General features: G+C 38.6%; 1 protein-coding gene across 1 annotated transcript; it reads left to right on the top strand.

Moving 5' to 3' along the window:
* Positions 1 to 15,044: 15,044 nt before the first annotated feature.
* Positions 15,045 to 66,509, top strand: fbxo41 (F-box protein 41). The gene is made up of 12 exons (XM_066719781.1): positions 15,045 to 16,052; positions 38,618 to 38,825; positions 45,119 to 45,198; positions 49,380 to 49,744; positions 51,581 to 51,819; positions 54,621 to 54,736; positions 58,072 to 58,224; positions 58,869 to 58,964; positions 60,316 to 60,434; positions 62,259 to 62,417; positions 62,622 to 62,737; positions 64,767 to 66,509. The coding sequence occupies exons 1-12, from the start codon at positions 15,298 to 15,300 to the stop codon at positions 64,827 to 64,829; spliced, it is 2,469 nt and encodes an 822-aa protein (XP_066575878.1). The 5' UTR covers positions 15,045 to 15,297; the 3' UTR covers positions 64,830 to 66,509.
* Positions 66,510 to 72,089: the final 5,580 nt, after the last annotated feature.

Below are 72,089 nucleotides of genomic sequence, written 5' to 3'. Positions count from 1 at the left end.
GTGTAGGTCTACAATCTTGTCCCTGACATCCTTGGACAGCTCTTTGGTCTTGGCCATGGTGGAGAGTTTGGAATCTGATTGATTGATTGCATCTGTGGACAGGTGTCTTTTATACAGGTAACGAGCTGAGATTAGGAGCACTCCCTTTAAGAGAGTGCTCCTAATCTCAGCTCGTTACCTGTATAAAAGACACCTGGGAGCCAGAAATCTTGCTGATTGATAGGGGATCAAATACTTATTTCACTCATTAACATGCAAATCAATTTATAACTTTTTTGAAATGCGTTTTTCTGGATTTTTTTGTTGTTATTCTGTCTCTCACTGTTAAAATACACCTACCATTAAAATTATAGACTGATCATTTCTTTGTCAGTGGGCAAACGTACAAAATCAGCAGGGGATCAAATACTTTTTTCCCCCACTGTACATTATAGCAACATATAAAGATGCATACAACCATGCTTATTGGAATCATACATGTTATGTTTTAAGAAGCAGCAGAGGCAGATTGGGTCCGCATACCCTTATGTAGGCTATTACATAGTTAAGGATATTTGTTGTGTAATTTTATTATACAAAAAAGAGAAGTCTTCATCATTACAATCTGAACATCCTCTTTGTAAGACGGTATGGCAAATTGCCCCATCATGCCATGATTTGTTCTTGAGGGCTGATGTTGAATCACTCTTTACATCTATTTTTCTCCACTTTCAGCAATTTCAAATGCCTGGGTAGTCATTTCTCATGACTGTGGTTTTTGTTCTATTTGTCAGAAATGTTTCATAATTGCATTTTGATTTGTGTAAGGGATAATGGCTTTATAATTATGCACTGAATCAATGTTAAACTAAAACTTGATCAACTTCATCGTGATTATAAAGGTTACCACATAAACATCTGTGTGAAATGGAACATAATTGCAGTGCACATCAGCCTCATATTGTGACTGACCCAAGCATTATAATAGTAAACAAGAGAATACAGACGTGCTCAAATTTATTGGTACCCTTACAGCTCAATGAAATAATGCTTAATTCCTCCTGATAAGTGATGAAATTAAAAGCTATTGCATCATGTATACTTGCATGCCTTTGGTATGTCATAGAATAAATCAAAGAAGCTGTGAAAAGAGATGAATTATTGCTCATTCTACAAAGATATTCTATAATGGCCTGGACACATTTGTTGGTACCCCTTAGAAAAAATAATAAATAATTGAATGATAATGATATTCCAAACAATTTAGTTTCTTTAATTAGTATCACACATGTCTCCAATCTGTCTCCCTAATCAGTCATTCAGCATATTTAAATGGAGGAACTTAGTCACTGTGCTGTTTGGTATCATTGTGTGCACTACACTGAACAAGGACCAGAGAAAGCAAAGGAGAGAGTTGTCTGAGGAGATCAGAAAGAAAATAATAGACAAGCATGGTAAAGGTAAAGGCTACAAGACCATCTCCAAGCAGCTTGATGTTCCTGTGACAACAGCTCCAAATATTAAGAAGTTCAAGGTCCATGGAACTGTAGCCAACCTCCCTGGGCGGCCACAAGAGGAAAAACGACCCCAGATTGAACAGAAGGATAGTGCGAATAGCAGAAAAGAACCAAGGATAACTGCCAAAGAGATACAAGCTGAACTCCAAGGTGAAGGTACGTCAGTATCTGATCGCACCATCCGTCACTTTTTGAGCGAAAGTGGCCTCCATGGAAGAAGACCAAGGAGGACTCCACTTTTGAAAGAAACACATAAAAAAGCCAGACTGGAATTTGCTAAAATGCATATTGACAAGCCACAATCCTTCTGGGAGAATGTCCTTTGGACAGATTAGTCAAAACTGGAGCTTTTTGGCAAATCACATCAGCTCTATGTTCACAGATGAAAAAATGAAGGTTTCAAAGAAAAGAACACCATACCTACAGTGAAACATGTTTTGGGGCTGCTGTGCTGCGCCTGGCACAGGGTGCCTTGAATCTGTGCAGGGCACAATGAAATCAAGACTATCAAAGGCATTCTCGAGTGAAACATACTGCCCCGTGTCAGAAAGATCTGTCTCAGTCACATGTCTAGGGTCCTCCAACAGGATAATGACCCAAAACACACAGCTAAAAGCACCCAAGAATTGATAAGAACAAAACATTGGACTGTTCTGAAGTGGTTCTGAATCCTTTCGAACATCTATGGAAAGAGCTGAAACTCGCAGTCTGGAGAAGGCACCCATCAAACCTGAGACAGCTGGAGCAGTTTGCTCAGGAAGAGTCATCCAAACTACCTGTTAACCAGTGCAGAAGTCTCATTGAGAGCTACAGAAAACATTTGATTGCAGTGATTGCCTCTAAAGGTTGTGCAACAAAATATTAGATTGAGGGTCCCATCATTTTTGTCCATGCCATTTTCATTTGTTTTATTATTTACAATATTATGTTGAAAAACAAAATCAAATGCAAAGTCTGATTTCTATTAAATATGGAATAAACAATGGTGGACGCCAATTACTTTTGTCAGTTTCAAGTTATTTCAGAGGAAAATTGTGTATTCTTCATTTTTTGTTGAGGGGTAGCAACAAATTTTAGCATGTCTGTATTTTTCAGTGGTTTTTACTATTATATTACAGTATTTCAATAGGTGGTATTCTGTAATATTAACTCTACAGTATTCATTTAGTTTTAAATTGAGTATTAAATAAAAAACATGATATCAATTTACAATATTTACATTATTAATTTTAGAATAATTTCACATTGTTCTCATTATTTCAAGAGTGGAATAAAGTTGTATGTGTTTCTTGTTTTACAAGGTGTAGATCTAACTCCATGCATCTACAATAATGCTACTTTTATAGAAATGTATATAAATAAATGAAGAGAAGACATTTGCTTAAAGGTATATTTTAGCATTTCAAAAATAAAACACTAAACCTTTCCTGAAGGGAACACAAAATGGTTTTTGGACATGGCTACGCAAAGGCTGGCATGTTTTCGTGTTACTATAGCACCAGCTTTTTAGATGCTAAATGGGAGCCATGGTGCTGTGACAGTTTTTTATCTTTAATGTACAGATACTGCACTGTACATAAGTATATTTTGTAGGCTGATCCGAGTGCTGTCCTGAACCATTTCCTGGCAGCAGCCCTGAAACCCTTTTCCTTGGCCTTATTCCATTTCTCTCCCGAATCTGCCATTTTCTTAACATTTCACAAAATTACCATAGCAATGCTATGTTAAACATGACTATGCTGCTTTTGCTGGTTAATGGTGTTTTTTCTCCTTTGATCACTAGTATTTGTAATGAATGTACTTTTTTTTTGTTTTTGTTTTTGGTATACTTCCATCTTTGGGAAAGGAGAAAACTCGTTGTTCGGGGGTGGTGATTCTGGCGTCACCCAACATGCCTTGTATTTAGGAAGTGTGGGCAATGGTCAGAGCTCAGATTGATAAGAAACATGCTGGCAGTCGGACCAAAGCCGCTTGAGGTCTGACCTTGCACTGTAAATGCACTAAACCTGTAACTTCTCATTTAAGAAGTCAAAGCATAAAAGGCACATGATTCTATTAGTATGAACAGAGTCATGAATACAAGTACTCGAATACGGACAAAATAGTTGAATATTAAAATAATTGATTCAATTCCATTAGTTTGATTTAGTTATCCCAGCTCTAGTTAACATTCACAGTAGTTTATTTCATGATTTCCAACCTGTTGGCTTGACAGACTATTTATTGTATGTCATTTACGTGAGCCACTCAATCATAGGAATCTATGAACAAATGAGTCCAGTGATTAAAATGTCCATGGTTGTTGTCTGTGGAGGGAAATAGAATAGGCAAGATGCAGGTCAATGATGTTGGTATAGTTATATTTATACTATATGTGTAAAAGAGTACTAAAATGGCAGAATTGGTCAGTAGAGAACTGTGTGCTGTAAATAATAATGTTTCATAATTTGTTTCATAATCATTCCTTTTGAGCCAGCTAATGATGGGAAACTGAATTGGAAAAAAATAAGGGCATCTTGGACAGTTCAGTGGAAATCAAATCACTGGTCTATGTGTAGAGTAACACTCCAAGGTCTAACTGAAAGCCTAGAGTTGTTGGGTAATGCTCAGGGCAGACAGTATTAAAAATGCTGTGTTCAGTTTTTGTTGCCTTTTTGTAATTTTTCTATGAAGAAACCCAGTGAAGCCAAACAAGACAAGTCTGACGGGGGTGTCATGTCCATACAGGTCAGGTAGACTTAAGCCTGCAGCAAAACGTTAAGGTCATGTTAGTGAGGCCTTGAATATCCAGAACTGAATGGGCAAATAAAGCCCCAAGCCTCTGTCTTTCTCAGCTTGTAGACCAAGAACAGTCAGCATATCTGGAAATAATGGAGATATAGAGTCGAGAAGAAGCTATAGAGAGATGCGTGTTTACAGACAAAAAATCAAAAGTTTGGGGAGGGGGGTGAGTAGGTGTGGGTGTTTTAGCAAAGCCTGTTGTTGATGATTCATTGGGAATGCTCGATAATTGGCCTGGGATCAGTAAGCTTCAGAAAAACTGGAACCTAAGGTGACTGGCTTCTTCTTCTTTATATTCCTCCTTATTATGATTTTACTCAGGGCTACATTTCAACTTGAAAGGGAATTGATGATATATGATGGTAAAGAAGACTGTACTTACGTGCTGTAATTATTCGTGACTGGCATATGGCTGGTACAGTATGTGCTGTGAAATGACCAGGCTGTTGCTGTGTTCATTGTCTGGGTTTTAGGAAGTACTTTAAAGGGGAGAATGGGGTTCGGTCCTAAGATAAAAGGATACATTTTATATAAATATAGTTTTTGTAGCCAGTTCAGCAACATGTGGTAGCCTAACCCTCCCTTCCTTTTAAGAATAGATTCTAGGTAAGGAAGATGCATTTAAAGTCCACATTAGGAAGTGTGACCCCTCTGCCAATCACTACAGCTATCGGTTGATGACAGTTCTCTGTTTGGTAGGAGCTTCATACTTTAGCCCAGTGGTGAGTAACCTAAATTAATCAGTGGGCTGCAAGTCTGGCTGTCACATAACTACCTGGACCGCAAGACCCCTTTTACCACAATAACAAGCCACATATGCTACAGTTTCATTTTCATTTTCATTTTCAATTTCAAAAGAGCAATATAATGCCATAAACACATATCAGCAATGTATTAAGTGATCAAAATAATAAGCAGTAAATAATCTAATTACTTTAATATTAATAATTTTTTTAGGGGGTGGTCATGGGGCACAAATGAATGCACTTTGTGTCGCATGTGGCCAGCGGGCTGCCCTCTATTCCAAAAGCACTCCCTAACTTTTAAACTCCCTACCTTTTGTAATGAAAGCAGCCGCACTTCATTATGCTGTTTTACACTGACAATTTGATGAATATGTGTGGGTTCAGTGTTGTGCGTTTTGTACAGCAAACAAGGATTCCCACATCTGTGTAGTCAGGTTATTTTTCAGCAGTTCTGTGATGAGGAGACAACACATTGATATAGCACATGCAGGTCTCTGGGTTCAATTCCATTTGAGGTTGATTTATGGAGAATGTGAAGAAATAGACCGTTGTTTGACTGAATGATGTTGTTGGTATTATTGTATTGCCATAATTCCATGGGAGTACCATCAAAGACCACCATTATGTAACAAACTATTTCCGAATCATACATTTCACAATGAAGTCTTCTATGGCCAAGGTATTATTGGAGAAGCAAGCGTCTTCCAAGACTTAGTGTCTGATCAGTAATGAAGTAACTAAAGTTTAATTTAAACTAAAGCCATGTCAGATACCATAAATACAGGGATTTGGAGCAGCAAAAATGTTGAACTGCTCTGCTCCAGCTCTGCTCTGACCAGTTGGTGGCTATTCCAGCTCCACTCTGAGCTAACTTAATTAACTAAATTACTGGGTAACACTTAACAATAGGTCTCCCTAGTTACAGTGTATTAACATAGTAGGTACTCATAAGAACAGTGTAATTATGCATTTGTTAACATGTACTTAATGTGTAATTAAGTTGGCCATGCCTCGTTTCAGAACTGGGGGGACGCTGGCAATATTAGGGGGGATTTCCCCTACGCCTATGGAGCTGGACATACAATGTTTGAGGGGACAATTTAAGGTTCTCTCAACATTGGGGGAGACGTGTCCCGTCCCCTCCTAAACTTACGTCTATGATGCCCGGTATAGCTCCAAAGGCATCCTTACCAGACAAATGTGTACTTACATATACCGTTAATCATTTTTACACATTTAAGTACATGTTAACAAATGCATAATTACTCTGTTCTTACTAAGATGTAGTTACTGAGTACCTACTATGTTAATACACTGTAACTAGAGAGACAATTGTTAAGTGTTACCAATAACTGTATATTAATTATTGAAAAAAGGGATGTCACTGATCTGTGAAAAGTAGCCTATATGCAAAAAAGAATGCTGTGCTTTAGGTCTTGTCTTATATATATATATATATATATATCTTATATCTTTTTTTTAAATGCGTATTATAATAATATTTTGTTCCCCTTCAACTAAAATATTGAATTGAAATGCATCTAGTGTTGTCAACACGTTATTTAAGGAGAGGGGGCAGCTAAGGAATATAAACTTTGTTTGATTTTTGACTCACTTTGTGGATTTGAATAATTTAGTTTTTACATTATGTATCATACACCTGCACCTTATTAAACAGCTAGCCTATGTCATGTATCTATGCAAGGTGTGAGTTTTAGTTTTGTTAAGGTTTGAAATTGTAATGATTTTTAAAATGTAATTTAAAAAATAGTTCTTGCTATAATTAAAATGTGCATAGTGAGTTGAGCAAAGCAGGGAATATCTGTACCTGTACAGATGTACTTGTAAGTTGCCTTTGAGATGTCTGCATAAAATACTGGGTGGTGGTCCCTGAGGTGAGTAAAAAAAGTTGTAGCCTATATGTTTCTACCACACCAGTGTTCTGCAGCGTCGACAAGACACTACGCCATTCTTTTTTTCATATCCAAAGTACATTCATGCAGTAGTTTTAATATGGTTTGTGAGTTCGAAAAGATCTTTGTCAGGCATTTTACTTCCAAAATACGGGAGACTGCTCTCTGAGTGTTATATACACTATATAGGATTATATGAATATATTATCAATCCAGTTACATTTCTAAAGCAATGCTCGACCAGTAGGGCTCATGTCACAGAAAGATCATTTACCATGTATGCTGTAATTACGATAAACGCGGGGCGGCGCAACAAGAACGGTATCTATAATGTAATGTATCTAAACCGGTAAACTGGTAAACCGTCCACTTAAATCTGAGCAGCAGAAAATTAAAACTATGAAAATAACAATATATGTGGAATCTGAAAATAAAGATAGATGAGGTGAGGATAATTCGACTTTAGAAACTTTTAGAATTAGAGTTGGAATATGGAGACAGTGTTCTGCAGGACTGAGGTCTGGCTTCTCAGAGCCAAATCAGCTCTATTCATGCAGTACCCAATTTTATTTTCGGTAGAGTATTCAGAGACTAGTGCTAATCCAAGTCTGTGAAAGCAGCCATGAGAGAGAGTTTTGAGCAGTTTGCATTAAGCCTCGGTTATCTTGACAGATGCCCACTTATCGCCTGATCACCGAATTTGCTAGCAGGCTGCGCTCCATCTAAATGAAACTAAACTAAAGCTTGAATTAATTGGGTGGAATATTTGATATGCCTCATTTGCAAAATCTCCTCTCAATTTGTCGTGGTTTAGTTCAGAAATGCCCCAGGAATCAATATCTACAATCAATAATCAATAAGCACACAAAGCTGTTGCCCTGCTAATCTCATCTTAATTGCACATCTATGCCATTGCTTGTGTTTTATGAATCCCCTTCCAAAAATGAAGAACCCTCAGTGCCAGTTTTAAAACAAGTGCAATCCTTTTATAAATCTGGGCCTGCATTTTGGAGCAATGTGTTTGTTCTATTTGGGGCATTTATGAATCTGTCTTGTACCATCTGGAGTCCTCTGATGGAGTGCGCTGGGAGACCAGTAAGTAGAGCATTGCAGTAGTCCAGGGTGGAAGAAAATATCTCATCTATTTTCAAGATCTCTGTATTTTGGTAGTGGAAACGTTCATGTACCAGAGATGTGTCTAACAGTAACTTCTAGAAGGATCTGCAGTTATTGTGAACCAGGGGAAAGAGATGAGGTTCCACAGAGGCTGCCTCCTGTTTGAATAATGAGATTTTATTGATGAATGGAGGTGTTTTGGTTTTCTTTAGACCAGCTTTACCTTCAAACAGCTACTTTCACATTCCTAATTATCCTCTGAGCTGAAAGCCATTATCACTTTATGACAGCATATTTCTATAGCGAACCATTGATTGAACTGAGACTGAAATTTAAGAAAGGGGCTATAATTTCATGTGGCATTAAATTTAACCTCACAAGTAAAACCATTTTGTTACTCTCAAGCTTTTTAGCTATTAGGCTGAAACACAACACCACAATGTAGTCCTGCATTACTGGGTAAGCGCCAGAGGAATTCTTGAGATAACAGCTTTTTGATTGTTTGGGGTGGAGACTGTACTACTCTTTCTTCCCTTTTTGTGGTCAGTGCCACTAGAGATTGAGAGAGACAATTAGAGAAACGATGGGCTAGAACAAATTATTGAGTCTTTTTTGTGGATTGAACAAAAACAGGTTTAGTATACTGTGCAGGCTGTGTATTTCTTTCCTTGGGCATTAAAAACTGAAAGATACCGTATGGTGTCCCCCGTATGAAGTTCCTTCCTGCAAGGTGATCAGCAAAGGCATTATGTTGATTTACATGGAAACAATATTGCTTCCACTGTGAATTAAACAAGCTTAATTTATGCATATTATACAATTAGTTCAAATGTTCAGGGTGTACATGTCCCTATTTTAATTTTATACCTATGTCTACAGTAGCATTGGTCTTCTCAATAGTTGCTCAAAGCAGAACAAAACAGCTTTAAGCATGGAGTGATTGCACAATGTATGTATTTTTTGTTGTGCTAAGGATTGAAACACATGCTGTGATTTTACATAACAGTCCAACAGAGCTGTGTGCTGGTTTAGACTTGTGTGTAGGATGCATATGCAGTGTGGTGAAGCTCAGCAGTGGGCAGGGAGATGTGAAGGGCAGGTCATAGGGAGACCTGGACTGTGGCAACTGCAGGAAATCACAGATGTCGAACAGACTGATAAACTTCCTTGTTTAAAGTAATTACCTTATTGTCACTGCTCGTTTTCAGCTGCCAAATGGTCTCTTTCAGGCTGTTGGTCCTTTTTGATGGCTCACCAGCACTTAATGACCAAGTCCCGAAATGAATGCTGTAAACCACCTACCTTCTTCTTTTCAGTTTCAATTCCATACTCATTTCCCATATCTCTATTAAACGTATTTATTCCTTTGCTTGGGATATCTAGGATAGTAGAAAAGTGGTTCCCAACTGGTTCGCCACAGAGTAATGTATTTCGAGAGTAATGTTTGGAGATGATGCCCCCTAAAGCATAGACAAAGTTCCTCTATCTGATAATAGAATCAAACGGCGTATTGATATAGAAGTGCTTAGAGAGAAATTAGAAAGAAAAGGAAAATCCGCCCTGCAGATTGATAATTCCACAAGTATTAGTGGACACTGGTAAGTCCTAGAAAATGTCAGTTATGTTGCTGGATCTTGCATTAGGGAGAAATGTGTCTGCAAATAATTGCCCAGTCACACAACAGGACAGGAACATTTTCATGTCATAACTGCTTATCTGAAGGAAAACCATCTGACCTGGACCAAGTGCCACTGATAGAGCAGCTTTTATCTTGGAATCATCAACAGTAGCAATCATCAACATCAACAGGTTTTCGTTAACAATTCGATTAATGTTATCAGGGATGTCTCTCGGCACAATTTGGTTGCTTGTGGGACAAGAATATCTATATATTTTGGACCGTGCCATAGCGATACTGTTAAAGTTTCCCCCCTGTGCAAGTTGGGAAAAACAAGAGGTGAGAGACCCTGTCAGTGAAGCCAGACCTGTCATCGGTTCCTTCTCGGTTCAAGAGACTTTGCCGACAGAGGCTGGCCCAGGTGTCACATTGATGTTGTTGGTATGAAACTCCTCACAGCAATTTCATTTGTATTTTGCTCTAATGCATTTTCAGTATAAGAAAATGTTTGCTCTTGCTCAGGTTTTACTGGCGTTTATTTCTGCCCCAGAATGTCTTGCTCATTTCTTTCTTTGAACTTACAAAGAAGAATAACAAGTATGGTACAAAGAAACGACCATAAAGAAATAAAGCTGGCAATGCCAACAATACCATGGATTTGTTCTTCTATCAATGACCTTGTAAGTAAACGTGTTGCTGTTACTAGCTGTATTTAATTTAATTTTAAAAACTAGTGAGAACAGTGAGTGACACTGAGCTCTGTTACCAGACGGAAGCAGACTGCTGCAGGTCTGTAATAATCATTGCCAGCAAATTTTGATACATTTTTCTGATCTTCCCCCTCTTTGGTCTAGACTGCCCTTTCATTAACGAATAATAAAATGATTGGGGAGAGTTCTTCTGTCCCTCAGGAAGTTGTCTCTTTATTGGTGGAGGTTTTGGGCTTTAGAACATCCCATGCTGTGAGCAGTGTTCATCATGGTTGAGTTAATTCAAGTCGATTTAATTATTCACCTTAATATCAGCATCTTATGAGACTAAGTTGTGTTGACTTCTACATGCTGAACCCCTTAGGAATACATTTAAATTGCCCCTATTGGGAGCTATCTGTATATTATGCCTTGTTAAAGAGCACCAGATAATAAAGCAAATAACTGATATATTAACAAATAGTAGAAGGGCTCTGATGCCATATTTGTTTTATTTAGCTAATTAGAGAATCCATAATTATTTATGTTAAGAACTAGTGCCAACCTGACATTTTAATTTCCACCGCTATTTAATTGAATAGTTTGTCTCGGCAAATTAACCTCTTTATTCAATTTACTGCTGGAATGTTCTGGACCCTATCTTTAATTTTTTGATTAATCAGTTCAATTAAATGATGTTTGTTACATAGTCCTGCAGTATAGTGTTCTGTATGACTTCAGACTACAGTATTGGTGAGGAGCAATAGATCACATCTGTCCACAACAAACTTCATTTGATTGCTTCAGGTGTTTCACTATGTCCTCTACCAATTACCTTTCATCAAAAAAGCAAGTTAAGAACTCAATTGTGATGAATCTGTACACCTACCTTAAAATGAGGAATAGCTGTGGATGCAATTGTTTATCCGTTTAGAGATAGATTTCAGTTTTACAATAAGTGCTATGGGATTGTCATCATAATTAGAATGTGGGGTAAGCAGGGTTTACGTTAGCGATGTGGTTAAAGCTGAAAATTTGGGAACATTCAAAAATAGACTGGGTAGTATCCTTGGATCACTTAGATATTAATGGACACCAAACAAGCATGATGGGTCAAATGGCCTCCTCTCGATTGTAAACTTTCTAATGTTCTTAAGAAGTTCTGTGATCACTGAGTTGCAAGTGGTGCTGGTTTTAGGGGCTGGTGTGTGAATGTGCGTGTGTGTGGGTGAGACCGGTGGTGTATCCACGGGCTGGTTGTGATGTGCCGATCAGGGTCAGTCCAGGGCCGTTTTTTAGTCGCAACTGACTTTTTGGGAAAACAATAGTATTTCTTTTATACAGCATAGTGTTTTATTTATTTATTTCTCTGCTTCGGGAGACATTGCTGCTGACATAATGAACTACATTGTAACTGCAAATGTGACCACTTTGGCTTCTTTGCCAGCATGTTGTGTGGTTGTGATGGTAAACCTGATTCCATTTCTAATTCCAGTTTGTTTATGGTATTGTAATTCTGATTCCTTTTAAATGTTCTGTATGAATGGAGTCAAAATGCTTTTTTTTATTTACATGGTTTGTTTGTATAAAGCCTATATATACACTCACCTAAAGGATTATTAGGAACACCTGTTCAATTTCTCATTAATGCAATTTTCTAATCAACCAATCACATGGCAGTTGCTTCAATGCATTTAGGGGTGTGGTCCTGGTCAAGACAATCTCCTGAACTCCAAACTGAATGTCTGAATGGGAAAGAAAGGTGATTTAAGCAATTTTGAGCGTGGCATGGTTGTTGGTGCCAGACGGGCCGGTCTGAGTATTTCTGCTCAGTTACTGGGATTTTCACGCACAACCATTTCTAGGGTTTACAAAGAATGGTGTGAAAAGGGAAAAACATCCAGTATGCGGCAGTCCTGTGGGCGAAAATGCCTTGTTGATGCTAGAGGTCAGAGGAGAATGGGCCGACTCATTCAAGCTGATAGAAGAGCAACTTTGACTGAAATAACCACTCGTTACAACCGAGGTATGCAGCAAAGCATTTGTGAAGCCACAACACGTACAACCTTGAGGCGGATGGGCTACAACAGCAGAAGACCCCACTGGGTATCACTCATCTCCACTACAAATAGGAAAAAGAGGCTACAATTTGCACAAGCTCACCAAAATTGGACAGTTGAAGACTGGAAAAATGTTGCCTGGTCTGATGAGTCTCGATTTCTGTTGAGACATTCAGATGGTAGAGTCAGAATTTGGCATAAACAGAATGAGAACATGGATCCATCATGCCTTGTTACCACTGTGCAGGCTGGTGGTGGTGGTGTAATGGTGTGGGGGATGTTTTCTTGGCACACTTTAGGCCCCTTAGTGCCAATCGGGCATTGTTTAAATGCCATGGCCTACCTGAGCATTGTTTCTGACCATGTCCATCCCTTTATGACCACCATGTACCCATCCTCTGATGGCTACTTCCCGCAGGATAATGCACCATGTCACAAAGGTCCAATCATTTCAAATTGGTTTCTTGAACATGACAATGAGTTCACTGTACTAAACTGGCCCCCACAGTCACCAGATCTCAACCCAATAGAGCATCTTTGGGATGTGGTGGAACGGGAGCTTCGTGCCCTGGATGTGCATCCCACAAATCTCCATCAACTGCAGGATGCTATCCTATCAATATGGGCCAACATTTCTAAAGAATGCTTTCAGCACCTTGTTGAATCAATGCCACGTAGAATTAAGGCAGTTCTGAAGGCGAAAGGGGGTCAAACACAGTATTAGTATGGTGTTACTAATAATCCTTTAGGTGAGTGTATATATATATTTATGTCTCATATACAAAAACACATTTACTTTCAACTCTCTGTTTATTATTTTGTATGCATATTTTTGTATAATCAGGACATACCAGAAATCATTGTTGTTTTAGGTTTTACATTTTTTACGCTCTTGGCTGAATGTAGCCTATGCACTTGTCAGGTCTGTTGCAATATAAACTACTTTATACTTTTCAGTATTGTGGTACTTATTTACAGCATTTCAGTTGTATGGTAGCATATATACCTATATGTATAAGCCTATAGATCTAGTTCAAGATGTTTCTTTGAATTGCTATTTTAATAGTTTTTTTGCTGTTGTGCTTTATGTGATATGTTTTATGTAGTATATTCTCTGCATATTAACAAAACGCCTCTTTTGTTATCCTCATAAAAAATTCACCCTATTTTTCATGAAATTCTGTCTTATCCGATCTCCAATTTCTTTTGACCATTGTCCATTTTGAATCCCCTACAACCTGTGACAGTAGCTTCCTATCAGGGAGGAAGTTAACAAAACATATTTTTAATATGATTTCCAAACTAGTAAGTGTTTTATTCGTGTTATTTATCCTACAAGCCAGACCAACTGTGGCTGCGGACCATTGTTTGGGTGTCCATGCTCAAGACCATAGACCTGATCTTGGTCCTGCCTTTGTTTCCTGGATGCATATGAAATGCAAAAGCTTTGCCTCTGCTGCCAGTTGACCTTGAGTATGATTTACATCTGACCCACTAGTTTCATCCTCATGTAATCACTTGCTCATCTACAACAGAACACGGTAAATCGGCTGATATATTGGCCATGATAGCTTCTCAACACATATTGGAAAGGCTAATTGTCTGCATCATGACCTTCTACCCATAATGCATGTGGTGTATAGAGAGATCTTTCAATGTGACCTGTACAGGCATTGAAAACAATGATGTAACCTTAAGGCAGCAATTAAATGTCATATAAACTACCTCCAAGGAGAAAATGCAGCTTTCAGTGGAAGAAGCAGTGACAGTAAACATATTACATTTCCTCCAAATTCTTCTTTCTTATGTGTTGAAAGTACAGTCTTATTGAGTCTCTAAAAGATATACACACATTTCGAAATCAGTTGGAGGCATTCCTAAACTGATAGCTCTCCAGTAACTTGTTGCAGCACTATTACTTGTTGATTGTAGTACTAAATGGCCTGTAACTGCTCTTATAGTGTAGAGTGATATGCAAGGGTTTTGCCCTGTACCGTAAATCTACACATTATGTTGTATACAGTGAAGAAATTGATTTGTTCAGTATTGAATTAGAGCCATCTGAGGGGATGGCTGTTGATTTAAATCTGCAATTTAAAAGCAATGTTTTGATGGCAATCCTCTAACTCCTTGTAATTGTACTATTGTCAATATGGTGACTGTAAATTTTCCCAGTGAAAGATCTGAATGCTCTTTTCACACAACCTCAGTAAATACAAGCTGTAAGGTGTCACCATTTTCATATTTAACAGTAAAAAAAAGCTTGCCTGTGTTTGCCTATGAGAAGGCTTTGCAAAACCCCAGGAACACTAATTTGGCCTGTTGATGACTCAGTGTAACCAACGTTAGGTGCAAGCAATATGGCAGTGTTAGCTTAAACGGCAAAACAAAAAAAGAAAAAGGATGTCTGCTGATTTTTTTGAAGGTAGAAAATAAAATGCTGACTTTACTATTATACATGAATGGGATCAGAGGCACTTGAAAACATCCATATGTGTATTTTGTATTTTGGTTCTTTATTATCTATATATGTTTTTTTAATTTGACAGAAACTGTTTTGTGTTTTTTTTTTAAGACTTTCTGTTCTGTCTGATAACAATCTCTGTCCTTTTTTTACAGGACATATTGAAGAGGACCCAATAATCATCAGCTACTAACAGATCCCAGCAGACCCCAATCATTTTGTAAGAGGTCTCTCTCGATTTGGGAATTGTTCCGTCTCTCTGGGCTGGCAATGGTTGTTCAGCATGCAGGCAGCACCCTCTGTTTCCACAGGACTGTATTAATGCTGAGCTGCCGGGTTTCAAGATGAGAGGAGCTCTGTTCCCCTTGGAAAGCGTGCTGACGTGTCGGCACTGTGGTTAGGCGTGAGTGAGGAATGGCCTCTCTGGACCTGCCTTACCGCTGTCCGCGTTGCGGGGAACACAAACGTTTCCGGAGCCTGTCATCCCTGAGAGCTCACCTGGAGTACAACCACACCTACGAGACCCTCTACGTCCTTTCCAAGTCCAACAGCATTTGTGACGCCACCCTCGTTCCCTTGGTGACTGACGGGCCACTGCTGAGCCCCGTGGGCGGCCGTAAAGACGTATTTGAGAGCACCTCCTTCAGTGCCAAGGAACACCGCTACCCCTACGACTTGCCATGTGCTGAGGACCTGGGACTGACCGCTGCTGCTGCCCGCTATATCCCCAATGTAGAAATCCCCCTGAGCGAGATCTTCATCAAGAAAGGCATGACCTCCACCACCCCCCCCACGTCCACCTCCTCCGCAGTCGCAGCTGCTGCCACCGCCGCCGCCAACGCTGTGGAGGCCGCCTACGAGGAAGGGCTGGCCCGACTGAAGGTCCGGGCATTCGAGAAGCTGGAGCTGGACGAGCGGCTCGAGAAGCTCTCTGAGGAGGTGGAGCAGAAGATAGCGGCCCGCGTGGGTCGGCTGCAAGTGGAGCTGGAGAAGAAGAGCACCGAGCTGGAGAAGGCCAAGCAGGAGAGCGTGCGTCTCAGCCAGGAGAAGCAAGACCTGGAGGACAAGGCCTCGGAGCTGTCCCGCCAGGTGGACGTGTCTGTGGAGATGCTGGCCACCCTGAAGCAGGACCTGGTCAACAAGGAGCAGGAACTCAACTGCAAGCAGCAGTGAGTGAAAACCCCTTTTCAGTAGAGCCCCATAACACATCACACATCCATAACAATAAGAAACGGAAGTCCTCTAATAAGATTTTTTTAATGCAACATTATTCATAATATTGCTATCCCCAGCTCATCCAGCTGAAAGGAGTCGGCAAAGTCTTTAATGCAGACCTTCATTATGTCAATATATGAGCCAGCAAAAACATATGTGTACTGTTGTTATATTGGGTTGTACATGTATACTGAGAATGGGCAAATCCAACCCTGAAGTGTTATATTCCAGTTAGGAACTGCTGAAGACTGGAAACAGAATTAGGAGGGCCCTAAAGGAATTGAGTTGTTTGCCCTTGATGTTCACTGACTGTTTATGCAGAATGATAGACTATAAATAAAATGGCTGTTGACCTTTAAGCAGGTGTATTTACCCGAGTTGTCTCTATAGGTATCTGGTAAAATGCTGAATGCTCTCTTCAGAGACGATGCACACTTTTACTTTTAACATTTAGACACTTCAGGGATCATCCTTTATTGGGCCATATCACAGAGATGCATACTTCCTGTTTCAGATGACTCACGTGTGTTATTTTGTGTGCAACTATTTAGTACAAGTGCAAATGTACCAACAAGTTGCCATCTGAAGATTATTCCATTCTTCAATATATTATCTGTAACTCCATGTTAGTAAAACGTCTTGCACACATAACTTTTAATTCCAGTGATATCGTTTTTTATGTCTGTTTACTTTAGGAGCAGGAAACTGCTCATCTGATAAGTATTTTATTTGGTCCAAACCCTTTTACTTTCACAGTAAGTCACAACTTTAGAACTCACTGTTTGTTTTTAAGCTTTCCTAATTCCTTACTACTATGATGTCGTTACAAACACAACTTAGACGGAAATGCTTGTGTCGTTTAAATGTTAGATTCAATGGTAAACTTTTGATTGTTATTTGTAGTTGTGAGGTTTACTCTTAAATGCCTTATCTCTCCTGGTGATTTGTTCTAAATGTTCAGGAAACATTTAGAGGAAAATTATTTAGCAGTATTGTGTACACATTAAATCTAGCATGTGGACTATAGAGAAGAGCAGACCCTATTTAAATGAAGAGAAAAAATTAAAACACTTTGATAATGACCTTGAATTCACAGCTCTGAGCAGTTTTCTTAAATTAATTCAAATCTTGGTATTTTAGACTTCCAGTGTGGCCAAGTATAACTGCAGGGCCTGCCTCTATGTCAAAGTAAATCCACCAGATCTCAAATGATAAAGGATATATCTTCTGGGATGTGACATTTCAAGACTCTGGAGATTCATAATTCTTTTGGGAAGCATGTTAGTGACATCATGGCCCCCCGTGCAGTATGGCTGATATATTGTCTTTTCTTCATGTCTGTGATGATGGTGTTCTAGGTGTTCAGAAATAGGTTCATCCCTATTTGGATAAAAAAGTCTAATATTAGTTAAAGTCCCACAGCTGTGAGAATAAATCCAAAATCAACAATATGTGGGATAAAAGCTTTTGAACACATTTACCTTCCCATTCACTTTTGGATTGCCATATTTGGTATTTCTGACTCATGTTTTCCCAAAATAGTGATTCAGTGCAATTGTAGGATGTCTGGAAATATCATAACTCAAGCAACGTCACTCAAATCGGTATGGGTTTGCCTCGTGACAGCTCTAAAAATTGACATTACTTGGTTCTGTGAAAACAGCTGGGTGCCCCCCACCAACAAACCAAAGAAAAAGTGGAAAAAAGGCTTTGATGTTATTTATGGTGCTGAGCTTGTGTCAACCTCAGAGGTTTAAATTGTGATAACCATATGGGAATGCCAGATTCGGGGAGAAAGACATTACATTTGTTTAGAAATAAGAATGTAAATGAATATTGGTGAGATTACAGTAAATGTGAATGCTGGGGCAGTCCACCAAAGGCAAACTTACTAGGTTGCTTGTGTTTTAAGATATAGTATTATTGTGAGACTGAAGTATGCTCTTCCTAGTCTTTTGACAGACCCAATTCAGATACTTTAATTGTTCTAGCTCCACTTATAGCTTAGGGCAATGCTTAGTAATCTGAAGATGTTTATTTCAAATACAGTTTGTCTCCTGGCTCAGCTGAGGGATGGGGTGGTAGAGCAGAAAAGGTACTCTATAATGACAAATTATGTTTGACACCATCTTTCCCATTAAATACATTTGCTCTTTGCTGTGACTCATTGGAAATCCAGAGTTAGAAGTGTTTTCTGTATTAGAAGAACACATTTTTGTATTTTGTATGTAAAATGTACTTCTTGCTGCATGCTGTCAGTATATTTATTTTGTTTTGTTAGGCACAGCTATTATTAAACCTCTGGGCTATTGATGTCTAAAAACATACTAATGTGACATTTCTTTCCTTTCTCATGATGATGGCATTCTGGGTAGAAAAAACGGTTTCAAACGGCATTTATTTATTATGAAATCCTGCAATTAGTTTATGCTGTCTGTATCTCGTACTGTACTATATTATTATAAGGCAAGCACATAGGGGGAATTCATAGGATTTATCCTCCAATTAAACTGTTTAAATATTCCTCAATCTGTGTTTTAGAGTTACACTCAATAAAAGTAGTCAGGGTAAGTTCCTGGCTAGTGGGAGATCACTTTGCAAGTTAATAAAAGACTTGACATTTGAAAGCCGATATTTGATGTGCCATACTATAAAGCTACTTACTGTCAAAGCCATTTAAATGTATGACACTTAAGTGAAAAAGGAATCAAATAATGATTATGCTTTTAAATTAGGTACTGTGCTAGCGGAATTCAGATTTTCCGACCTCATTGCTTAAAAACAATGAATAACATGATGAAAAATATACAGTTTTCAGTAAAAATGTTATGCTTTTCTTTTGAATGGAAGTTACGCTAATGATTTGCTTTAATAGGCCTAGTGGATTAACCAATGGGTCCTGTACTTAGCCTATGTACTGTGTGGTTATTTATTTTATTTCCCATTACAACCCCTCTTAAAGACACAGTAATAATGAATATCCCTTTATATTAAAACCAGTCCACTTCTTTAATGTGTTCTTTTAACAGATAACAGGTTCCATTGTTGCTGGTTTAAGCATTTAGCAATTGGACACTAACCAAAATATATTACAAATAGAAATAAAAGAAGGAAATTATTTGTATGCGGTTCAACCCTTTTCAGAAACTCTGATTGTTGTCTTCTTGTTCACTTCAGTTAAATCAAGAGGCACTGTGTACAATACAATATTAGACAATTCTTCATACCATTCATATGGAACAATTGATATTTTCTGATTCAGATTCAAAACTCAAGTCTCCAGTTGATTGAGTTAAGACAGGGGGTAATGCCTTTGATTGGCATTCCATAGAAATCAGTGTGCTAAATGCCTAATTTACACTGTATATTTGATTCTTAAACCCTCATTTAGATCATCCTGCTGAGGCAAAGCAAAATGCCATTTCACTGTCAAATGGTGTCAAATGGTGTTCAATTAATGGTTGTTTGACCTAGTTGCTATGCACCATGATATCAACATTCATATTACTCACTAGGAATTGTAAGGGTCAGTAAACTTGCAATGTGTGTTTTCTTCCAGGGTTGATATTGTTGTGTGCAGGCAAATGAGGAGGCAATTAATAATACAGTACCTTACTATACAAAGAAGAAACTTAATTTGGAAAGATATAGTCTACACTTACAGTTGTCTTTTGGTTTTATTAGAATTATTAGAACTATTATTATTAGAACTATACAACATACGGAAGGTTACAAACAATTCTCTTTAATTTCTGTTTAAAACAAGGACCCCACTCGAGGGATCTTATCTTATTATTAAGTAATAATTTAGTGGCATACAGAAACACTTACATAATGTTCCAATTTATTTATTTGCATAAACTGTCTAAGGCCAATGGCCCCATAGTGAATAAAGCATTCATAATATCAGAATGTTTCTCAGATTGTGAATGATGTTTGGATTCGCTGTAATCTGAACTTGGCCAATCCATATTTCTTTTCCTGTAGTGTGTGGAATTTCAATATTGTTATCATAGTTTGCTCTCTAAACCTTTGTAATGTCTCAACTCATTGGATTGCTATGCATTGTGAAGTATGTTCAGGTTTTGGTAAACTTAGCCTTATATCACTGTTTAGATCAAGCTGTTCCCTACTGATCTGTTGTTTTTAACTTATGGGCTTCCCTGTCCCTTGGTGAAACGAATCCTCATCGATGGATTTTCTGCCATACCCATCTGTAATGCTTTCCTTTATTTACATTTATTCATGATACCTTTGAAAACATGGCAAGGATACATAATGAAAGCAAACAACATCCTGTTTCCTCACCTTATTAATCCCATACCCTAGACAGCCTATTTGCCCAGTGTTTATTTGTTCATTGGAGAATGTGGTTGGTGGGACAGGGCTTCAATTCAGAAATAATACAAAGAGTGCCTCAAATCATATTTGTTTGCCTGGAAACAACATATGTCATCATACTACTTGCATTCTTGTTTTCGTACTTTATTCTTGGATCCCTGTAGCCCTCCACAAGCCAGTCTTATTGAAGCCAAATCAATTACAATTCAATTTGATACTTAGATATTTCAAGGTAGCTCTGAAAACATTAATAGTATTTCTTCCCCTTCCTTTTACTCATGGTGATTATCCTCTTAAATGCTTATTTACCATGTGTACCAAACAAGCAGTACACACAGCATAAAACACATATTTTAAGCCATATTTTAGACATCCCTTTATTAGGCTACTGTATAGGTAATACAGTGCATCCGGAAAGTATTCACAGCGCTTCACTTTATCCACATTTTGTTATGTTACAGCCTTATTCCAAAATAGATTAAATTAATTATTTTCCTCAAAATTCTACAAACAATACCTCATAATGACAACGTGACAGGAGTTTGTTTGAAATCTTTGCAAATGTATTAAAAATAAAAAACAAAAAAGCACATGTACATAAGTATTCACAGCCTTTGCCATGACACTCAAAATTGAGCTCAGGTGCATCCTGTTTCTACTGATCATCCTTGAGATGTTTCTACAACTTGATTGGAGTCCACCTGTGATAAGTTCAGTTGATTGGACATGATATGGAAAGGCACACACCTGTCTATATAAGGTCCCACAGTTAACAGTGCATGTCAGAGCACAAACCAAGCCATGAAGTCCAAGGAATTGTCTGTAGACCTCCGAGACAGGATTGTATCAAGGTACAGATCTGGGGAAGGGTACAGAAAAAATTCTGCATCATTGAAGGTCCCAATGAGCACAGTGGCCTCCATCATCCGTAAATGGAAGAAGTTTGGAACCACCAGAACTCTTCCTAGAACTGGCCGCCCGGCCAAACTGAGCGAGGGGGGGAGAAGGGCCTTAGTCAGGGAGGTGACCAAGAACCCGATGGTCACTCTGACAGAGCTCCAGCGTGTCTCTGTGGAGAGAGGAGAGCCTTCCAGTAGAACAACCATCTCTGCAGCACTCCACCAATCAGGCCTATATGGTAGAGTGGCCAGAAGGAAGCCACTCCTCAGTAAAAGGCACATGACAGCCCGCCTGGAGTTTGCCAAAAGGCACCTGAAGGACTCTCAGACCATGAGAAACAAAGATTGAACCCTTTGGCCTGAATGGCAAGCATCATGTCTGGAGGAAACCAGGTACCGCTCATCACCTGGCCAATACCATCCCTACAGTGAAGCATGGTGGTGGCAGCATCATGCTGTGGGGATGTTTTTCAGCGGCAGGAACTGGGAGACTAGTCAGGATCGAGGGAAAGATGAATGCAGCAATGTACAGAGACATCCTTGATGCAAACCTGCTCCAGAGTGCTCTGGACCTCAGACTGGGGCGAAGGTTCATCTTCCAACAGGACTACGACCCTAAGCACACAGCCAAGATAACAAAGGAGTGGCTACAGGACAACTCTGTGAATGTCCTTGAGTGGTCCAGCCAGAGCCCAGACTTGAACCCAATTGAACATCTCTGGAGAGATCTGAAAATGGTTGTGCACCAACGCTCCCCATCCAACCTGATGGAGCTTGAGAGGTCCTGCAAAGAAGAATGGGAGAAACTGCCCAAAAATAGGTGTGCCAAGCTTGTAGCATCATATTCAAAAAGACTTGAGGCTGTAATTGGTGCCAAAGGTGCTTCAACAAAGGATTGAGCAAAGGCTGTGAATACTTATGTACATGTGCTTTTTTTGTTTTTTATTTTTAATAAATTTGCAAAGATTTCAAACAAACTTCTTTCACGTTGTCATTATGGGGTATTGTTTGTAGAATTTTGAGGAAAATAATGAATTGAATCCATTTTGGAATAAGGCTGTAACATAACAAAATGTGGAAAAAGTGAAGCGCTGTGAATATTTCCCAGATGCACTGTACATCTTTCTGTTCATATAGTGTGAAGTGAACAGCATGTTTGTGGTGGACATTATAGGACACTACCTTACGAGCAAGGATAATTTATTATTGTGCTCCACATTCAGATTCTAAGAAAAATATTTGTGTCAAAACTAATCTGTGTTCATGGCCTAGGTTTGGTATTCTGCTAATGATTTCCAGTGGTGTAGTTGCTTGCTCTCGTTTAGAAATTGGTCTTAATCAAAACTGACTATAGTCTAACTCCCTTGTTACATTATGTACAAATATTTTGCACTCTTTACTGTATTTTCTAGACAGCCTTGCTACATTGAAGCATAAAAAGGCCTGGATTTCCCAGCAGCCATACTGCTGGACCTCTGGAGCTAACCAAAATTGAGCTTTATCAGGTCTGAGGAAGACATCTAAAGAAATCCTGTAGCATGTGGCTAATTGTATGGTATAGCTTTATAGTCTTCAGTGTTTCTCCCCATTCTTGTTTTTGTGACCTAGAGGAATTTTGTGAATCACATTGAGATTTTTAGAGGTGAAAATCAAAACATTGCTTGCTCACATGCTTTTTGTTGGCACACCATTTTATAGTATACAAGTCAAGTTACAGTTAAGGCACCTGAATGTTCTGGAATCATGATTTTGCTTTGGACAGGAGCTGATGGTACATTTTGCAGTTTACTTAAAGTGATACGTTGACCTCAAATAATTCCATTGTTTTTGTGCATCCTTTTCACATTCCTATGTAAGCACTTTCATTGCAGTTTTGCAATGGGTTACACCTACCTGCCAAAAGTAATTTATCAATGAAAAATAATTGAGCTTTCCCCTTTGCCAACAGCCTTGAGGCAAAAATAGTAGAGGGCCCCTTAAAATGTAAACACTGCGTAGTCATTTACATTGGCCTCAAACACAAATGTAAATAAAGCAGTAAAGCTTAATAGTTTGTAGGACTTCCATGTATTGTATTAACTTCAAACACTCTCTGAGGTCTAATATCCATTAGCCATGTTGTGTATATATTGTGTATAAAAATAGCTATATTTTTAATATAAAAGTGTCACTGATGTTGAGTATTTACATTATGTATTTGTCTGGCATAAGAACATTTAAAGAATATGGGAATTCATTAATGAGGAAAAAGCTATCCAAAATAAAGCCATGTTCCTTCTTGAGAAGTGATGCCAGGGATCCCATTGGGCTTTGCTTTAGATATTTCTGATGATTGAATGCATACTATTTGGAATGATGTCTATAATGTGTAACAGTTCCTTCTGCAGTGGAAAGAAATTTCATTTTAACTGCCTTGTCCCAAGTGTCACATTTGTCAGGAGAAGAATTATCGTTTGTGCAAGTGTTTTAAGTAATTATAAAACATTCAAACGCACTGGAAATTAGACATTTTTAAAACCCTTCTTTCATCCTTTCCTAATTCCTTGCCTCCCAAAGTGCTATGTCAACATGCATTACATCAAGAACTAGAAGGGAGTTGTTTAAAAGGAGCAAGCATACACTTCTCATTTTGCCTTCCCGGTTTCATTAAATCCTGTTGAATTTTTATTGGCAATTTAAAGTGAAAGTGTTTGGAAACAAGTGTTCTTGAGAGGCAGAATGGCAAACTAATTTGACCGAGACACAGAACAATATTTGAAGTACTGCTAGCAAGCAACCCTTAGACATTATACCTCATACAAGCAATAATATGCTAACATATTGAAAGTAGATTTAATAAAATATCCTTAAAATTGTCCCGCCCCCGGATGAACCTGGTTTACATAATTTCAGGAGATGGCCTAATAAGTCTGAAGCTGTAAATACACTGGCACCACAGAGTTTTTAACTTCCATCTGATTGTGGGAGTGTAAATGTGGTTGAGCCGCAGCTTTCTCCAGTTGGCTGGGCAGGAGGATGCTGAGACAAACCCAATGTGCTGGTTTATAGTCCTTCAGAATGAAAGTGCTTTGGAGTGGCTCTAATACTCTAATACCTTCTTCCTTCTGACACTTAGCCGAGACGATTACCCACAGGGTACAAATACATGAAATACCAATAGTGGTGGAGGCACCTGAATTACGTATCTCTGTCTGATTATGGTGGGCGTGGCTGTGCTTCCATAACATGCCAATCCTTTCAATTTAAAAGGCAAAAAAAACTACAAAAAACAACTAAACATTAAATCTAACTTTTTGGAGATTCTGCTATGGAAGGGGATACTGTATGTCCCATAGTGTGGTTTTCAAGCAATATCAAAAGCTTGCTTGCATTGTTTGACTTACTACATTTGAGATTCCATTGTATTTTTTTGTATTTGATGTAGGCCAAAGGATACTTATACTATTTTTGCATATAATGAAGAATGTTCTGTACAACTCTATTCAGACTCCTTTCTGCATTTATTCCAATGTTCTGGAGATTGTTTGCTTGTGAAGAGGATCTGTAACACCCACACACTTGTGTTCCTGCAAATGTGATGCCTGAGCTCAAACAAATAAGATGCTAAGGAAAAATTAATCCCATGGTTGTTTTTAAGAGCTATAATAATAATACTAATACATTTTATATAATGATATTCAGTTTTAGTCTTTTCAGAAGGTATTTGTGTACTAATAGTTATTTGCAAGGGAAATTGGTTAAAACATAAATAAAAGCTACACTAACACAGTATACAGTTAGAAACTAATCAGTAAAATTAGAATTTTAAGAATTGTAATATTTAATCCATTGACTGTACTTTTCCACATTTTGAAAGCTTGTGTTTTTTGACCTTCTCTATGCAAAGCTGAAGGGATCCAGTCTTAAAACAGCCCACATACAACATACATTCAAGAGAAGGGATTGTTTTACTCACTTTCGAGGCCAGAAATATCCTATGTGTGACCAGAATTTTTTTAACTTTTTATTAACACTTCTAATTGTCTTACAGGGTGTCCCATAAGTCCAGATCATTCCAGATACACAAATCCAGACGAGATACCCAGTCAGCAATCACACGGTGAATGATGTCTGGAGAAATGGTGTTAAATATGAATTAATTAATTTCCCCTATGATTCCAGACTTATGGGATACCCTGTAGAATATTCAAGAGTGATCAATTAAGAAACAATTGTCCATCATTTGATTATTTGATTTAATTACTTGCATTTATCTAATTTCATCTGCCCTGTCCTCAATTGTGACACTGAAGGGGGTTTGACATGGCATCGGGAGCTCTCAGGTGGGTTTTAAGGAAACGCAAAGGAAGGAGAGTATGGTGAAAAAACAGATTATATTATAGTGCCTGCTTGCTCAGAAACAAAATAGACGTACGCAAACCAAAACCTAAACCTAACTCTTTGTTAAGCCTAAACTAACACACATAAGAGGTCCCTCTCTAAACAGATATCTAATAGTAAACACAAATGCTGGCAAACAAGCAAAGTCCATATGCATAGTTAATGTCCCAATCTAAAGTCTCTTACCATCACTCATTGCTCAGGCTCTCCACATCAGGAAGTCAAGTGCTTTTTGACCTTGAAATGGGACGTTCGCGTTCATTTTTTGCATAGAGACAAGGGCATATACTGTTATTAGTCTTTCCATTTTGTCCTACAATTTACTATCGTAGTTTAAGATAAATATTCTACATTTATTTAGATGTTAGCCTCGTGAATTGCTATACCTGTTTGAAATGAAGATTTTAATGTCTTGGAGAAAAAATATAAATGAAAATAAGAATTAGGCAGGACGGTTACATATTGGTTGTTTAGAGTGCATCATTTTGAGTATTTATGATGTATATCTTTTGAAAACTGTATGTCGCCCTGGGGAAGTGCATCTGCTGAGAAATTAATAATAATAATGATGATGTATAAAATCCTTCACCTGCATGTACATGTAACGGGACTCATAGTGTATGATACAGTGACGTAATCTCTCGCTGTGCTTGGTTGTGTGTATACAGTGAGGGAAAAAAGTATTTGATCCCCTGCTGATTTTGTATGTTTGCCCACTGACAAAGAAATTATCAGTCTATAATTTTAGTGGTAGGTGTATTTTAACAGTGAGAGACAGAATAACAACAACAAAATCCAGACAAACGCATTTCAAAAAAGTTATAAATTGATTTGCATGTTGATGAGGGAAATAAGTATTTGATCCCCTATCAATCAGCAAGATTTCTGGCTCCCAGGTGTCTTTTATACAGGTAAAGAGCTGAGATTAGGGGCACTCTCTTAAAGGGAGTGCTCCTAATCTCAGCTCGTTACCTGTACAAAAGACACCTGTCACAGAAGCAATCAATCAATCAGATTCCAAACTCTCCACCATGGCCAAGACCAAAGAGATGTCCAAGGATGTCAGGGACAAGATTGTAGACCTACAAAAGGCTGGAATGGGCTACAAGACCATCGCCAAGCAGCTTGGTGAGAAGGTGGCAACAGTTGGTGCGATTATTCGCAAATGGAAGAAACACAAAATAACTGTCAGTCTCCCTCGGTCTGGGGCTCCATGCAAGATCTCACCTCGTGGAGTTTCAATGATCATGAGAACGGTGAGGAATCAGCCCAGAATTACATGGGAGGATCTTGTTAATGATCTCAAGGCAGCTGGGACCATAGTCACCAAGAAAACAATTGGTAACACACTACGCCGTGAAGGACTGAAATCCTGCAGCACCCGCAAGGTCCCCCTGCTCAAGAAAGCACATGTACAGGCCCGTCTGAAATTTGCCAATGAACATCTGAATGATTCAGAGGAGAACTGGGTGAAAGTGTTGTGGTCAGATGAGACCAAAATCGAGCTCTTTGGCATCAACTCAACTCGCCTTGTTTGGAGGAGGAGGAATGACCCCAAGAACACCATCCCCACCGTCAAACATGGAGGTGGAAACATTATGCTTTGGGGGTGTTTTTCTGCTAAGGGGATAGGACAACTGCAACGCATCAAAGGTATGATTGACGGGGCCATATACCATCAAATCTTGGGTGAGAACCTCTTTCCCTCAGCCAGGGCATTGAAAATGGGTCGTGGATGGGTATTCCAGCATGACAATGACCCAAAACACACAGCCAAGGCAACAAAGGAGTGGCTCAAGAAGAAGCACATTAAGGTCCTGGAGTGGCCTAGCCTCTCCAGACCTCAATCCCATAGAAAATCTGTGGAGGGAGCTGAAGGTTTGAGTTGCCAAACGTCAGCCTCGAAACTTTAATGACTTGGAGAGGATCTGCAAAGAGTAGTGGGACAAAATCCCTCCTGAGATGTGTGCAAACCTGGTGGCCAACTACAAGAAACGTCTGACCTCTGTGATTGCCAACAAGGGTTTTGTACTAAGTCGAAGGGGTCAAATACTTATTTCCCTCATTAACATGCAAATCAATTTATAACTTTTTTGAAATGCGTTTTGCTGGATTTTGTTGTTGTTATTCTGTCTCTCACTGTTAAAATACACCTACCATTAAAATTATAGACTGATCATTTCTTTGTCAGTGGGCAAACGTACAAAATCAGCAGGGGATCAAATACTTTTTTCCCTCACTGTAGACTACCCATGTCAAGGGACCAGTCTTTTGGCATAGCGAGTTCTCTGCTCTGCTGCTGCGGCTGTGAGGAGCAGGGCCCTCGGGGGTGTGTCCGAGGTAGCGGTTCAAATCCGAGCGTGGGCTCAGCCTGCACCTGCTACGCACTCATTTGTGTTCATCAAACTTTACAAAATGTCCCTGTCATACTCCATTAATGACTGATTCTCCCCTTCACCTGTTCTATACACTTAATTAATATAGCACACAATAAAAACTTCAGGCGGTGTTATGATACTAATACAGCTGTACGATCAGCTGCATTTATAACAGGTGCAATTACTGTGTTAACAATTGTGTCTTTATAGCTGAAAGTATGAAAAAAAAGAGCACAAAATCAATTTTAAGCCTCAGGGACAACAGTAATAACACCCTATTATGTTATTTCAGATTTCCATTACTGAATTATATTGTAGACATGTATAACCATCTATTGTGTTTTCACCATGAAAAAGAAAAGTGTCGGCAAGGGTAACATTACTAGAAAGGGAAAAGAGAAAGCCCTTTCAAGAGCAGTACTGAAATGAGACCACAATTTCTTGCGAAGGGGGAAGTACAGGTTTTTTTTATCTGTCTATCATCTAAAATGCATTCTGCCCAGAATTAGCAATTGTGTTGATTGTCCTTAGTTGTTCTGTATTTATGTATGGAAAGATTTACATTTTAAGCACGTGGAACTAGTAAGAAACAAATACTGCGTCTCTCTTGTGTTGGTCATTAGTCCTGTTCAATGCCTTTCTGAACTACCCCCACCTGAAACACAATATCATGTGTTTTTATAATGGATTGAACAAATGTTGGTGAAATGTATTGCATCTGAACACCCACTGATGCCTTCTATACTCCGAAATTACCACTGCACTAGTTCCCACTGTCACAAGGTGGCTCATTATATCCCACACTACAGAGCCTTGATATTCTCATCTACATCTAATTTCAGTGCTGGCTGTTCAGAGAGATTTCTTTAAACCTTTTACTGAGGTAATTCACAGCGTGAAGGGGAGATCAACCTTTTTTCGATCTCTAGATCTAAATAATATAAATAATTTAATTCTAACCAGTATTTCTTAGCAGACCACCACTGTTAACTATGAAAGTGGGTGGGGGCTTCCCTCATTACCTAATTCGGTGCCTTCCACTTCACAGTACCAGACTACTTTCTAATTTAGCAGATGTGCATACAAGCGGTGTATGAGAAATGCTTAATTGCTATGCTTGCAGTTCCCAAAGTACAAATTAGTATTCACAGCAACTCATCTTATTTCACTGAAGGTTATTTCAGCTCATGAAGAAAGATCCTCTAATATTATCACCGGAGGATACTTAGAGGCAAAAATCCCTGTAATCCTATTTATGATTAAATGTATCCCTTGGAATTATATAAGGTACAAGTTTCTGTGGATGAGTGGGAAAGTCATTTTGTGTAATTTATCTAGTTTCAAAAAAGATGCTGAGAATAAATAGACTCGGCATCTTGAAGACAGTGTAATATGATTGCTGATAAGTGTCCTTTGTGAAATTTTTCCAGACACATCTATATTTAGTAGTGAGCAAGTACGCTGTTGATGATTGAAGATGAAAAAGCTCTATTTTAAGCTCACAACTAGGGTTTGTACACCAAAAGTGACAGATTTCTTTTTTTTCTTAATAATTTTTAGAAGGGCTCTATTGGTGTCGAGGATTGTATAAAAACAGTTGGCGCCATCTCTGCCTGCCTGCCTGTCAAAAACAACATTATAAAACCTTTTCTGATGAAACTGACACACAAGCTGTGTCACATCTTTTCCCAGTTTGTCACTGCCGATGTAATCCCACACGTTCTAGAAATATTGTAAATGAGAGTGTAGATAGACCTTTTTACCTGACAGATATTGCTGAGCTATTGAGCCATGGAAAGGTTGAGCTCTGTGTTGATGACTTTATCATGGTCTCACAAGATGAGCTTAATTCTGGGGAGGGGGCAGTGAATCAGTTACAGCCAATTGACTTTCTCTAACCCAGATGGCTGATGACAATTGTTAATCATCTCGGCTCAGTGCTACGACCCCTGTACTAGCAAAGAAGACCTGATGGTGACATTTACAAGTCCCCCAAAATGTACACCTGCTTCAGTCCACACTGAGAGTGCCGAGCAAACAGCACTGATCTGAGGCTGTGCACCAACGACTAACGCAACTGCTGCTGATAACATGGCTAACAGATGCCTAAAAAACCAAAGGGGTGACTACTACATGGTAAAAACCTGCCTAACTTGCAGCCTCCCAAATCCAGCAGTGCTCAGCCAATTTTGCGTGCCAGCCCTTAGGAAATTCGACATATGTGATTTGTGAACCTAAAGGGCCCAACCTGCACTCCAAGTAGAAGCTTTGGTGAGCCACTTGGGAGCACGTGAATGCTAATTTCGCCCTCCCTGTGGATCTTTAGCTAACAGTTCCCTGAGATGTGGGAGAACATGGGCTGAATGTATGCTGAATGGATTAGAAGCCTGACAAACCATGGAACATCACGTTCTGAACTCATCGACAATATGAGACCCTATGAATATATCTTTTGTGACCTGAAAATTAGATTATTTAAATATACTTTAAAAATGTCTCCTCACAGCTTTCCAATTTTTAACAGCCTCCATTTCAGAATTAAATAACTAGATCTACTATATTTTTATGTACGGAAATGTTTCTATTTATTCACCATCATGTGAAATTACTTTTGTGTTTACTATGGCTCACATGTTGCTAATCCAGTTAAGTCCTCTTTCTACATCCTGGAGAGCAGGGTGTGTCCTATCCTGTATGCTTACTGGTTTTAACTTGGGAATTCACAGTATCCAAATGGCCAAGCACCACAACAATGGCTTCAAATTTACCCCCTCTTCGTTCCCCTTCCTCCAGAGCTCAGTTCTGCTCAGTTATGTTACTGGTCTCCTGTATCAAACCCTGAATGTGGCAGCAGACCCCATGTCAAGGACAGAGTTCATTTGTGGCCCTATAGAGTGACAGCAGTGCATTAGCCACTAAATGCCACATGCTATTTTCTTTGACTCTGAGAAGTGTGAAGTGATGACCTAATCATTGCTCACCAAGAGGATGAAACGGTGCAGTTTGTCATGGCAGAGCAACAATGTGACAAGGATACATACTGTCTTTTCATGCTGACACAGATTTTCTGGACACCCACTTCCCCTCTTTTGGAATATAATTGGTCAGATTGCAACCCCAGTGTGACAAAGAGTGCTTAAGAATTGCATGTGTAATATAGTGCCTTTCTAAAGCAATTTTGCATGTGAAACACCTTAAATGAAAGGTGAAAAGTTTAGGCTTACAACTGGACATCTATTAACCTTTGTCTCATTTTCATTTTTGTTTTCCTTGTCTTGTGTTCCATGTGAAGTCCCTGTTGCTTTTTATATGTTCTTTTTTTTATGTTCGTGTTCAGGAATCATGCAGGTGCATTCATAGTATCAATCTATTCAGAACGGCTCAAGTACTGGGTTCACTTGGTTATCTTCTGGAAGTACTCAAAGATGGCATTTGTAATTCTGCACTCTGTGTTTTTAGGAGTCATTGCATTTATATTTCCCTAGAGTAATAACACGAATATGCTTTTTCTTATCAGCTTCCTAAGAGAGATTGTATTTGAATGATTGTAATTTATCTGTCTGTGGCTTCAGAGATTTTCATTGCCAATCTCTTAGCATTGACAGTCTGTAATTCAACTAAGAAAATGGCCAATGTATTTTCAGTTATGTTTTTCTGTGCGTTTGTTTTAAGATTCAAACTACACATGTAGTATTATTGTATGTATTTATTTAATAAATTAATAAGCAGGTACCCTTATAGTTGATACTATCATGTAATGTGGTGTCCATAATATCTTGGATTGTTCTCAAGATATATATTTCTTGCTCAAAGCAAATCTAAGATAAATCACGGATAAAAAAAATGCTTTACATTACCATGGTCTTTAAATGTTAAAAGTCTAAATTATGCACTTTGTTTATGTCAAAGCCTGATATTACAAATATTTTAAACTGCCTAAATTCAGATGTCATGGTAAAAGCATAATTCAAAACACTGTGTTTCCTCAAGCTATGACGTCCCTACAGAAACGAATGATTGGTGACATTGTAGTCTGGATGCAAAAATGGCCCATAAGTAGTGCTGTGTCATTTCTAGAAAAAACTAACAAACAAAAAACAAATGATGAAGTGAAACTTACGAATTTTGAAATTTGTTTGACTGACAAATGCAAGTTTTTATTTATTTAATGCAAGTATGTTTATTGACCTGTAAACTAGCGATCACTTTCTATGCTGTGAATATGGATATTTTTCCAATCACCCTAGCAGGTAAATAAGAGGTGACGATTGAAAACAGCTTCCTTGCCAACTATCCAACTAATTTTCCTACATAATGCTTTCCATAGGTTTACCACATGATTGTACACCACATGTTGTTACTGTTTAATGGTTGTTTAAAATATTATTTTTCCATAGTGCGAGCAGGAGGTATAATATATAGGGGTATCCAGGGCAACCAGACTCTGTGTTGAGTACCACTAAAACTTATAATAAAAGCCAAACAGACAAATGTGTGACCCAACCAATTGTACCTCCTGAAATAATGTCAATGCCAAAGTTACTAGAATACAAGCAAACATTGTTTATTATACTTGTTAGGCGCCATTGTTCCTGCTGCTTTAATGATTGTGTTGATCCATTGCAGTGGTGGCTGGTGACTTTTTGACAGGTGAGGCACGTATCGGGAAAAACAAAAAACAAAACCAGAATACAGGTTAATTGCATTTAATATGTGTTTTACAGCCAAGTATCAACCAAGATGGTTTGCATTTTGAGTAAAGGTTATTGAACTGTACAATAATAACAACAGCAAACAACATGACGTATAAACTGTAGCCATAATGTCTGCATGAATTTGAAAACGCAACACCAGCACAGATTACAGATTTAGTTTAAAACAAAAAAGGGATGACAATAGAGACTAAAACAACGTATATAGTAACCATTCAATTTATACTTATTTATTCAGTGTAATACATAAATATAAATAAACAACCTAAATATCGCAAAATTATTTTAACAACTTCGTGACAGACTTTTCCAGTCGCAGTATCCATCGCTCGCCCAAACTGATTTTTTTGGTAGCCAAGCAAACATGACCAGGAGTATCATTTGTTTGTCACGGTACTACCGATCAGCCATTTATGTACCCCATACCAGACACCTGAAACTACCTTGTTTGTTTCCCGTCTTTCTTAAAAACAGATGACATGAATAAGGTCAGGAGGTATATGTAACCATTGAAAAAGGTGCAGCTGACCTTCCAATTCTCCAGTTCCCCTGTATGTCTCTTTTGTGAAGATAAACACAATCTGTGCACTCAAACAGTACCTTTTAGCATTTGTTTTATTAGTTTGTAAGACCAGTAGCTGAGGCAATAATAATACATTGCTTTTGAAAGGATCCTTGAAAGAAAAAATATATAGGGTTGTGTTCAGAGCTCCAAATAATGTGATAGCTGGCATACTAATAAGTGTTTTTCAATTTGTAGCCCATATCACAGTGATGTAAGTTCCATCCATTTTTTGTTTGTTCATCCTAAAGCAGGGTTTTCTTAACTATGAAATTATTGCTCATATCATTATATATGTATTGTATTCCTGTTATGCTTGTTCACAGTGCTGCCACCTACCATCGGTAATGTTGATTGTAAACTAACCTGAATATGTACCAGTCAATTCAAACTACGCCATTTTATGTGTCCTTTAGTAAAGTGTATAGTTGGTATACAGTACATATAATTTTACAACATACATTAAATACAGTGCAAATTTACAAATGTAAAGCTTATTTTTATGGCATTTCTAGGTTAATGTTTTTTACATCGATGTACAGATTGTATGGTAATGAAGCACTGGCACTATAATGTATTTAATTTTTACACTCCACTGAAAGCTGGTATCACTGATTCAATAAAAACGCATTCTGTGGGTTAATACTCTTACAAATTAAATATTTTCAGAAAGCGAGAGTTATAATTGTGTACACATGCATCCTAAAGTTTCCAAAGTCATGTCTGCCTTTCACTAAATGTCGTGATGTAGGGCCATGGGTGTTGTAGTTTTGATATCATTTAATTAAGAAGACTGCAAAAGGTAATTACACGAAAGGTATCACATTTAACAGAGATGTTCCCCAGCAACTGGCCAGACCGATAACCATGTATAGGTGTCAGAGTCGGCTTAGACACAACAATGAGCTTTCAAAGGTGAGCGGTTTGTTACCTTAATTATCTGCTTTGGAAAAGGAGCAAGTCTATTAATAACTGCCAAGTGTAACATGCCATGGAAATAATTTAGTACACTTTAATTACTTGGGGTCAGTGCCTTTAATCTAGGGATTGAAGGAATATTAGAGCCTAGATCACCAGGGAGGTTTAGGGGTTAGTAGTGTGCTATGTACTTTAATTCCTCAAGGACATCATGTTATTAGCAATCCAGTCCAGTTAAATCATACCCTGAACATATTGAGCCAATGGGTATGTTTTTTCTTAGCTGTGGAAGTCTTAAGAATGTATAAGTAATCCATCCTACATACAGTGAGGGAAAAAAGTATTTGATCCCCCTGCTGATTTTGTACGTTTGCCCACTGACAAAGAAATGATCAGTCTATAATTTTAATGGTAGGTGTATTTTAACAGTGAGAGACAGAATAACAACAACAAAATCCAGAAAAACGCATTTCAAAAAAGTTATAAATTGATTTGCATGTTAATGAGGGAAATAAGTATTTGACCCCTTCGACTTAGTACTTGGTGGCAAAACCCTTGCTGGCAATCACAGAGGTCAGACATTTCTTGTAGTTGGCCACCAGGTTTGCACACATCTCAGGAGGGATTTTGTCCCACTCCTCTTTGCAGATCCTCTCCAAGTCATTAAAGTTTCGAGGCTGACGTTTGGCAACTTGAACCTTCAGCTCCCTCCACAGATTTTCTATGGGATTAAGGTCTGGAGACTGGCTAGGCCACTCCAGGACCTTAATGTGCTTCTTCTTGAGCCACTCCTTTGTTGCCTTGGCTGTGTGTTTTGGGTCATTGTCATGCTGGAATACCCATCCACGACCCATTTTCAATGCCCTGGCTGAGGGAAGGAGGTTCTCACCCAAGATTTGACGGTACATGGCCCCGTCCATCGTCCCTTTGATGCTGTGCAGTTGTCCGGTCCCCTTTGCAGAAAAACACCCTAAAAGCATAATGTTTCCACCTCCATGTTTGACGGTAGGGATGGTGTTCTTGGGGTCATTCCTCCTCCTCCAAACATGGCGAGTTGAGTTGATGCCAAAGAGCTTGATTTTGGAAATCATCTGACCACAACACTTTCACCCAGTTCTCCTCTGAATCATTCAGATGTTGGCAAACTTCAGACGGGCCTGTACATGTGCTTTCTTGAGCAGGGGGACCTTGCGGGCGCTGCAGGATTTCAGTCCTTCACGGCGTAGTGTGTTACCAATTGTTTTCTTGGTGACTATGGTCCCAGCTGCCTTCATTAACAAGATCCTCCCGTGTAGTTCTGGGCTGATTCCTCACCGTTCTCATGATCATTGAAACTCCACGAGGTGAGATCTTGCATGGAGCCCCAGAGCGAGGGAGACTGACAGTTATTTTGTGTTTCTTCCATTTGCGAATAATCGCACCAACTGTTGTCACCTTCTCACAAGCTGCTTGGCGATGGTCTTGTAGCCCATTCCAGCCTTGTGTAGGTCTACAATCTTGTCCCTGACATCCTTGGACAGCTCTTTGGTCTTGGCCATGGTGGAGAGTTTGGAATCTGATTGATTGATTGCATCTGTGGACAGGTGTCTTTTATACAGGTAACGAGCTGAGATTAGGAGCACTCCCTTTAAGAGAGTGCTTCTAATCTCAGCTCGTTACCTGTATAAAAGACACCTGGGAGCCAGAAATCTTGCTGATTGATAGGGGATCAAATACTTATTTCCCTCATTAACATGCAAATCAATGTATAACTTTTTTGAAATGTGTTTTTCTGGATTTTTTTGTTGTTATTCTGTCTCTCACTGTTAAAATACACCTACCATTAAAATTATAGACTGATCATTTCTTTGTCAGTGGGCAAACATACAAAATCAGCAGTGGATCAAATACTTTTTTTCCCTCACTGTAGCTACACATATTTACATATGATGAAGTTTTAGATGTATTTGCTCTCATCTATTCAAATTGCTTTTTCAATGCATGCAGAAAGCAAAATAGATTTCTCACAGATAGTCCACTAGGTTTCCTTCACAGTTCATCCTGAACGCATCAGTAAATCTACCAAAGATGAGGCTTTTTAGTTTTGTTTTGTTTCCAAGGTGAGCTGCAAAGAGAGATGGCCAAGGACTGCATTGTTCTGATGCAGCCCTGCTTAGCTTTATTTCTCACACATTGTAGAGAATGAGCATGGCTTCTACAACACTCATCCCCATTTGCAATCATTGCTCTTCACATTGGTCTCCGCTCCTTGAAGGCTTTTATAAAGCAGCAATCACTATCGGGCGTTACAGTTCAGCCGATTCATAGACAGTCTTGCTGTGCCGTGGGCCTCTAAGTTAATTCAAATACTGATGTCATCTGCAATTATGAATGAATAGTTTTTCAATAGTAAGGTTTCATACATTTTATATTTCTTTTACCCTCCTCCATCATTATACCACCAGGTCTGGGACGGGCACTGAAATTGGCACTAGGTGGGGTTGGCATTATAATGGAGGTGATACAGAGACCACTTTACAAAGGGGAAAAACTGTACAAGAGGGAAAATTGCTGGTATGCGGCAGAGGTATAAAGCTGTTTTTATGAATGTGTTCCTTGTTTTTTACTTTCCCACACAAAGGTGTGTAAACTCTGCTAAGTCATGTATGCATAAAGAACCCTGACATTATGTATTATCTGTTCTGATCACGCTCGAAAACCTCTTTCTAAAAGGAGATGTGCCATTTCCGATTCTAATCTATTGAGGCTGTTCAAAATCTTTCCATCTGTCTAAGTATCTTTGAGTTTGTGTTTTGGCAAGTAAGCTGTTTTTTGTTAAAAGAGGGATATTAGTCATTTTATAACTATGAAGCATAAACCATTGAATGATGTAAGAGTTTCAGAATAAACCCCTTCGTGTTTTATTTAACGTGTTTGCAACGGGACTTATCAGTCAAAGAGATGTTAAATCTCAATGTGCTACTCTTGCCTGAGGAGATTCAAATAAATAAGAGAACAGATGTGAAAAATCTAGAGCTGTCAATGGGCAAAAATACGCCTTACTGATTCCTGTCTTGTATTGGCCCCATATTGTTTTTTCTTAGGATTTGTGTGCAGCATGCAGTGGGCTCATCTGTTAAGCTGTGAGTCTAAAATCTGCATAAAAGTGTTTTAAATCCTCAATTCCCAATACTGAGAGAGGCTCATTAAGTGGAAAAGAGGAAGAGAAAGTGAAGATACTCATGCAGAACATACCATCTGCACTCATAACTTTGTGCAGAAATATGAAATTGGAAGCCCGAAAAAGGAAATTGTGCTTGTCAAGGTCTTACCAGTCGCTGAGCAGAGTTGGGGAATTCTTGCGAGAGTGAAAGGCCAGTTCTTTGCATTGCAACAGCTTGACTTTTAAGTTCCCATCTCTGCCCTAGGGTCCTTGTTTCATTGTGGATCTTGACTATTTTAAAGCATTTAATCTATCTGATATAGTGTTATGGCAACAGTGGCTTATGATCTGTGGAGAAATGTATTTCACACAAAATGATAACTACTGACCTAGCACAACCAGACAGGCCATTTAAAGGGTAGCCACGGCCTGAAGACATGTGCGGTTTGCAAGTGCATGTAACATCTCAGAGATACAGGCTACATTATAGTCAAACAGAAACCAGAGCAAGCAGTGACAATGCTAACAAGCAGAGGAGATGTAGGTAGATAAATGCAAGACATGTTGAAATGTGTTGTTCAGTAGAAAAGCAGATTTGTCAGTGTAATATGTGTAGAGACCATTCAACTTCACAGTGTACATACTACACAAAAGCTACAAGTGTCACAAATTGCCTACTCTTTGAAACAGGGCCTATTCTTGTCTTATCGTGATCAAAACAAAGAATGTTTTAGACCCTAATAGTCAATGTAACCCTACAGGAATTAAGTCTCAGCGTATTGACTGGCAAATTGCTAGAAGGTTTACATTTTTCCATTTTATAAATGATTTGTGATTACGGCCACCTTCTGAACTGCAGGAAAGATACGTCACTGTTGTTGTTACTGAAATAACATATTATGTGTAAGAACTTTAAAATACCTCAGTATTCAAAAGAGTGAAAGATGAATATCTCAATTGTAGCATCATGAAAATCCTTTGTATTTCAAAGATGTATCTTGGCCTCTGTGTGTGTGTGTGCATGTTGCGTGTGCATGCGCGTGTGAGTGTGTGTGTGTGTTTGTGAGTGTGTGTATGTGTGTGCATGTTGCGTGTGTGTGCGCGTGTCTGTGTCTGTGTCTGTGTGTCTGTATGTGTGCGTATTAAGGGCAATGCCAGTGACCATGCCTGTCTGTATCGTTGCACAGGGAAGTGGCTCAGATCGATCAGTTCCTGCAGGAGACAGCAGCCCGGGAGGCCAACGCCAAGGTGCGCCTGCAGCAGTTCATTGAGGAGCTGCTGGACAGGGCCGACCGTGCGGAGAAGCAGCTCCAGATCATCAGCAGCTGCGGCACCACGCCCAATGGCAGCCTGGGACGCTGCAGTGTGCCCGGGTCCAAGAGCACCAGCCGGCAGGTAGGGGCTGCTGATCCCCTCCCTATGCCTATGCCTGTTTTTCACTTGTATTACAAGGCTTTGCAGCATTTTCTGTTGTTGTTGTTGTTGTTGTTGTTCTTATTGTAATCAATATTTGTAGAAGTAGTTTATTATTATGATGCTTATTATTGTTTATATCATTAATATATATTTTTAGCTTTTTAGAAAAGAGAACAACATTTATATTTTTTCGTAATAAACAAAAAACCTAGCACCCCACGTTCAGAAATATAAGCTTATACGATACCTCTGACATATTGTATTTTTCCATGATATCCATATTGTCATGGAAATCAACCCTCTGTCTGAATTCTGTCTTCACAGAAAATAAAAGGCTTTCTGATTCCTATAGATTCAATAAATATTGCATAGGAGAGTGCATGATGAATATTTATACACATGAATGGCATTGTGCTGTACCATGAATATTAAAACACAAGTGTGTTCCCCCCATTTTTATTATTTTTAGTTTTCCTCCTTTTTAAATATAAACATTAATGCACATTTGAGTTTACTATTTAAACAAATTACAATCCACTGAGCATTTGGCAAACATTATCCTCTATAGGAGCATAGAACTACATGATACAGAAACAAATATAACATTGGTCTGTGTTTTCTATTCCACAGAAGTCAATTTTCAGTTGGAAAGGTTTAATAATGTACTTGTCTTGAGCAGGGTATGATTTTTAGATACATATCAAATTTGCATAACTGAGGAATTATTTTGACCCCCACACTACAGTCTGGGGAAAAAACCCAACAAAATATGTTCATAGTGTGACTCAAACTAAATGCTTATTCAGTCATTTTATTCTTCCATTAAATAATTACGACTAAAAAAAAGTCTAGGATCAATGGAAAGGACTTCTACATTCTACACGAATGGAAAAAGATTCAAGTTTCACTGTGCAGGAGAAACTTCCCAATAGAAGGGTTTTCAAGACAGAGATTGCATGCAGAGTGATGCAGTGAGGCTGACGTTTCAGAGGGACGAGTGAACAGGCCAAGTACTGCGTGAAAAACAAGTCTCTCGGGAGATTTATTTTTTTACGATGAGTTCCTTTCTGCCACATTCTCCGACTCGGGCACATCTATTTCTAATGTTTTCACAAGCCGTTGGAGTATGTTTAGCCAACAGCAGAGCACAGAGAAGTTTATGTGGAGAGGGTACTGTGCTGTTTCGAGCCTGTGAAGGTTTTAAGGTAGACCTTCCTTTTAAAGAAATACATACAAATACAGTTGCAGTTTTTTAGACACCATTTTGTCATATGCTTCGTCATCATCACAGACATGAGTATTGTTTTTCACTAAAATGGCTCAGAATCATTGTCTGCATTACTTATTAATTATAAACAGAATATAGATTGATATTATTTTATCAACATTAATTGATAACAAAATAAATAATTTTGTTTACAAATTATTTGTTTCTGCGAGCATGGTGTCCGGAAATCATGTTCGATTGGTACCTGAATTGGACGTACAGTTAGGTCCATAAATATATGGACAGTGACACAATGGTCATCATTTTGGCTCTGTATGCCACCACAATGGATTTGAAAGGAAACAAGACTTTCATCTTTAATTTGAGGGTAGTTATATTGGGTGAATGGTGTAGGAATTACACCCATTTTTATATGTGGTCCCCCCAATTTTAGGGGCTCAAAAGTATTTGGACAAACTAACATAATCATGAATTAAATGGTGAGTTTCAATACTTGGTTGCAAATCCTTTGCAGTCAATGAATGCCTGAAGTCTGGAACCCATAGACATCACCAGATGCTGGGTTTCTTCCCTGGTGATGGTCTGCCCGGCCTGTACTGCAGCTGTCTTCAGTTCCTGCTGGCTCTTGTGGCCTTCTTGTCAAGCACATCTTGATTGTTTCCTTTCAAATCCATTGTGTTGGCGTACAGAGCCAAAATGATGACAACTGTGTCACTGTCCAAATATTTATGGACCTAACTGTATATCCAATAAGAGCATGTATTCTGGATCTATAAATAACCTATTATTGGCAGTTACCTACTGTAAATTTAGAAGGTTTACTATGTGTCAGGAGTGAAATGTGCGATTTTGTTCGAGGTGTCTCATTTAAAAATATCGACTTGTAAGGTAATTTAAGGTGGTTTTCAGTGGCCATGAGTCTTGTCATATCGAGTACGATGTTATTACATTGTTGTTGTATAAACAAACTGTTACAAAAGACGTTGCATTCGTGTAGTGCAGATTTCTGCAATTGGAACAGTGCAGAGCTATGCAGAACTGTGGAAATTTGTGCTACACGAACCAGACCATAGATCTCAAGCACCATACTTAGTTATCAAATTCACTGTTCACTGTTTCACCGTGACACGTTTTTGTGCAAGTCTACAGCTGCAAAACATCAGAATAAAATTATAAATAACCCAAAAGGTTATGTTGGGTCTGCCAGAGAATGAAACACATGTGACATCCACCCATTCAGACTCTCGTGAACACTCAAAGATAAGCCATTTAATAATTAAAAATCACAAGGATATAATAAAGAATGACATAATAAGTATATACTCATGTATTCATCTGTGCTAAAAACCTGATGGGGAAAATAAAAGTTCCAAATCCACACAACTCTCAGAAATTGGTTTTTTCATATGTGCTACTCTTGTGCTGCTTGGTACATGTTTTTTAGCATTAGTATGTTAATTACTTTGATTATTATTTACAGAAGTTTTATCAGTGTGTATTTTTGACTGAAAACCTAGTTAAAGCTAGGATATGCAATCCTGAGAGGCAGCAGTAGCAGCTTGTTTTGAAAGCATAGAGCCGCCCTCGCTTCAGAGCGTCTCCAAAGCCACGCCCCCTCTATCACACATGCGCACACACACAGAGCAGAGTCTCAGCGCCGGGAGGAGAGACGTGAGGGTGGAATCGATCGCAACACTTTCAGAACGGCATGTCTCATTCACAGGTTAGATATTACAATAATAACGAAAGTAAACAACTTATTTACGGTCATTATTTTTTAAAAATAGTAGCTGCGGCTCGCCTTTCATTCTCGCGCTCGCTCCGCACAGCGTCAAGGTTTCCGCGCTGATGACGTGTGATTGTCTGTGCAAACAAGTTGCGCGACGGTATGCAAATATAGATTGACAGACAGGAAGGACATCCTATCATAACATGCGGACCGAATGCAATGATTGGTCGAACCTTTTTTAGTCCTGCTCCTTCCACAAAAGATATATATATATATATATATATATATATATATATATATATATATATATATATATATATAATATATATACACTCACCTAAAGGATTATTAGGAACACCATACTAATACTGTGTTTGACCCCCTTTCGCCTTCAGAACTGCCTTAATTCTACGTGGCATTGATTCAACAAGGTGCTGAAAGCATTCTTTAGAAATGTTGGCCCATATTGATAGGATAGCATCTTGCAGTTGATGGAGATTTGTGGGATGCACATCCAGGGCACGAAGCTCCCGTTCCACCACATCCCAAAGATGCTCTATTGGGTTGAGATCTGGTGACTGTGGGGGCCAGTTTAGTACAGTGAACTCATTGTCATGTTCAAGAAACCAATTTGAAATGATTCGACCTTTGTGACATGGTGCATTATCCTGCTGGAAGTAGCCATCAGAGGATGGGTACATGGTGGTCATAAAGGGATTGGCATGGTCAGAAACAATGCTCAGGTAGGCCGTGGCATTTAAACGATGCCCAATTGGCACTAAGGGGCCTAAAGTGTGCCAAGAAAACATCCCCCACACCATTACACCACCACCAGCAGCCTGCACAGTGGTAACAAGGCATGATGGATCCATGTTCTCATTCTGTTTACGCCAAATTCTGACTCTACCATCTGAATGTCTCAACAGAAATCGAGACTCATCAGACCAGGCAACATTTTTCCAGTCTTCAACTGTCCAATTTTGGTGAGCTTGTGCAAATTGTAGCCTCTTTTTCCTATTTGTAGTGGAGATGAGTGGTACCCGGTGGGGTCTTCTGCTGTTGTAGCCCCTCCGCCGCAAGGTTGTACGTGTTGTGGCTTCACAAATGCTTTGCTGCATACCTCGGTTGTAACGAGTGGTTATTTCAGTCAAAGTTGCTCTTCTATCAGCTTGAATCAGTCGGCCCATTCTCCTCTGAGCTCTAGCATCAACAAGGCATTTTCGCCCACAGGACTGCCGCATACTGGATGTTTTTCCCTTTTCACACCATTCTTTGTAAACCCTAGAAATGGTTGTGCGTGAAAATCCCAGTAACTGAGCAGATTGTGAAATACTCAGACCGGCCCATCTGGCACCAACAACCATGCCACACTCAAAATTGCTTCAATCACCTTTCTTTCCCATTCAGACATTCAGTTTGGAGTTCAGGAGATTGTCTTGACCAGGACCACACCCCTAAATGCATTGAAGCAACTGCCATGTGATTGGTTGGTTAGATAATTGCATTAATGAGAAATTTAATAGGTGTTCCTAATAATCCTTTAGGTGAGTGTATATATATATATATATATATATATATATATATATATATATATATATTTTTTTTTTTACATTTAGACCACTTAAAGTATTGATTGCTATCAGGATGTGAAGAGACTTTCAACCAGTATACCAAAAAATGTTTCTGGAAAAGATTGCACACCCTACCTTTAAGTAGTAGTTCAATTTATTTTGTCCTATAAAACATACAAACACAACCCATATTCAACCAAACACTTGTAATAACACCCATAGAGTATATCCTAATACCCAGATTTGCCTGCTGCATTAACACTTGCTGACGATATGTAATTCCCCCACCAGTTGGTACTTCGTCAGCACCCCTCCCCCGGGCGAGCCCCTGCCCTCTTAATGCCCTGTTCACGTTACTGTTCAAGGACTACATACTATGCTTTATATTTATTTATTTCCTGACACAAATGTCAACTGCTGTATGCTTTTCTTCACTCCCTGTGATAAAAATAAAATCATATTTTGATTCTAGCCAGTGCATGTTTAAATTAGACTGAACTAGATTCACATTTTTGACACATAGTACCAGAAGCTTACTCACCCCACAATTTAACCACATTAAATACATGAAAAAGTATGGAAAATGCATAGGCCTATGATTTAGATCATCCATTTTGTTAGTAAAGCATCTAACCACACTGATTATGTTTCTTGGCTTGTTTTGGCATGGCAGTAGAATGGCCTTTTGGAAGTGTATTTCATGAATAATGAAAATGTGCTGAACACATGCATATTGAAGTCTGAATAGATAAAGCAGGAAGCAGAATTGTCTAAAGGAACAGAATTCAGGTACCCCAGGTATTGAGGACTAATTAGATAATACTTGATGTAGTGGTCAATATTAAGACTGTTGTTGCATTTATGATCTGAAATAATGAAAATATGATTAAAAATGTACTTTGGATTTTACTTTTTTGTTGTTTATTTAAATGAAAGCACTGGATGTTTGAAATTGCAATAACATTTTTGATTCAAAAAGGCAATTAACTGTAAGACTGAATAGATTTAAGTTTAAATGTACCCATATTGCTGGTGCTATTATAACGATCTTAGCCAATGTATTATTTATATTCACTGTTCTTCTTGGTTAAGGGAAATTGCTGCACAAGCTTAGCAAAAAGAGAAGCCGTGCAATCACAGATGCATGTTCCACAGCAAAATACTCAAGAGAAAATAAAGTAGTTCTCGGACTGGTGAGCACATTAATGTGGAAGAGTTATATATGAAAATTAAATGTATAGCGATACTCCCTAAATCCCCTTATTACTCCAGACAACGGACCTGGTATGTCTTTTAATTGACCTATATACCACAGGTCTTGGGATTTTAAACGCCAAGTAAAGTAATTTATTCTGACTGAGTGGTATTCTTGTCTAGTATACACAATATTTAGTCTATGTTTCACTATGCGATCCTTCTGGTGAAGTGCAATCCTTTGATATTCATTCTAAGTAATTCATCCCAAACACCACACCTATATAACCCTGTTTCCTAAGTCTACACAGCACTCAAGTGTTGGAGAATTTCAGGACGTATTTAACTCTTTAGTTACTTTAACTCTGTTTCTTCCTTCAATTTATTTACAGGAGGAATCATGTCATTGTGCATGATGCAATTTAATATGATTGTAGTTAGACTTATCCAATGATATTCAACAACAATTTAATTTTACTGATTTCTACAGACTGCATACTTTTCAGGAAGAGGACATTGAATGTATCTTTTTGAATTTTCTTTCCCTCAGAGAGAGAGAAACTCCAGCACTTCGGGTGTTTCCAGGGGAGTGTATCAAGTGTCAGACCGACGTTCCTCACCAAGTACTGGGTAGGTCTCTCAAACTGAGTGTACACTTCCCTTTCCAGTGCAATGTAAAAGCATTTAAAAAGATCAGTACAAGAGTATTGTTGTCATTTGAATTACATGCACTAGCTCTGGCCAACCTGCCTCATCGAGAAGAATCCAGCACCAACAACGTTTAAATGTAAACCCATCTTATTCTAATCCATAGTGCATACTGATGGGTCAAGGTAAGCCATACTGATCATTCTAGTGATTTTTCATTGCTTTATTTATAAAAGAAAATAATGTACACAACCCCTTTATGCTTTATTGCATTTCTGACCATATTGTTTGGGGCTGGCATGCATTAGACCATATTAAGTTGAGCTGCTGCTCAGCAGACCATATTAACATGGGTTGCTGTTCAGCAGACTGTATTAACTCCAGTTGGTGGCAAGGAATAAAAAGATAAAGCAAGAGCGCATACAGGAGGCCATTTTCGGAGTCATGGGCCACGTGGATGTCAGCTATAGAAGTAGGGATAGAAACCTGAGTTTTTAAAGCTGATCATTCTTTTCTGCTTTGCCTTAACGCATCAGCGTTAACCTCCTGGCTCTTCTGTCACTGTCCAGGCAACCCTGAAATGATTATCATAACAGAGGATGGAATACATGACTATTTAAGTGTCTCCTTTGGTTACAGACTAAAAGGCCTAGCATTAAATGGTTTGGTCATGTGTTTTGAGGTTTTTCTAGCTAGTGAAACATGTAGCCTTAAAGCTGACTCTTCATCCATGCTGAATGCTCAGCCACATGAATCACAATTATTCAACTAAAATACATAGATACATACATTATTACATGAATGAATAAACTGACAGAAAACCATGTGATATTTATATTGCCTTGATTTCAGGATTTACAACACTAAACACGACAACAAAGTAATTTTTTCCTCTTTTAAACCTGCTGATCTAGAAATATGTAGAACAGTGAATCCATTTTACATCCCTGTGTTTTGCTGTACTGAATTCAGTGCTGTGTAGGAAACCACCAAGGGAAATTTGATTAAGCCTTGTACATACAATAGTGTGTGTTTACCCATGATTGTCAGATCTAGCAAACTTATCCTCTCCTGCCAAGTTAAAGTAAAAAAGGTCAGTTACATTGAATAGTCGGTAGAGGTAAAGGTCTTTTTCTTATGCTATTAATGTAAGTCATGTTTCAGTAAATATGGCATTTAATTAATTTCCAGCAGAAGGGGAATTACAACTTAAAATGTGTAGAAATGACGAGAAAATGAAATCAACTTGACTACTTTCTTTGTTGGTTATAGATTGAACTCTTTACATAATGATTTTAGTTTTACCGTTTTGTATATAGATGTTCGTGCTGGTCCATGTGTCTTACCACAAGTCAGTCCTCTTCTTGTACGAATGGCTGACCGTCCTAGCAAGCACTTGGGAATGAGCATTAGGAATGTTCACGAATCAATTCAGTTCAGTTACTGAAATTAAACTCAGATTCAACCCACATCGAAGTACGTCTGCCTGAGGACTGTACAAAGACAACAGATCTCCTTTACCTTCAGAGAAATACTGTTTCCCACAATAGCCAGATAAAATAGCCCAGCGTGAGGGGTTCTGTCCCCATTTGGCTGTCAAACCTGTCTGCTCTGCTGCCTATCCCTCAGACTGCCCATTTGGAAAACACATTCCTGAAATGTGTGCATCATGTTTACTGATGGATGATACCTAAATAATAATAAATAATATTAGAAATTATACAAAACCTTAAGGAATGAAGGGGCCTTGAGCATTCAGTGCAATAATTAAGACATGTAGGCTTAGTCAATGGCACAACTTTTCTTGTTATTCTACATCCATATATAAACAGCAACAGTTTTTATGGACTGCAAGCACATTGAAATATCACCCAGTCTGCTCAGATGTTATTTCTGTTATCCCAGCTGTGTTCTCAGTATCTAGAGGCATGTTATGCATGATTTGTTAGCCAAATATTACACTACTTTGCTGAAAGAATTCACAATTACCCTGAGTCATATGCCGTGTAACTGACTCCATTAAGGAGCTATAGTAGACTACTAGACTAGTAGTTGCCTCAACTTTCGTGTTTGCACAGAAGATTACCCATTTGGAAACATTTGAAATAGGAATTAAACCTTTTTAGGGGTCAAATATTCCAAAACATATCTTTAAAGATGTTTAATTCCAAGGGGGAAGTGAATTCCTGAATTTGGCATTTGGACTTGAGGGCCAGATGAGAATAGACAGGTTGTATTCTAACTGCAGCTGGTACAGACGTCTGTGAATGTCCTTCTGGTAAAAGTATTTCTTGCTACTACAATTTATGAAATAAACAATCAAACATACCAAGAAAAATCCCCCAAACAGCACAGGTTATTTTGCAGTTTCTTTCGACAGATTAAGCATGAAAGCTGCAGTAGTAGGATGCTATTGTTGTTCTGTAACTATATACAATTCATTGGAGTAAATAATTAGCAGGATTTTGTACCTTAGACTTATCAGAACCTTGAGTATTGTGAAAAATATATATTACAAGTATTACATACTTTATTAAAAGTATGCTTTTCCAGGAAATGAAAAAAATCCATCACCACCTTTAGAAGACTCTGTGAAAATCAGTATCAGTGAGAGCACAGTGGCCTCACATTGTGAAAGAAGCTTAACAGCACAATTGTACAACAAATGTAATTGTCAATGTAAATGAAACGTGAATTTGATCTCCCGTAAAAATAAAACCCCTCCTCTGAGCCATATGCATTGTTAAATAGGGCATGGAATTCCAAGTCCTGACCATTGATCATGTGCTTTAGAGAGTAAGTTAACAAACTGAAATAATAATGTTTTCAGCCTATCCCTTGTTTTCTCAGCTTGAGGCAGTCATGCTCAAAGCCTTTACTCGGTGCAGTGTAGTGTCTAGCATCAAATGGGTCATATTCTGAACTCTTGCAGTCCCTAATGATCAGGGCTGTTTTTAAAGCCCTGCACACAAAGCATAGTGATGTCTCCGTTCCCTGCACCATTCAGTGTACTCTCTGGTTTTAACTTTGAATTTAATTTAAGTTGCGTGTGACCATTATCCAGCCTCATGTCGTTATCTATATTATTGACGAGTAACAAATAAACACAGCTTCTCTTCCCTCTACAAAATTATTTGATCTATTATCATTTGAGCTCATTATTACTGTACATCTTCTTATAGCCTTTTGGATAACACTTTATTATACAGTATTTAAAGTATAATAACTAATGCATAATACATGTAGTTACACTAAAACCCTGTTTATATTATTGCTTGCTTAGAATTTGTAGGGTTTATTTTCAGTCATCTAGAATAGTGCTCAGTGCTCAAACCAAAAATAGAGCGACAGAACACCAACTCAAAACCTAGCTCCGCATTGAGCCTACCTTAACGTATAACAAGTCCTAATAATAGGACTCACACAAACACGGAACAAACAGTAACCCTGTCCAATTCACAATCCAAGCCGTAATCGTAGTCAAGTCCAAGTTTATTTCAAGTATTATCTACTATTTCCGTTTCTCTGTCTCTGAGCGAATGCAACCCATTTTCAGTCTGTTACTCAGATAGGATGAATACATTTCTATGGGAGGAGCTGCATTGTTGTGTGGGGGAACGAAACATCGTTAGCCAGATGCATCTGATCGTCAATATAATGAAGTAATGGCATGGTTTAGTTGCAGAACCATTAACTATCTGTATTATGTATTTCTAATACAGCGTTGTAACTCTTTGATTACTGTGTCACTGCAGTGTAGTTAATTTTCCACATTTTACTAAATTGTATGTCTGCATTGTCTTCAGCTAAATACTGCTAACTCTAGTGCTGACAAATGAGGCTGAAGGATTAAAAAGGAAACATTTTCTCTTTTTTTGACATTACTGTCCTCTTCCTTCTTCTCGGTAATTAAGAACAAGCTGGTAGGACACCAGGGGGGGCAAGCTGAAGCATTAATTTTTTCAGACAAAGAAAAGTCATTTCCTACAGTTTGGCACTGTAAGTTATATGAAATCCCCTACCTACAATGACATTTTGAAACTTGTCGAGTATGACATTGTCAGGAAACAGACTTGACTCTGTTGCGTTGTTTGTGGGAGAACCCCGCAGGTTGAGTGAGGGTTTGGCATTCGGAGCTGACGGCTGTTGTCTTGGCCCTGCAGGGCGTCCAGCCGAGTGAAGACGGTGTCGCAGGGCTCCGGAGGCTACGACAGTGACAGCGTGGAGATGCACCCCCTGGAGGAGTGCCCCGAGGCCCAGTACTACCACGTGCAGTGCCGTCTGGGCGAGGCGGGATACGACCGAGCCGGGGTGTCACGCAGCTGGGGGCTCCGCAAACAGGCCATCCAGAACTGGCAGCGACGGCCGTACCGCAACAGCACGGAGGGGGAGGAGGGCGATGTGTCCGATGTGGGCTCCCGCACCACCGAGTCCGAGGCTGAGGTCTGGGAACAGGAGCGCCGGGCCTCGTCTGACACGCAGCACTCCAACTCCAACAAGGCCGGCGGCGGATACAGACTGGGCACAGGTAAAATCCATAGTCATAGGCGGGGTTTAAGGAAAATAGAGGCACACAAACCAACACCTTGCTCTGAAGCTTATCTACACATATAACACATCCCTCTATAGACATGTTACTAATCCAATCGACAAATAAGACATACAGCCAACAATCCAATCCAATCTGAGGTCCAGGTTCACAAGCCCAGTTTATTAATCAAAAGTCTGTAACCGTATTCCCACTCTGTTTACTCTGAATCTCCACACCAGGAAGAGATCTGCTGCCTGCTTTATCGAGGCAGGGAGGCAGTCGTAGGGAAGCGGCAGGTCAGTTGCTTCCCCCGTTAAATTGCCTCCCCGGGATTATTTTTGTGTATAGTCTATTTCAACCAAAAGCATGGAAAGACTGCCCTGAAAAACTGTAGTAATATTTAACTCAGACTTTTCTTTGAGAATCCCATTGGTGGATGTGACATGTGTAACTTCTTCCACTGCCATGTGCTCTTGTAAACAGCTGAACAGTTGAGAGATTCCTGTAAATACGTGCACTGAATTGATCATGAGTAATTAAGTCTGTGATTCACTGACAGCTGTCATGCAAGGAAAACAGCAGCCTTCAGACATTTGTTTAGGATCTGTGAGTGAAGTGCCCTGCTGCTTTGGTGTTTTTGTGATATGAAATTTCATCAAATAAATTCAGTGTTATTTGGGGCTACACAAATATATTCAGTTTACCTTTTGGATATTTGTTTCATAAGAAATCTTTTGATAATGGATATTTGTTTGTTTTACTATCTGCAGTGCACTGATTTTGCAAGAGCAAGGATCACCAATGGTAGAACAAATAAATAAAGATGTGTATTTTTCTGTCCACAGTGTGGCGCCAAAGGTGATTTTAAAGACTGAACAATAACAACAAATGTGAGGGGTTCTTAGTACTGATGAAAGAAAAAGGGGAAAAAAAACATCCTTCAAAGCTAAGCCTCTGCTGCTTCTTTGCCACCATGACTCTTAAACTCATCCTTGAAGCGTAAACTCAATGTGATGTGATTATAAATGCACGTCCCTCGATTATACTGCAGTTTGAATTCTGAGACACCAAGCAATCTAGAAAGCCTTGCTTAACATTACCTTGCTTCAGCTGGAACTGATTTACCTCTTATTTTGTAAACTTAGGAAGGCAAACTGTAAGTGTACCATCTTACACCCCCCATATTTTTCAATTAAAATAAGTGTTTTTATATAAAAATTAAGTGGTGAAACTGCAGGATGCGTCATTATAAAAATATGCCTACAAGGTCTTCACTGTGTATCAGGTTAGAGGGATGTGCACTGCATACCAAAGAGACAATCAATGAGCATGTCTGACATATAAACCCTACTGGAAGAATACATAACAAATTCTATCACTGGGTGAAATGGAACAGCTATGACAACTTCAGTATAAACCTATGAGATGACACAGGGTTTGCTGAAGGATGATTGGTTGGTACTCAATAAGGAAGCTTTTGAATATAGCACTAGCATTCCATTATTTAACAGTCCAAGGAAAGCTGTAATGTATACGTTATACCTGATTCGATTTCCAATCAGTGGAGATTGTATTACAATAACATAGAACTTGACACCAGTAAATATTTGTATTGAAGTTGAGTATTTGCATGTTTGATAGAGGACATAAAGAATGGGATAGAAATTCATCAGAATGCAAAATTATACTCCCTTATATCATAATTGTTACACTGTTTTAATGCATTCTATGGGCAAGTGAATTGTCATTTACAGGTTGTGCTGTTGGGTTCGTTCTCTTAAATACTTCCTGTGCTGTACCAATTCTACCTGTGCTGCTCTCTGCCCGGAGCAGGCCGCTCAGAGATGGGATACAAGCCTTGTCGGCATGAAAAGAACAGCCCATCCAAGTCCAACGAGGTCATCAGCCCGGAGATCCTTAAGATGCGGGCGGCTTTGTTCTGTATTTTCACCTACCTGGACACCAAGACCTTGCTGCGCGCTGCCGAGGTCTGTATGGACTGGAAGTTTGTGGCCCGCCACCCTGCAGTGTGGACTAGAGTGCTGCTGGAGAACGCCAGGATATCGTCCAAGGTACAGTCGCCTTTGATTACTCACTGGAAAGGGGTACGGAAGTTTATATAAGCAAGGGTGGCAGTACAGGATTGCATGGTACGCAATACATTACAGTACAGAATTCTGTTGGCCCTAAGCACAGCTCAAAAGTACAGTACCATAAAACAAATCTGTGTATGGTACAGTACAAAAGTAGGGTAGAGTGCATCCAGGTGGAGATAGCAGAGAGACAGGAAGAGATGCAAAAGGAAATTAGGAGGTTAGAAAAGGGAAAGGAAAGGAAGATCTGCATAGAAGTGGTAAGAGAACCCATGAGATGCGATGAGGGGGCCCACAGAGCGGCTGTAGACAGAGAACAGGTGGGGGCCCAGGACAGAACCTTGGGGTACGCCTATTAGGAGAGGTTGTGGTGTGGATGAAGACCCATGCCATGTTACATGAGGTCATTGAGGTAGGTGCAGAACCAGGCAAGAGCAGATATTTACAGATCGACAAGGAAGGAGGGCAGTTTCAGTGGAGTGAGTAGTGCAAAAGCCAGATTACAGCGGGCCAAGGAGTGAATAGTGGAGAAGGGAGTCAAGACAGTAATTCTGAGGAGAAGGTAGGTCAGTAGGAAACACAGAGGAAGTAGATGCAGATATCAGCGATTTTACATGAGAAAATGGATGCAAAATCACAACGACACATATTCCTCACAAAGGGTGAAACATCAAATATTGCTGTATTACTTATTTGAATAAAGTATTTGCTCTGCACATAGCCTTGTCATGAACATTAGCTATTAGTTTTAAAGGGCTGTTTTTTAATCCATTGATGGGCATTCCCATGATTTGACAGATTTTAAATGTGTTACTGTCATTGAAATAATGTAACCATGAGGTTGTATTTATACTCTATAAACCTCAATATGCAACACCTTATTAACACCTTCAGAAAAAGTGTGAACCATAAACATAAATCAGAAATACAAAAACATTCTGCAGTGATTACATATGTAGACCTAATGGCTGAGTCAAATTGAAATATGTTGAATACATTATATTTGAAGTGGTGTAATGCAGCCTTTGTTATTCTCAATCTGCCAGTGAGCATCCTGAACGTTTCCAGTGAAATAAGATATTACGGCACCTGAACTCCTTTTTCAAAACAGGAACAGAGCAGTTCATTTGACAACACTGACAACATTGAAACATTCCACATCTCTGTGGTATTCAATTTAAATGAGAAAAAAATATTAATTAATGGCAGTACTGCTGTTTTTTGTTTTTGCTGCTTTTATCATGGCAATGCATCGTTGCAACCATCCTATAATAGTTATTTATTTTTAATTGGATCCTTGAGAATTTTGGTTGGCTTGATTTCCATTATTGTGTTTTTGTTCATATATACAATGGGGGAAAAAAATATTTGATCCCCTGCTGATTTTGTACATTTGCCCACTGACAAAGAAATGATCAACTATAATTTTAATGGTAGGTGTATTTTAACAGTGAGAGACAGAATAACAACAAAAAAATCCAGAAAAACGCATTTCAAAAAAGTTATAAATTGATTTGCATGTTAATGAGGGAAATAAGTATTTGATCCCCTATCAATCAGCAAGATTTCTGGCTCCCAGGTGTCTTTTATACAGGTAATGAGCTGAGATTAGGAGCACTCTCTTAAAGGGAGTGTTCCTAATCTCAGCTCGTTACCTGTATAAAAGACACCTGGGAACAGAAGCCATCAATGAATCAGATTCCAAACTCTCCACCATGGCCAAGAACAAAGAGCTGGGACCATAGTCACCAAGAGGGACGATGGACGGGGCCATGTACCGTCAAATCTTGGGTGAGAACCTCCTCCCCTCAGCCAGGGCATTGAAAATGGGTCGTGGATGGGTATTCCAGCATGACAATGACCCAAAACACACAGCCAAGGCAACAAAGGAGTGGCTCAAGAAGAAGCACATTAAGGTCCTGGAGTGACCTAGCCAGTCTCCAGACCTTAATCCCATAGAAAATCTGTGCAGGGAGCTGAAGGTTCGAGTTGCCAAACGTCAGCCTCGAAACCTTAATGACTTGGAGAGGATCTGCAAAGAGGAGTGGGACAAAATCCCTCCTGAGATGTGTGCAAACCTGGTGGCCAACTACAAGAAACGTCTGACCTCTCTGATTGCCAACAAGGGTTTTGCCACCAAGTACTAAGTCGAAGGGGTCAAATACTTATTTCCCTCATTAACATGCAAATCAATGTATAACTTTTTTGAAATGCATTTTTCTGGATTTTTTTGTTGTTATTCTGTCTCTCACTGCTTAAATACACCTACCATTAAAATTATAGACTGATCATTTCTTTGTCAGTGGGCAAACGTACAAAATCAGCAGGGGATCAAATACTTTTTTCCCCCACTGTATATATATTTATATCTTGACACAATCCATCCACAACACAGCAGTGTTTTCCTTAATCTTTGAATGTTGAAGAGCTAATAATGAAATAATGTAAAAGCTTCCTTCTTGTATTTCTGTAATACCCTGATAATCTCTCTGGAGTGATGTGTAGTAGGTTGGTGTGGTGTTGTCCATTCTGACATTTTTAGTTTTTTATTATAGGTCTTTTTTGGTTTTCTACTAAATCCACTGCCTTTTAAGCTAAATATACATATTTTTAAATGTATTACTTGTAGGCATTATACATACTTCAATTACACTTTTGTTTAATATTTTGTCAAATCTTTCAGTTTGTTTTATCATTATTTCTTCCATCCAGGGAATTGAGGTGTGGGTTTTTCCTGCCACACGAGCTGACTATTGTGTTGTTTGCATCTCTGGTTACAGTTTATGACCACTCTGGCTCAGTGGTGCACACAGACGCACTCCCTCATCTTGCAGAACCTGAAGCCGCGGCAGAGAGGGAAGAAAGAGACCAAGGAGGAGTACCTGAAAACCACACGGTAGGCTGCCCGCTCCTATGGGCAATGAACTGGAAAACACCTTCTGTCTGTATTCCTCTGAAGACACGTATCCTTTACTCTAGGGCCCTTAAGTTGAGGAATATGACCTTCACATCCAGGATTTCACAGCCTGTGATAAATCCTTTCATTCTCTACAGCAGCATACACGTTTATAGCATCTCAATCGCATCTTCTGATCTCAAGATGGTTGGCAAAATAAGTGTAATCTGAACCACTGTATAGAACTGGAGATCTGATTTATTACTGCAAACCACATTGACTTCTTTGAATTGTATTGAATTTGCTGATGAGGCTAGAATTGATTCCCGTTCTTTAGCAAAAACACAACAGGGGCTTTACATGCCTGCAAGGTAGACAAGACCTTGGTTTGATGACTGTGAATAAAACCATTGGATCACACTGTCCTGTCACCCAGATCCCCATTTGTTCTCCTTTTTCTTGGCCAGATTTCAATGGCTGTGTTTACATGCTACCACAAGTTATGACAAGAGAAGGGTAATATCATAATTTATTTATTGTTGGTGGATACAGTTTTGGTTTATGTTTAAATACAAATTAAACAAAAAAATAACAGGACTTAAAGGTCCAAACTGGGAATTAACCAAAACACTGTAATATTGATATCCAGCCATTCCATCTTAAAATAAATCAAGAGTCTACCTCTCAATTTGTTTGGTCTTTTATTCAGCAGATAGTAGAGGAAATCAGACTTGAAATAATTTGTACAGAACAGTGCTTTCAGTCCTGTCTCCCTGGTTCATTCATTAAGAACAGGTATAGCCTGCTTTGCATGACCCTGCTATGTATGGTTTCTTTATAGAACAGATTTATGAAATAAATAAATTTTCTAAATCATGAATATATCAGATGTTAGCAAAACTGAAATGCAACAATCACCTTGCATTGACAGATGGCATAGCTGTTTAATTAATGTCCAGTTATGTTCAGTATTTAAAAACAAGTGAGTCAAAAATCAAACAAAGCACATGCTCCCTGCAATCAGACTAACTCCCCCCTTGAATAAAGTGTTGACAATGGTAGATCTAACTTTATTTTTTTATTTCTAAAACACAAAAGAGAGAGTTTTTTTTTTTTAAAGGCACAAAAAATAATTGTAATGTAATCGTGAACGTTCTGAAGGAGAATCTAAAATGAAGTGAAAGAGCATCAGTCAGGAGCTACGAACTTCAGCAGATTTAAATACAAATACAAATTCCAATAAATATGGTCCATTGATGGGCAATTCCATTAGCTTATTATTATGATTATTTGTATAACTGTTCATTTATCAAACCTATTTTCTGATTACCAGAACATTTATATTAGTATTTAATACATTTTCATGTTAGTGTTCGCATTTATGAAACCCAACCCCATTCATTAAATGTATTCATGACTCCCTTTAGCAGGAATTGTTTAGGAACCCATCTCTCATGCAAAGTGATTTATACCTTTATCGCATTGTACTTTATGTGCTATATTAAGCTATATCCTATCATGTTTATTTATTAAATATTGTGACACAGTGGACATGAGATCTGCAAAATACAAGTGATGGGAAAACCAGCAGAACTGAACAGTAAAACTACTGTATATAAACATGACTTTGACTGAGATTCGCTATATGGATGTGGTGTAGCATGAAGCCAGTGAACAAATAGCTTATTGGAAATGGTTGCTAATAATAAGTAGGTGTTTTGGAAGGACATTTGTATTTAATACAAATGTATGAGAAAAACATGCTGAAGATGTTGATCAAAAGCAAAAGTTGACAAGAAGACATTGAAAATCCACCTGTCAGTTCCCCCCTTAGACTTTCACACTATTTCTGCAGTGTAGTCTAGCTTCTAATACAGTTAGTGCCTCACGAGCATGACCATGACCATGAACATGCAATTAAGGAATGCAAATGAGAAAAATGAGTACGTAATCAAAGCCCTAGCTGGGTTAGCCTTTGATACTTTGGGAGTTGGCAACGTTGTTAATGAGTTCAGTGTTATTTGAACAGAAAGGCTGGTCGAAAAACAAAAACAATGAATATGTTGTTTTGGAATGCAGCAGTCATTGAAAATCCTGCCCCACCTCAGCCGTCCAGGGCACGGTTTCACACATCATCTGTGCTCTTCATTGCTTAGAGATAATCACGCCTGCGGGTTTCTCTGGATCTCTTTAACAGAGGATCATGCTGGCCGACAGATCTCTGGGATATGTATCATGTTTTGGATTCCCACAGCTCTACTTGAACTGGTGACATTCACTGAACAAAACAAACAAACAAATTGCATTAATTTGAATCACAGGCAGGGGAAAGATACCTCCCACCCCCACTGCCAGCCTCTTCGAAAAAAACATACGAGACAACGGCAGAATAGTGAAAAAGAAATGTCTTTGCTCTAAGCTACTATTGTTCTTTCCGTATGTTGAATAGTCAATAATACGTCATCTGGGAAGTGATTACAAACGAGCACAACTGATGTCACGTTTTCCTGTAAATCACCGTCCCTTAAGCAAAACATTTGGCTCAGTCTTCTCCACCTGTTCGGCCCCCAAAGCAATGAGAATGTGCTCTCCCTCTCTTCTCTGGTTCAGCTTCTGAACTGCAGGAGCTGACGTGCAGGGAAAGTGTTGGCTTTTCTCCCGCTGAATCTACGGTGGGTTTAATCATGCTGAGTCAGTGTCCCTCAGGACTAAAGGGCAATGAGCTGTTGCATCAACCCTGCGAATTTTCTTAGCATAATTGGAGCATGGAATAAAAACAAGAATTATTTGTTTAATGGGGCACTTATGCAGCATACTGATCTACAGGGTCAGAAGAAAAGTTCACGGAAAGTATCAGCATGATGTGAAAAATATGAGTTTAAGGCAGAGGAAAGAAAACAAATGAGAATATATTTTTTCTAGTACATACTGTATACTGGGCCCATCATAAGTATTGCAAGCTTAACAAGAGCTAATAAGAGCAGGTTAAAATTGCCAGGATTAAGCCCAAAACATGTTATGTTAAGAACAAGATGCTTAACATAAAGATGCAGTGGATGAGTGCAGATGCTGACTGATCTCATAATCTTGGAAGCAGTCGAGAAACACAGATTTCAATATTTAGGAGACCAATAGAGCTCATATGAGGTTATTTTCAGATCTGTGTACATCAGTGAAGCATACTTCATGTGTCCAAATTGTAATCCACATTTGTACAGCTCCCACTGTGAATTTAATAGCTGCTCTGTGTCTTTGTTACACTTTGCATTGCTCCCCTGCTTTAGTCTGCATCTGCCCTCTGTAACCAGAGCATGTTCCTCTCGTTTTCCTCCCAGTGGGTGTCTGGAAGTGGGGCTGGAGGCGCTCCTGAAAGCGGCAGGAGGAAACCTGTTGATCTTGAAGGTGTCGCACTGCCCCAACGTCCTGACCGACCGCTCCCTCTGGCTGGCCAGCTGCTACTGCCGCGCACTGCAAGCCGTCACTTACCGGTGAGCGCCCATCCTGCACTTGCTGCCCACGGTCAGCTTCAAGAGCGCCACAACGTCACGCAAATACCAGCAAAGAAGACACGTCAATATAACTAAACATTTACAGAGAACTGTTTAGAAACATATGTTACAATATTTGCAAACATACTAGAAATGTAATTGAGTTTGAACATATTGCAGGCTCCAATTGACATATCTTCTGTTTTTTTAGTACATCCTTTGCTTATTTACAATTTACTTTTAGATAATATGAAAATATAGTGGAGTAGAATTATTGGCACCTTTTTTTACCACATTACACACACAATATCCAAATTTGTTTACATTGCTGTGAAATGCAAGAATTGGGACCTTGTAAACCAAATAAATGTGATTATAATTAGGAATATTGCATGATCATAATAACCTTCTTTGCAATGAAGAATTACAGAAGCTGCTAATGGAAATAAATATTTTGATTTGTAATGGTACATAAACATGACTTTACAGGAGATTACATATTTTAAATGGTTTGGTATATATTATGACATACAACACACTCCAGTCAGGGCTATAATAAAACTATGTTCAAAGTGACATATATTAATACACAGAAGCTTCACAGTATTTCTTTCTAGTTTGGTCTCATAATGTTTGTGCTTTAGGAGTGCAACAGATCCTGTCGGCCAAGAGGTGATCTGGGCACTAGGGGCTGGATGCAGAGACATCATCTCCCTGCAGGTGGCGCCACTCCATCCATGGTGAGAAACAGCACAGGGAACAGGGGACAATTTGCACAAAACTATAGACTTGGAAATAAATTAATACATTTGTACTCATGTATTAAGTTCGCTGCAGTGCCTTATTTACCTTGTAGCAGAACCATGAGTGGGCTGTAGGCAGCTTCAAAGTTGTCAAAAAACAAACAAACTGGTTATTATTAGCAGGTTATTTCTCAGGCATCACTGTGTGAAAATAAAGCTGCGGGAAGTTTTTTCGCACCACAGATCTTTTTTTGTTTTAGTACAAAGAAAGTTTCACAGCTCGAGAGAGAATTGATTTAATACCACTAATGGTAATTTGCTGCTCAGACCATTTTTATTTAATCAGGCCCCTAGTCCTGGTTGTTCAAATATATAGGCCTATTGAAAGCAACTTCGTGTATCAGATTTTATAATGGTATGTGTTCTGTATGGCAAGCCAAATCATCATTTAAAGATGATTAAAGATGATTATTTCAAGATATATTGAATTGAATTTCAGATATGTTTGAGCCATTTACACATATCTAATTAAGGTGCTTTTTTATTTGCAGATATCTTTAAATTATTTAGAGATATCTGCAAATCATGTAAAGATATCTTCAAATGACTTCCTGTATGTTGACAGAGATTGTCACTTCCTGTTTCCTCATTCAGTTACATAGAAATGAATGAAAATGTGAACAGAAAGTGATAATCTTGGGATACATACAGGAAGTCATTTGCAGATATCTCTAAATGATTTACAGATTTCTCTAAATGATTTACAGAGTTCTCTAAATGATTTGCAGATGTCTCTAAATGATTTAAGGATATCTAAATAATATAAAGGTCTTATGCAGAGATATCTCTAAATGTACTTTTAAATAAGATATATGTACATATAAATTATTAGTACTCTAAATTATTAGCAGATATCTTCAAATGATTTAGCGATATCTTTAAAAGATATCTGGAATTTTTTGACGATATCTTGAAATATTTGCAGATATCTTTAAATTAATTAAAGATATCTCTAAATGATAATTTGGCTTGCCATAGTCCTGTTTATCTTTCCTAGATGTATTTCACTTATTAGCCCCGTGTAGCTGCATGTTTTCATTTCACCTACATATGACAAATGTTGTATTAAGCAACACTTAATCCCCAATATTCAGTATACCTTCTGGCTATAGACATACAGTATAGTATATAATATTATTAATAGTCCTAGTGTAACAAATCTTGATCGTTCCCAACATGGCTGCTCTGTTGACTATCTCTTGTACCGTCCCTCTGTGTGTTTACTTGGAATCTGTGTTAAGATGCTTGAGACTGTATGGAAATATTGAGTGCTGTTTCCTTTGTGCAGCCAACAGCCAGCTCGGTTCAGTAACCGCTGCCTTCAGACAATTGGCCGATGCTGGCCACATCTGCGTGCCCTCGGAGTGGGAGGAGCTGGCTGTGGCATTCAGGGACTGGCATCATTATGTGAGTTCAATCCCTATATATATACACACACATTTGGCTGTATACTATATCTGTAATCATATGCAAAGTCATGGCCATATTGTTTCTATCACATCAGCAAAATGCACATAAAAATTACTTCTTGTAGTCTTGTTTTGAATTGGTGGCAGACAGGAGATTGGCATCTGTATTACTGAAAATAAGTTGATCCCCCCCCCCCATCTTTTTTCAGATAACAACAAAATATAAGACAGTATAATAAGAATAAGAAAAACATACATACACCAGACTTGACAGGAAAATTATTATTGGCAACACACAAAAAAAGCAATAAATCTGGCAAGGTAAATATTTTGCTTTGAAACAGACTGTCTTTAGATCTTCATCTACTTTCTGCATCTTGATTATCCCGGAGCAGGTGCTAAGTTGTTGCTAAGTTGTTGGTGAGCGACAGATATTCTGTAATGTGGCACCTTTGCTCGTTTCAATCGAATTGTCAGACATCACCTGGGTTAATGACATTGTAACGAGCTGGAGACATCTTCACACTCATGCTCTCTCATCCTCCGCGCAGTTCTGCATGAGCTGTCTGACGATCCTCTTGAAGTCTTTTGAAATACAGGGGTTTCAGTCCTGTCGGTTGCACATCACATTAACCCATCGACTGAGGCGACCCAGAGGTGAACGGAGCTTTCGCTTTACTCTCCGTATGAAGCAGACAGGAGAAAAAATCAATCCCCGTTAATAAAGGTGTCTTACAATTCTGTTCTCTGGGTTAGCGATTGCTGTAATTTATGTAGATCAGGATATGTAGAGCTCTCCAGAAGCAACAATAGTGGAGAGGAAATGAAGACAGGAAGACTTGTACAAAAGAAACTGATGGTGAGTTCAAAAGAAATGCAGGAAATTCAATTCTTGCCCCTTGTCAGAATCATATAAGAGAAGCTGAAATCATGTCTTTCTTTTAATCGTTTATACCTTCTCTTGCAAGGACAGCTCATTACCAGATACATTCTGTTTGATTGTCGATAACAGGCCTTTAACTGCAAGTTCTTATACATGTATAAACAGGAGATTATAGAGAGGGCTTTGTCAAATCAAGGTTTCAAATTGAGGTTGTGTGTTTTGGAAGAGAATGAGGCAGCTTTCCAGTTTTCTCTTTGACATTAGACATCTGGTTTTCACTTCTGTTCTAGGGAGGTGCATCCTAGTGCACCATGCCTTCTAGAGATGGCCATAAATCAGCCAAGAACAGCTTTTAATAAAGACATTTTGGCATAATGTGGGGATAAGATGCAGTTTAACTTCATAAAGGTTCTGTGTGGGAAGTACACTGCAGAAATGTATGTTCTTGCAAACGCCTGTGTGAATTCATTCACTGAGATTTTGCCTCAGATGCCGTTAACATTTCCTGTTTAATAAAACTTAAAGATGTTCAATGAATTATGCATAGTCTAATTCATAAACACTTTCCCTAAGGTTCTTGCTGATATGTTAGTACACAAGCCAGACACTCGCAAGCCATAGCAACTATGATTTTATGGGATCTCTTGAAATGTTATGTTAAGGAAAACATGAAGGACACTATTCTGTCCGCTTTTTTTTTTGTCACATTTTGTTCTGGAGTGTTAAACTGTCCACAGTTTTTTGAGGGATGTTAACCCCTTCATTCCATGAAAAAACAACAATGTGCAAACGGGAAAGAAAATGGTAACCCATGCTAGATGAACTCATCTGGACTGCTGCATTCCTGACCTCCACTTTCTTTCACAGCAGTCTTCTTTGTGGCATTTGTTGTTTTATTTCTGTACCATGGCACTTATGTCTGTTTTGCGTGTCTTCCAGCACGGAACTGCATGCGTCTGCAGGTCCTGGAGCTGGACCACGTGAGCGAGGTCAACCAGGAGGTGGCAGCAGAGGTGTGTCGAGAGGGTCTGAAAGGCCTGGAGATGTTGGTGCTCACTTCTACGCCCGTCACTCCCAAAGCTCTCCTGCACTTCAACAGTGAGTACTGACCCCTGCTCTTTCTCTCACTAGAAGTGCGAAGACAGTGTGGATAGTCCAGATCGTCTTCGGAAACCTTTATATAGTGTATCGAATCCTCTTTTAGTCAACCAGTGTATACCTTTTGTTGGATTTACAAAATCATAAAACACACGTTTCACCTGCAGTGTCTCTCAGTGGGTTTAATCCTCTTCTGCACTGCAGGTGTGTGCCGTAACCTGAAGTCCATCGTGGTTCAGATTGGGATTGTGGATTACTTTGAAGATCCCAACAGCCCAGAGGCCAGAAAACTTTTTGACGAAATGGTGAACAAACTACAGGTAATTCTCATCCCTGACTTATCTGAGTGCTTTCTGCATTTCTTCTTTCCAGAGATGCCCTGGCAACATTTTGATTCAGGCCTTTCTCAGCTGAGGCTACTTAACTTCCCTTCTCTAACTTGATTGGCTCGACTGATGTGTTTTCACTTCTCCACTATATCTCTTTAAATACCAGTCCACAGTGGATGCAGTGTGTAACAGTGGATGAAGTGAGTGTAGTCCTACATGTAAGGCACTCTGAAATGTGTTGTAACATTAAAGATAAGGTGCAACAAATATAACTGGCCTCAAACGTCTCATAGCTGCCTCTGCACCCCACTGACTAGTTATATTTAGATGTATAACCAGACATTAAACGTGTGGCAGAATCATTGAGTGCTTTTAGATCATTTTTCATTTGTTTACGTTGAATAAGTAGCAATGAAGGAATGAATAACGCGTTCGTGCTGTGTAACTATTTGAGAAGAGCGTTATTTTTTAATTGTGCTGTACTAGTGAGTCGTGAGTGATGCAGTAACATCTGGTAAGTGGGATTAGCAATCTGTTTATAATCACTGAGAATCCCAGTTTTTCATTCATTTCCAAAGCCATGTTCTGCTTAACAGTGGGTGCAAGCAGTGTTTCAGAGAATGGGATCCCCTGCAGTCAGTGGTATGAAAGTGTACCAGGATTTGGGTTTTCTTTCAGATTATTTAAACACAAAAACAAAAAAATATTAAGCATTCTTTATTATCTTTCTTAGCAATAATCACTGACCATTATGTAAAAGCATGGGCCACTAACACATCTTCTAGTAGTGATTGTTGCTACTGTTATATGATTTTAATATTCAGTATGTATGTTCAGGCCGATAATGTGACGATATTTTATTATGGAGATGGGTTTAGACATCAGGATGTAAGCAATTCCTTAATATTGACAATGATACCCATTGCTGCACTGGGGAATCATAAGTGAAGAACATTATCTTCACTTAAAAGAAACAGTATGGGCAACACCATTAGATCCTGTGGTTCATAATTGGATAGATTATGGAACCCCTAGTGTATGACATCAAGCAAATATCAGAGAGTTCAAATGAGGGTCAGTATAGCTGCAGGTTTGGCGGGTTGCTGTCTGATATTTGAATAGGGCCAAATTACCAACCTAAAGTTCAGCTCCTCGATAACATAAAGGGTCTAGAGTTCCCTGGGATAAGCCAACAATCAGCCTCAGGGTAGTTCTTCTGTTACAGGCTCATATGCATAATGCATAAATGCTTAACTGGGTTCAATGTCAAACCAGCATTGTATGGCAACTCAATTTATTTTATTTTTATTTCACTCAGGCTTTTATAATTTGATACCAGAAAACATTGAAAATATTTCCCTCTGGGGTGTTGCTTTTCTGGAGACACTGTCATAGATAGTCTGGATTTATTTAAGACATAGAATTTGTACATTCGCTTTACTTGAAATCCAGAGAGTGCACAGATGTAATTATGGGCTGTGTGTGACAGGAGGGGGGAAAAAAACAAGGCATTGCAAGCTTGATAATGCAATATAGTGCATGCTAGTTGCCAAGCTTGCAGTCGTGACTCTGTGAGTTAGTGCTTCCCAAAGGTTTACTTGCCACAATGCTGCCTCACTCCTGCAGACATCTGGTTGTGGACACATAAAGTATAAGCAGTACTGTAAGCATATTCCATCTCGGCCCATAACCAAATCTTGTGTTGGAGGTTTGCAAACGATGTCAGAACAATTAATGATTTAGTGTTTAATCAGAATGGTGCTTATGCTGAAGAGTTATTGTACTCATGTAGCAGTAGTGTTTTCAGCTGGCATTTATTTCCCCCCGCTATACGCTCTATGATTTTCAAGTAAACTAGATACAGGGCAACAGAGATTAATCTCTTACGTGGTTGTAAGACTTTTTAAGTACCCTGTGCATTAAGAGATGGGTATCAGTTTTCACTATAGAAGAAGACTTCTTCAGAGCTGAGTGTCATGGGCATTTTAATAGTTTTTTTAATTTGTATTTTTTTTTTCAGGCCCTAAAGAAGAGACCTGGATTTTCAAAAATCCTTCATGTGAAAGCAGATGGTATTTGCTAACCCCCCCCACCCCCACACCCCCCCAAGTGCTGACACGGCACACTTTACCTCAGAAATGGACACAATCTGAATGAGTTCTTTGCAGTTTTCCAGGAAAGGAACCGTACAAACAAAAAACAGAAATAAAACAACCAACATGTGAACCACAAATTAATTAAGATACATAGAAGAGCAGTTATTCCAATCATTTTATTCAACTTGGTGGCACAAAATGGGAGTGCATTATAGTGCAGTGATTTCTAATGACAATTACTGTTAGAAATTAAAATGGTAGTATTTAAAAATGCAAACCTCAGCTGGTGTAGACACTGGCACTGTGAGCAGGGGGTGAAGGAAGCAAGGAGGTGTGAGGACAGTCACAGTACGCTGAACATTTCTGCGTGTTCACTGGTCCCCTTTGAGAGGATGGAAGCCTTTTCCAGCAGCAAGCTTTCTGAAACGTATTTTCCAGCCAAGTGAGGGAGATTCAAGCTGCTACTCCCACTTCTTGCAAAATGGATGGCCATGAAAAAGAGATTTTGTTTCTCAATAGCACAGGGCAAGCCGGTTTAAACTTTTTCAAGCAAAGCCACTTTTCTATATGATAATCTGTAGGGTAGATCTAACCATGCTTTTTCAGGATGTGAAACTCGGAGAGCACATGAAAACAACAACACTAAAAACGAGAATCTGCAATGTGTGCAAGGCCCCGTGAAAACTGGAACTCTTGTAGAAGATCAGATTACAATATAGCAGAATCTGCCGACACAGTATAAAGAGCACAGGAAACTCCACGCTCATCCAAATTGACACCAATTCAGATACATTACTGTCTTAACCCCAGCAAATATAATATTCAGTAAAGAAAGAACGCCTTCGGTGTCCATGAAAGTACAATGAACACCTAGTGTGTGTATGTGTGTGTGTATATACTGCTCCGGATGTGTTTTTGAAAGACCAAGCCAAAGAAGAGGAATACAGTGTATGACAAAGTAAAATGTGACAACTAGCTAAAAACAAATTGAGACATCCTGTTCAGAATAGGAATGCAAAAATTATTTAATGTTACTTTAAAGGTCATCAGCAGCTCTTTATTTCAGCAATAGTGGATGTATTTACCTTGAGACAAATATGTTTGACCTATTATGAAGTTCAAAACAGCAATAATAATCAACGGCATTTATAACTTGGAATGCTAACCTAATAATAATTATAGTACCTATGAGATACTATAAACCATATAGTGTGCATATATATTTTATGTAATCAATTTAAAATTAAAACTACTGAGATAGCAGAGAAATTAGGTGTATAGTCTCATCCGCCCTCCACTGGCCCAGTGTATAACACACACACACACACACACACACAACACCATCTTGGAATTAATTTCACTTGAGCTTTTTATATCCACTGAAGAGCAGAACCTGTTTCCTATTCATTTATTTGTATTGTTTATACACAGCTGTTCCCCTATTCAGTGTACATGACATTCCCATATGTACAGACTCTTCTCTAGATGTTAAGCTGTGTTTTACTTTGTTGTAAGCAGGGCAGTCCCGACTCCTTCCCCACAGATCACACATACTTCTGGCCGCATGCAGGAGCTCCAGAGGAACGAATGCTGTGCTGGGATCATCAACTGACTGAAGAAAATAAGTATTTTCATTTTCTTGACTTCTTTAAAGGGGCCCCTGTGTGTGTGGGGGGGTGGGGGTAATGATTTATTACATCACCAGTATTACAGTAACAGTTCACATCCAAAGATCTGTTATGACTCCAGGGGTTGCAAATGCAGGTTTATTAAATGTCCACAATCCACAGATAATGATTTTTATAATTTTTAAAAGGCTTTAGTTAATATCCATAACTTTCCTTTAGGTGTATTTGCAGGAGGAGGAATTGTTGTTAAGTGGACAATCTATGGTGCTATATTAATGGTTAACTACTAAGAAACAACACCTCTGCAGGCATTTCACATGTGCACATATGCAATTAGTTTTTGGTTTATTATGAACTTCAGTCCTTTTCTTATTTGATTACTGCAGTATGTGTGGAGGCATGGGGGAAAAGTGCTTTCAGAAACAGATTATATAAAAGACAAATTAAGAAATTGATTGGTAAAACAATATGGTGTCCTTTAATAAACTGTTATTTGCAGTCCCTAAATGATGCAATGGATCATCCTCCAGCGAGTTGCGACTCCCTTGCAACTCGTTGTAATTTCTTCTCAGCAAATCATTCTCTGTCGATGCCTCAGTTGCCTGAAGCTGCTCATTGTTTGAGTTAAAGGCAGGCTGATCAGATTTTTCTTGGTCTGCACATTTCACTTTATCCCCTGAGTCGAAAACAATATATATAAATGGTCACTGTTTTCCAGTAAACCCCTGCAAAAAAATGTTTTAATTCATGTCAGGAAAAAAGGATATATTTTTCCCCTTCGTGACCAAAAAAAAGAGGAATCTAATGCAAAGTTTGCATTTTACAAATTAAAAGAATTTCGGAATGCACTTTTTTTTTTTTCTGTTCTGGATAAGAAAAGTTATATTTGGGAAAAAACAGATCGGATCAGCTTTCCTTTATACTCCGTTTCCTGCCTACATATCAATCTATAGTACTGTATCTGAAAACATGCCCAGCACTGGTGCTCCTTCCAGTTGAGCTGCCAAGCTCAGATATGACTGACTTTGATTTGCATTTCGTATTTATGAATTAGTGAGATACTGAAACTGAAAAATAACGAGGAGAGAGTGCTTAAAATGGGAGAGGAATGACAACTAAACTACAGAGGGTTTGTGGGGCTAAGCTGTAAAAATGAATTTTTACTTCAACAATACATGGAAGCATAACGCAGTAATTGATCATTGTATTTCTGCTATTCAGTTCTTTCCTGGGAAACAGATAGAAGTGACATGCTGCATAGTACTATATGTGGTGCTAAAGTCGTGATTGACTTGACAGCTCAGTTACTTAGACCTGGAAAGTACAAATTGTGAGCTGTGAGTGGCATCCCATTTCAAGCACTTTGGGCTCCACTGAGAACGAGCGCAGAGAAGCCAAGAACAGGCCACCGAGTAATGGCTCAAGCTGGTATTTATGTGACTGTGTGACTGGAGAGGGCCCTGGATATTTCTGTTCACCTAGAGAGTGTGCTGCACAATGATTATACAGTGATTGGCCACATGACAGAGTTAAGCAGAACAGATATAACACTTCAGAAATAATGATTTCAGCTTGTATTCATATTTCAGCCACTTTTATCCATATTTCAGATGGATATCCCACGTTCAATCAGAGCATGTATCAAAAAGTGTTTTTTTTGTTTTGTTTTAGTTTCTTTTACCTTTACCCAGAAACTCTGATCGTTTATTCAATAGATTTTCATTGTACAACACATTTGACGGTAAAACATGATATATAACATGCATGAAAAGATACATTGTTATATGTAGAAAGCACAATCAAATAATGTTACATTCTGCAAATAACTTAATGCAAAATACTTTGGATATGATGCATTTACTGGAAAATGAATACTAATGCCATTTACATAAAGACGTCAGAAAGAGACATTAACACACTGCCAGAGGGGGAAGGAAGGGACAACTGACAGACACTTTCTGACTCAGCTGGGGTAGACATACATAGGTCAACACAGAGGTTCACAGGACAGCAACCACCTGCAATTCAAACCACAGCACAACTATGTATAGGTTTGGCCACAGTCTACTAGGTCCTCCAAACTACCCAAGGGGCCACTCCTGGCATACACCCCGATATGCAAATGCCTGCAGCACCCCCATTGGACCGGGAGACGGTGCTACAATATATTCCAATGGAAATAGGAAACCTAGAGTATAAGGGGAGAGCAACAGCTGTGCCTTTAGTTTAGACTTGAGATGGTAGGAGTGTCTCTAGCAGTACTAGAGTGCAGATGCTCTAGGAGTTGATGAAACACCCCTCAGCCTTTGTCTCATTGGCACAGGAGATACAAGAAGACCGTCTAACTTGATCTTACTTTTTGTGTTTATGTCATATCTTGCACACCCCTTGAAGCAGCTGACACAATGAGCGTCAATTGGTTTCGGCTACATCTCCAACCTGTGGTGGACGGGACATCTTAAAAGCCTATAAACTCTCAGCCCTTTTTAATGTTCCATTTTGTTTTATGTTTAAATAATGTTCCAGATTTTATGTCTGCTTAGAAAAAAGGAAAGACGTCAGAAGTGTGTAATCCATTTTCAGCCCAAAATAGTGCAGTAGCAGTAATTACCCTGACAATAGGGGTCTCCATCTGAGTTACTCTGTCATACAAGGTCTTTTACAGTGCCAGTGCGAAGGAGGAAGTCACTGTATAATCATTTTGTTCATTGCACTTCGGTACTCAAGTGAAAGGGGAAATGTTGAAATGTATTACATTTTCTGTAGCTTAACTCTCTATTAATGGAAAAAGAAAACTAAAATATCAACAGTGGACACAAGGGATTAATAACTAGAGCTTGCTGGGGAACAAGATGCAATATGGCCCAGATTTCATGAATTTCTGACAGTCTGTCTTATAAAATTATTCAAAGCTGTTCATTAGTTCATTTAAAAAAAGTACTGTATCTGGCACTCTATACAAAAACAAGCAACCAAACTAAAAAAATCTTCTGACCTTGAATACCTTCTATACAAAGCTTATTTATCTACAATCGGCCTAGTCTGCCAGCCTCATGTGCTGGGTTTGCCAGCACTCTGAATTGCTCTGATGCTTCATTTGGCACATTCGCCAAAGCTACAGAGAATACCCAAGGAAAGAGACACGTATATATGATTGAAAAGTAGTTGTTAAAATTGCAGTAAGTTAAGTGTATAATAAATATTTATATTAAATGTAGAATGAAAGTCCTATAGAGATGGAAATTATTTAACAAGAGAGGATAAAGATTATTTGAAATATTTATTTCTATAAAAAGAGAGACATCTATACCGTTGGCATGTTTATATGATGTAAAAACATCAATCATCACGTTGCCTTTTTTTAGCTGGTCTGCTGTAGTCATTAGATGATTAGATGTTAATTGCTTGCACTAGTGTTTTTGCATTTTATTTTTAAATTTGTTAGTTGTTGGAAAAAACAAAAAAAATCTCCCTTGTGCAGTATTAAATGCTCTATAGTGTTTTTCCAGTGTTAATATATTTCTCAATATTTGTTATTGATGAAGCACTTTAGAACTTTTTGCTAGCGCTTTTAGAGATCTGTGGTCGTGAGTTCTACGAAATGGCAGTAAATCATGCTTCCTCACTGTGCTCAATGTGATGACTGTGTTCCCATAGTTTTGTCTATTGTGCCAAGACATCATCAGCTCTTCTGTGTGCTCAAACATGTCCCGAGACTCACGCCTTCAGCATACTCCACTCACTAGGATGTGTTCTCTTAATATCTCTGCGTTGAGTGTCAGAGAGAAGTGAAAGGTGCTTTTCACTTAATATTTTCCCTTGTGAAGGTTCTCACTATTTTATGATGGTCAGTCTTAATTTGATCTGCAGAGATTGGCTAGTAAAGCAAATATGTTTTCTTTGTGCAGTACAGGTATGCCTTGCTTTGCATGAGTCTGAGGTTCTGGAGCAATTCATGCTAATCTAAGGTCGCACTAAACGGGGTCATGAATGCATTTAATTAATGGGGATAGGTTTCATAAACGTGAAAATGAACATGGCAATTAGTTAAATACTAATATAGATGTGCTATTCATCAGAAAATTGGTTTGATAAATTAATAATAATACAAATAATAATAATAATCCTCACCATATTTATTGAACTTGTAATTTAAATCTGACGATGTTCCTTGCTCCTGATGCTCTTTCGCTTCAATTCAGATTTTTCTCTTTAATCAATTCTATAGTTTTTTTTTTGTTCTAATCAGATTTTGGATTCATTTAGAGATCTTCCGAAACTTAAACAATACAAGGCAATATTCCTATAAACAATGGACATTCTATTTTATGCATATGTTTAAAAATCTCCCGCAGTCAATTAAGCTGATCTAGGTAATTAGAGCAACACATCAACTAACATCTCGTTGTAAAATATCCAGTAGTTTACTAGAGTAGTATACTAAAAGTACACTTGGGTGAAAATAGTGCAAAATAGTATACTAATAGCATACTACTTTGACCCAAGTGTACTTTTAGTATACTACTTTTTCACAAGGGTTATTACTTCTTATAAAGGTTTGTATTGTTATCTGTGCCTTTGTTACTTTAGGAAGGTAGTGTACTGTCTTGTATGTATCTTAGACAAGTCAATACACAATACACAATACAAATGTTCTGTAACGGGAGCCATTAAGCTAGAATCCAAAATGATATAGAAGCAAAACAGTGAGCGCCAACTTCCGTTTCCTACAGAAATCTTTGCTTTGCTTTGAAGGACTGTGGTGGAAATGGAGATTACGTCCTGTGGCTCTGGCTTGGTGACAGGGGAAGCAGATATCTACTGGATTACAAAGGGCCTTGATGACATCAGCATGATTAATATAGAGCATCCAGGGTGCTTATATTTAGACAGGGGAGAGATATTTTGAGAACACTCCTAGTTTTACATCACATTGAAGGCAGCGTCTTGGGATCGTAGTGACTGCAGCACAGAAGAGCTGGTGCCAGATTGTTTACATTTGTTTAGATGTTTGTGGCCTTGTTTTGGTCATCTACATCAAACCATTGCACTGAGAACCTCAATCAGATATATTGCAACATTGCACTGTAACGTTCAACCATCATGATGAAAAGGTCAAATCAGTCAGTTCCTGAGCAAACAAGTCCTAGACTGGTTAAAGTATGTGATATATGCCTTTCACAAGATAAAATATGGTCAAGTGCTTTAAAGGTTTCATGCTTACATGACCTTACTTGTATAATGTTTATTTTATTTTATTTTATTTTATGTGTAATGTATATTGTCTTATTAAACATGTTACCTGTGTCAGAGAATCAAGGGTTTAATGGTACGTGTGTGTAATGAAAATCAATGTCTCCTGCTGCTTGTAGATGTAATTCTGTCCTTTGCTTTTATATCATAAAAGATCAGGCGAATGAAAACTAGCCGTGGGTGTGGGTTGATCAATTGATTTAAACATTGAAGGTCTCTCATTTTGTTCTAGAAAACATTGTAAATTATCGCTCTTGTGATACTTTCTAATTCATAGTACAATACAGGGGCTATTTTATCTTTTCAATGAATAGCATCCTTGTATAACCAGCTTCACATAACAGTGTTGCTTTTACTCATCTCATC

Source organism: Amia ocellicauda, chromosome 13 (genome assembly GCF_036373705.1).
Source record: "Amia ocellicauda isolate fAmiCal2 chromosome 13, fAmiCal2.hap1, whole genome shotgun sequence".
NCBI classification, from domain to species: Eukaryota; Metazoa; Chordata; class Actinopteri; order Amiiformes; family Amiidae; genus Amia; species Amia ocellicauda.
The sequence above is the reverse complement of the archived record's forward strand: the minus strand, read 5'-3'. Positions and strand labels throughout refer to the sequence as shown.

Excerpts from the sequence above, each read along its gene's own strand:
- fbxo41 (XM_066719781.1), top strand. The coding sequence starts at position 15,298 with ATGGCCTCTCTGGACCTGCCTTACCGCTGTCCGCGTTGCGGGGAACAC. Across the intron at positions 51,820-54,620 it reads ACGCCAGGATATCGTCCAAG|TTTATGACCACTCTGGCTCA; the intron begins GTACAGTCGCCT and ends CTCTGGTTACAG. Across the intron at positions 60,435-62,258 it reads TCAGGGACTGGCATCATTAT|CACGGAACTGCATGCGTCTG; the intron begins GTGAGTTCAATC and ends CGTGTCTTCCAG.